Consider the following 67,668-nt stretch of genomic DNA (forward strand, 5'->3'; position numbering starts at 1 on the left):
GGAGAAGAAAAAAAGGTAAGGAATTATAAAAATTCAATTTAGAATTAGAGGATCGAATCGTTTACTAATAATTTTTTTAAAAAAACGGAGAAGATAATCTTGTAGAATAAGTTCATTAATGCTGTGCGGTCATATTTTGGTGATATTCATTTATTTTTTGTATTTTTAATCTGGTAGATGAGAGCAGACACAGGACCAAAAAGGGTTAAAAAATCAAAATGTATCATCTATCAGCATGGGATTTCTGGATTCATGTTAAATTTTAAAAATGTGTAAATGAGAAGCTCATGTTTTCCCATTGAGACACACTTGAAATTTTGTCAGAAAAAATTGGGAATTAATGGGGGGAAAATAAAATTGAAATTATTTTTTTAAAAATATTCTATTCTGAAGCATTTTTAAATTTTATGTTAAAGGATGGTGATTGCAGACTTTCTGTATATTTGTGATTTTTTTCTCTTTATTTTGGGGGAAAGATGGGGAGATTCAGGGACGGATTAAGGTTACGCGGGGCCCTAGGCCATTCAAATTTTTGGGGCCTTAGATAAAAAAAATTTCTCGTATATTTTTTATTTATTCAAATATAAAAGTATTTACAGATCTTTTCATTTAAGAAAGAATATTTAAAATTTAAATAAATAATAATAAATTAAATTTTACTTTATTTTATTAAATTAGAACTAAAAAATAATCATAACATTTTGAAAAAAATTTGAAAAATCATTGTTTTTCTTAATTTATTTTCAAATAATCCATTTTAAGGGGGTCCCTAACCATTGGGGGTCCCTAGTCTGGCCTAGAGTGCACAGGCACTCTAGTCTGGCCTAATGGGTGCGTTTTTGAAAGTATGAGAGTGAAGGCCCATTAATTTATTTTTTATTTACTTCTAAAAAGTAGAAGAAAAATACTTTAAATTTTAGAAATCCTAAAACTCAAACCCATTTCTAACTAACAAAGATGGAACATTATCAATAAAGCTATGTAATTTTTTTTCCCCTGAACATTTTCGAAAAAGCTAATTTTTTTTTAAAAAAAATGTCAATTACTTTGTAGTAGAGTTTCAATTCAACTCAATGAAAATTTGATCATGAATCAAATTTTCGTAAAAGTTAAAATTTGACTTTCTTTTTTAGAAATTTCTTTTTGAAATTTCTACAGGGATATGCAATATTTTTTTTAACTTAAATATTTTTAGCAAAATGTATAATCTGTTTAAATTTTTTTTTAACTTTCCAAGGGTCAGCTTAAAAAATTATTTTTCAACTGTGCATAACGGAAGGAATACTTTTGTAAGAAAAATACATAGTTTTAATAATAGTTAATAATTTTTTGACGTCTTTAATACAAATATTTTCAGTCTTTACATTGTTAAGTTAACCGTTGACAGTTGCTTTTAAAGAATATTAATAAAATGCGTTTTTCTTACTCAAAAACAAAATGTGAATTTCGATTGCAATCTATAATTAAAGAGAAATAAAAGAAATTTATTAAATCGCTGACATCAGTAAAATAAATTATAAGTAAATAAACAAAGTGTAAAAACCTGTAAATGAAAACATGTCAGACAACACATCGTTGGCGTGGTGAGGTGGTTTATGTGTAATAATTACAAATTTCTAAAGTACCCTGCCCTTACAAATATTTCAGGCAAATAAGAAAAAAAGAGTTGCATGATTCATACAATTAAACTTAGTAGAATTAGAGACAAGTTAAGAAATGAAACATTTTAATCCTTTTGCAGATATTTACCAAAAACAAATGAAATTTTTTTTTCTTCTAACAGTGGAATTTTTAGAACTATTGTATTTTAATTTCATTCCTCGCAGAAATAGGAAGCGTGAGACACCTGTTTTATACAAGGTCAATTTATAGACTTGTTGATATATTTATGTTACAAGTTTATTTTACTCATAGTTATTTGTAAGATTTGTATCGTTAATTCGAAAAAGCTAATTATTATAAGTTCTCATTGCATTACTATAGAAATCGCTACGTTAAAATTCGAATAATTCTTGGTGTAGCTAATGAGTAAAAAAAGAAAAAGACAAAGAAAGATAGAAATAGGAAGCGAATCAACAAATCAGAAAATTACTTAGTGAGAGTAATAGTAAATGAGTATCTTTTTTAAATGGAAAAATATTGTATGAACTCTCAATTTATATCATCAATTTGAAAATCTTAATTACCTATGTAACCTCCCAAAGTTACAAGACATAATAATTCTAAAGTCTGTTCTTTTCTTAAAAAAAAAAAAGGGAAAAGACAGAAAAGAAATACGAAGTACTTAGATGAAACCGAAAAGCTCCAGAAAATTCTGCTATTTGCCGAGACATGATCTTAGTTTGGGGATCTTTTAATTATATCTATCGCCAAGAATAAGCTATTTTTAGAAACCACTTTAGTGAATAAACATTCTTAGTGAATAAACATCCTTAATGAAGTACGACTCGTGGCTTTAATTTTTTAAACCATAGTCCGAATCATAAAATTCTAGAATTAAATTAAAATTCTTCAACTAATTAATAAATATGTTAAAATAATGGCAATGAATAGAAGTGATAACCATCCATATAAAATTAATTTGAAAAGCTTATTTTTAAATAATAAGAATGAAGTTCTTTTAATTAATTATTAATAAGTAAATTTTTTAAATAAACTAGTTTTGAAATAAATTTATACCGAGGCAATTAATGTCAATAAAACACGATAGATGGCAGCAATATCGCTCATTAAAGTCAACTATTTTTGTTCCACTTCTCTGATTTTACTTCAATCAGCAGTAGAGGCGAGATATTTGTTTAATTGGAACTGTTCAAAAGTTATCTTCATTACGAGACGAATGTTACGTGTATGCGGTAAATTCCGCTAAAAATTTTCCTTGTAGAAATGAAGAATGAGAAAGCAGTAGAAGAAAAGAGTAAAAAGGAGATGGCCGCGCTTTCTAAAGCATACTTATTTTTGTATAATGGTATTCAAAGTGTGGGGTAAGATAATAATTTAGTTATGATATTTAGAATTTTTCATTATTCAAATTAAACTGCTTTTTACATATTTTGTAGATTCTTGTACTTGTGTTCAATAGGCTTATAAATATAAATACGAATAAGTTTTAAAGAATTTATAATTTTTGGCAGGCATGTGATAACTGAATTAATAGAAAATATTAAGTATTCTATGAATAATTGTAATTTCAGCTCTAATCTTAAAAAAAAACGTGTTGCATTGATTGATGATTAAAAGAATTTTTTTTTTTTAATTCTATCGCTTGTTCATGCCCTTACAGTGTAATTCTCTCCTTATTTCAGTTTCTTATCTTTACTAGCTGTTTCTTACATGTAATCGCTGTAGAAAAAATCCTATCCTTTATATCTGCTCATTATGTAATTCTTTTTCTTTTATCATTTTAAGGTGGAGCTGTATATTATTTCAAACTGTGAAACTACTATTAGAAAATAAAGCTGTAGATGACTGTTGGGCTTTGTGTGGGAGAAATCTTCAAATATTCCAAACTTTAGCACTTCTAGAAGTAATTATTTATTTCTCCTAGTACAGTTTCAGTTTGTTTGAGAATTCAATGTTCGCCTTAAATGTTAATTATAACCTGTTTTATTTAAAATCACACCTCACATAACAGTGATAACCTATATTTCTGCTAGTTTTTAGCCCCTACAAACATATATGTTATAAATAGCTTATAGTATTTAAGAGTTGCCAGAAATGGTTTTGAAGTTGTAACTATGAAAACTAACCAAATATTATGTTTACAATAAATTAATGTTTTCCAATGTTAAGCAAAATATAAATAAAAATTATACAATTTAAAGGAGAAAATTTTTATGTTCTTTCTGGTAATTTTCTGTAATATATACTGCAATTTTCACTATATCTTTGCAGGGTTCACCTAGGTGAGCCCAGCCCAGAAAAAAAACAGTGTTTTTTTTCTTATATTAGGATCACTTTAAAAAAAATACATCGTTGTACCCATCAAGTTTTTTTCACATTTTATTATTTCCGATCGGTTTTCTTTGTAATTATCAAACCAAATTGTTCTTTAAAATAATCATTATTGTTTTATAAATTTACCTTAGTAACTTTTTATCCAAAATTAAAAGTTATATGAAATAAAACATATTTCAGTAATCTATTTTTTGCAAAAGAAAATTATGATTCAATATATGAAAGATACAATTATAGAACTCAATACATTAAAAAATAAAGTAAGTACATGATTATTAAAACATATACGTAAACCCAGTTTTCAAAAATTAATATTTTTTAACATTTATAATTTCGAAAAAATTGTCCTTAATGAGTCTTTTTAAAAATTAGACCAAAATAGCCCTATTTTATAATATTTCGATTGTAGACTGTACCTGTTACCATCCAGTGTTATCTTTTGGAGAAGAAAAATCTATGTTTGAAGAAAAAGTTTTAAAGATTGAATCCAGAATTTGGCATAAAACCATAATTTTAAAAATATCAGTTGAAAAACAAAACTTCTCATCTAATTGCTGAATTATTCATTGTTTCTGTAATGACAGCTAGACTGGAAAGAATATTTTCTGATTTTACATTAGTACAGTTGTAACTGTGAAATCAATGATGGACTAAAAAGCAAAAATAGTTTTTGTTATGTTTAAACATTTCAAAAAAAGAAATAATATAATAATTTTACATTTTATGGGTTCAAGAATGTATTTTATTTAATATTTATGAATCTTATTTTTGTCTACTAATATAATTGACAAAAAATTTGTTAATTACAAAAAGGAAGATTGAATTTATATATTGAACATATATACTTATTTATTAATCAAGTGTGAATGCATATTGTAGATATTGGTTGTTTATTCAGAAAATATTTATTAAGTTTTATAAGTTCTACTTGTTCATTAGAATCTTAAATTATGTATTTGGAATGTTTAGGAAACAAATGTTTAAAAGTTGATAATTTTTTGTACATTGTAAGACATATAAAGAATTCATGCTCTGAGAAAAATAAAAATGAACGTACTATGTGCTATAAAACGACATGTTCATTTCATGAATGCATACAAAGTTCTAGAAATTTCATTTTGTTTTTATGCATTTATATACATATATTTATGTGTTTATCTGCATCTTGCATGCAAATTTTATGTTTATAAAACTAATCGCATAATTTATTATTATGCGTTACATTTTACAAGGAATCATTTCAGTAAAAATGGCTGAAATAGTTATTCTAATATCCATTTCTTTTGTTAATTTCTTTGGTAATAATAATAATGTAATATTTTTTTCAGCATGTACTGTATCTTTTATTTATATTTAGTATATATACAGTCAGACCTCGATATAAGGTCATCCACATATAAGGTCACCCCTCATTTAAGGTCACTTTTCCAAAGTCCCGGCTCACTGAATAGGAATTTTTTGTTACAGATTATTGGATATATGGTCAAGTTTTAAAAATCGTTATCGCTTATAACGTCATTTTTATCTGAGGTGAGGGGAGCTCTTTTCTAACAAAAACCTATTTAACTTCCTTACAAGGCAATTACCCCTCTCGGGTTCTAGAAAAATGTTGCAGCCAACGAACAAGCTACAATTTCTGAAATTGTTTCACAAGTTGTGGACAGTGAGGACAATGACAGTGATCCTGAGACTGTAGCTGTAACCCAAGCAGAAGCCTTCAATGTAATAAATGTCATACGAAATTTTTTTACAAACCATGAGGGAGCTGAGGAACATTTTGAGAAGTTACAAAGTCTAGGAAACATTATTCGAAAAATGAAACCAAAAACGAGACAGGCGTGCATAAATGGTTATTTTATATAAGGTACGATGCAATGTATACATGTGATATATGTGATACACGTTGAGGAAATTTGTAAACAGCTTTATTTTAAATTTAAAAAAAAAAAATTTTTAATCCTACTTTATTTAATTCTTTACTAATTCTGTTAAAATTTATTGACTTAAATATTTAATTTATTACCGATCGTTTTCGTTTGTATTACCGTTTTAAAAATTCGTAATGTGTACTATTTGCGTGCTTAATTGCGAACTGCTAATGAATCGGTTAAAGGGTCACCCCGTTTTTAAGGTCACTTTTGCGATTTCCCTTAGGGTGACCTTATATTGAGGTCTGACTGTATATAAATATGCATGTAGAATATACTTGAAAGAACTGATTTATCTTCGGGTGAAATCTGATCTTTTCATGAAAAACTCCAATAAAACCTGCTTATCCCCACATAAAATTGTTTTTTTTTTTTCATATATAAAAAAAAGAAACCTGGTGAGCTGGGTTTTCTGAAAAACCCAGGTTTTGAAACAACAACAACAAAATTAAACTACTTTCGAAACAAAAATTTCATGTTTAAATCTTATAACATTTAGAGTTGGTAATTTTAAATTTTTTTATGGATATTAAGCACTTTATTTAAGTTTTCCATTATTATTAAAAATGTTTGAATAACTTTGTCAGTCACGAAATTGATTTTAAAAATTTACCAAAAAAAAATAATAAATTTCACTTTTTTCTGAGAAAAGTTACTGCTTAGAGTACCATTTTACTTTGAACTGAGTTTAATCAGCTAACCATAAAAATAATGATTTAATAACATATATTTTTATTATTTAATTACCAATATATTTTTTTAATGTTTTTTAAGTTTGCAACAATTTTAAGTTTTTTTAATTGGTTTTGCTTTATTTGAACTATGTTTTTCAGGTTTTTCATTGTATGTTTGGTCTTGTCCCATCTAGTGCCGCTACTACTTTTATACAAGTGTTCTCCCGTGTCTTTCAAGTTTGGGGAATTTTAAGTCCGGTTAAAGAGGTAAAATGTGTGAAAATCTGTTTATAATTTTAAATCTTTGCCAATAAGTGCTTTGAAAATCATCAATATTATCCCCCGTTCTCCAAAAGCCAGTTCTTGAATTTTTACTAAAAATGTAGGTATCCTTTCTAAGAAAATTATTACGTCTGTATAAAAAATTTTGAAAAAAGTATCTACATAGAAAAGAAATAAGACTAGGTACTTAATTTGCTTATTGATGTAGTCTTATTCTATATATGTTTTTATCGTAAATTTAAAAAAACTGTCTAAATATGAAAGTTTTTGTATTTCTTTTGTCTCTAAACTTGTGTAAAAATTTTATTAAGAAATTATTTTTAAAAATATTTTGTTGACTTAAATTTATTTTGATTCCTGAAATACCAGTTTGAGTAAAATATAAAAATAAAATTTTATGCACACCTGGTATATTAAATAAAATCAATTATATTGAAACATTGTTTAATATACAATGTTCTGTCCTATTTACTTACGAAAATTCCATTTGTCATTAGAATCTACTGTATTAAGAATTTTTTATACAATTAAAAGTTACACATGAACAGAAAAAATTGAATTAAAAGTATTTTTTAATTTGGTTTAATAAATAATGTAAAGTAAAAAACCACAAACCTAAAATCCAGGTTAATCAAAATGCAATTTCTTCTTAAAAAATGTTTTAATGAAAACAAGATTTCATTACTGTAACTATGAAAAAGCAACTGCTTAGACAATAACACAACAAAAAAAGTTTGAATATTTTAATGAACTGAAAGACCATCTAAAATCTGGAGATAAAATAAATTCACACTGCATCTTCGAAAACTGAAGTTCTTAGAATTTATAATTCAAAAATCAGTTCAAAGTGTGACACTAAACAAAAAAGTAAAGAATTGCATTATAATCCGCTATCATTCAAATGTGCAATGTAAGTTGTAAATATGAATCCCAATAAATATCTTGAAATGTATAAGCTTTATAATTTGTTCATCAGGAGATTGACACTTATGATATAATGTTAGAATGACCAAATAACAAGATTTGCTCCTATTTCTACATCAATATAGCATTTGTAAAAAAATTTAAAATACTTTTCTTATAATAAAAAAAAGAGATTGTGTATTAGAATGAATTGTCATTTAACTTTATTAAAAAACACAGCTTTGATTATGCCCCAAAAATTGCTTGTATCGATTATAATTGGAGTAACGGGTGATCTGAATTTTGCTCAAATTAATGAGGTTCTACTGTTTTTACATTTATTTATTTTCAATCAGAATAATTAAAAGTTGTTTTACACTTGCTATATATATATATATAAAATATATATGTGTGTGTGTTACCGTGAATGACCGAAATCAAAAGAATGTAGACTTTCACCGGGGAATGTCAACAATCACATAGTTGCTTTGGTGAATGTCCGTAATATTTGTTATACCCGATTTTATATCAATTTATTTGTTGATATTATTATATTTATTCCATATTTTAATATCTGCCAGTGTTTTCATCATAGAAAAAAAATGGGTGAGAATTTCTCACCCATTCTCAAAAATAGGGTGAGATTTCAAAAAGTTAAGTAAGATTTCTAAAAACTAAAAAAAAACACAAAAACTCTCGAAAAAAAAATCATTTCTTTAATTATAATACATTTTTAACGTCTTCTATTTTTTAAAGCATTGAATATTTTTGGTGCATCATCATAGAAGATTTTGCATTTACAAGGTATTTGTCCATCTTACATTCATTAGCACATAAAAAATTTGAATATCTTACATGGGGAAAGCTTACCTACGGTAAACACGTGGTTGCAGAGAAATGTGTTCTGAAAGGGGTCCTGTGGTTGTGTTCTGTTGTTAGAAAAGGTTCAGAACAATACTGGTAAATAGAGAAGCTAGATAACGGTGCAGATGTTGAAAATAATGAAAGATCCAAGAAGAAAAGTGAAACGGATTTTATTCTAAATGGCATAATTCGAAGTTTTTCCAATATGCGAGAAATTCGCGNAACTGCGTGTTTTTAAAATATTTCTTTATAAATATGTAAAATAAATAATAGGTATCTTTTGAACTAATTCTAGATGATCATATACATTTCAAAATCTAGTCTTGTTCTCTCAACTACATTTTTTGTCTCAAATTTAAAGCCTAGCTTGAGTCTATGACTTTATTTATTTTACTTTATTTATTTATTAATTTGCGAGTATATTTTACATATAATATTATATGGTTTTCGAATTGGGGGGGCGCTAAAAGGGTATTGTGCCCCGGGCGCGAGTTAAGCTCGCTACGCCACTGATGTAGGGCATACGGGACGAATGTATACCGAGCAGTGGCATTTAGCTAGACCTAGTATACATTTTGGACATTCACCAAAGCGGCTATGTGATTGTCAACTTTCAACATTGGAAGTCAACAACCACCAATTTTTGTCATTCACAGTAACGTACAGATGTATATATGAACTTATTGCTTTCCCTTTTCGGAAGTTTTGTTTCATAAATTCTTGCAAATTACATAATCTTTTTTTTACGAGTACTGATCATGTTTTATTGACTTTTAATAGGCACAAGCTTCTCCAGCTTTAGTTCTTACTTTGATTGCCTGGGGAGTTACTGAATCAATAAGATATTCTTATTACTGTTTGAATTTAATAGGATCAGCACCTAAATTTATGACTTGGTGCAGGTATGCACATATATATATATATTCTGTATAATTCTATGTTTGCTTACTGAAATTTACAATATTGATTATTTAAAAACTGTAATAGAAATTTTAGTCTTTTTTATTTTATTTATATCATTTTTTGTATTAATATCTAGAATACATTTACAGTAGAGCGCCGATTATCCGAACTGCTGGGGACCGAACGTGGTTCGGATAATTGGAAAGTTGTTTAAAATCTAGATTAAATTATTATTATTTATGCACTACCTTCCCTTCTCACTTTTTCCAGGCTTAAGACTGGCAGTACTATCTAATATAGCTCTGGCGTGTTTAAAAGTATTTTTTTTAAATATTTTTTTATTGATTTATTTTTTTAAACTTTTTTTTTATTTTGAATTTTTTTATCATATTTCAGCTTTTTATAATTTTTTTGACAAATACTGATTTTACCACATTTTTCTTTATTTTCCATTGCAAAAAAAATCCAGCAAAGACTTTGTTTCAAAGAAGATGCTCTTTTTAGAGCAGCCATATCCCTTATTCTTTTTAAATAAATCAACTGAACTGGATCAACATCATTTTGACGTTCTAGACTGTCAAAATGAAGAAGTTTGAATTCTTGGAAGATAATTTTCAGTTGAGGAGGTCTAAAGGGGTATGTAAGTTTAACTGTATAACAATACATGTATGTATGGCTACTATAAGAAAACTGCTAAAAAAGGTTGTAAATTAAATATGGTCATCAAATGTAGCAGACATTATTTATTCTTCTAAATTTAGAAAATTGTCGATAAGTTAAAAAGCATTCTAAACTTAAAGAAGAAAAAATGAGTTCGGATAATTGGACTTTCAGATAATAAGGGTTCAGATAATCGGCGCTCTACTGTAATTAAATGAAACTACATAATCATTTTACTTTTTAATCAACCCAGTGCTCATAAAAATTTTAATTTAATTGATTTTAGTGTAGTAAGTTCATTTTTTAAAATTGTGTGCTTAAGAAAACTAATCTAATATTATGAATGAAAAGATTTTTTTTTTCTTCCTTAACCTTAATATAAATTGAATTAATAATTATGTGTAATTAGTATTGCAAAGTTTAATAGATTTGCATAACATATTAAGTAAAATGATCAGTTAATATATCAATGTTTTGTTGTTAGTATAAAGACAGTTTCAACATTTTCTTTTAAAATACCAGGCTTACCTCAGCAGTTTCATCAAAATGATAATTGTTACACTTGCCAAAATATTAATCATTTAAACAAGTATTGATTAAAAAATATTTCGTAAAATATATTTTAATTATTAAATAATATTTTTATTTTCTTCACCAGGTACACATTTTTCATTGGATTATATCCAGCTGGAGTTCTTGTAAGTTTAGTCACTAAATCTGATGACAGGAATTTATATGTAGTTGTAAGGACTTGTACATATTTAAAAATAGCCTTTAATATTAGAAATTTAGATAATCAAATTATTCTGAGTTAGCAGAGTTTTACCATAGTTAAACTAATTTTTTAAACAAATAATAATTAGTTTATTTAAAACAAAAGCTTAGGTTTAACAAAGCCTAGTATAGTTGTACCTCAAGTACTGCCATTTTACTAGCTTAATTCTCTCTGTCTCTTTTTTTTTTTTTTTTTCCTTAAACGAGCAATCTCACTAAATAAAGTACAAAAAGGTTTTTAAAAGAAATATGTAATTAGAATTCCTAAAAACTATCGCTAAATGAATCTAAATTAAATGCTTCTTTAATCTGTTAGATTTTTTTATTTTTAGAAGTTTTGTATTGACAGAAATGAAATCGTTAAACATTAATCTAAAACATAATTCTTGCACGATGGAAAATTTTTTCAATGTACTGCATTGTTATCTTTTGGGAAATTTGGCAAATTCAGATTATCCTCTTAGCCTAGGTGATATCTTTATGTTTAATAAATGTATTTTAATTTAGTTTTGTTTGTCTAATCTTATTTCATCAAAACTCTCTCAAACTTTCAGATTTAAAGTAATACAAATTGTTTGTTAATATAAATATAAGCGAATATAATAATATATATATAAGTTACATATTTGTATTTATTAAATCTACGATACAAGGATTCTTTCACTTCCAAGAAAAATTATGGAAATTAAAATATGCTTTAAAATCTTCAGATGATTTTTCTCGTAAAAAGTTATTTTGATTTATTTGTATGAATGTTAGTTTTGAAAGTAAAGCTTGTTTTCTGTCACCATTAATTTCATTTTTATTAGTATCACCTTTTGATCAATTACACAAATCAATTAAAAACTTAGAAAATTTTATAAATATTACTTAAATTTCCCCCCCCCCCAAAAAAAAACTTAAGTGAAAANTTTTTTTTTTTTTTTTTTTTTTTTTTTTTTTTTGAAGTTTATTTTAAAATTGCAAAAAAAATTGCTTTAGAGAAAATATATTTATGTCAAAATCTCCAGTTTACTATGCATATTAATTATTCATCTCTTGTAGTAGTGACAATTGCTCCATAAAAGTAAAACTGTTTTGCATCATTAAACGGAATGTCGCTCAAAATGGCGGTTTTTATTACACAAATTATAAATAAGTTCAGCTATTGCAAACTGATAAACTACTATTTTTAGTCCTTCATTCAAAATGTTTAAAATTGTGTTAAGATGCATTTTTTCGGGTCTTTCTTAATTATTCATTTATCCTTCTAAGTTAATAGTGATCATAGTCTCTGTTTATCCATTATATACTTTATTTCAGGGAGAATCTGGAAATGTATATTATGCTCTCAATACCCTCAGAAATAAGAAGCTATTTTCTCTTGCTCTTCCAAATCGCTTGAATTTTTCATTCAACTTCTATTATGCCACTATTGCTCTTATGCTGACTTATTTTCCTGGTAAGTTTATTTTATACATAGATTTGTTTTTGTAACCTAGAGGTAATGTTGAAATATTAAAATATATTCAAACAGACTCCATAAAAAAAAAATTTGTAATTCAATTCAGCTAGCCTTTTTTTTTTTTTTTTTTACCTCTACTCGATTTTGTTGCTTTTTTAGTCAAGTTGTTATATGATCAGATTTATTTTAGTAATGTAATCTTATTTACATTCACGATGTATAAAATATTAATGTTAATTTTCCCTTCTTTTTTTTTGCTTTGATAACTATAGTATTTTTTGAAAGAGTGTTAATGTGTTTTTGTTTATGTTATTTCATTTTCCAGTTATGGCTCTGGCTATTTAATTTCATTGATGTTTTAAGCTTATTATTTAAAAAAAAATTTTACATTTCACTTTTATTAACTTTATTTTTAAGAAAAGGGCATTTGAAAAGTATTAAATTGCATTAACATTTCCAGATAATTCATTTCTGATTGAGAATTCATATTATTATGTAACAATGACCAGGGGTCTGTTTAGAAGAAATTTGGGTCCGTTAACGGACCCTTCACAAAATATCTTATCATAAAAATGGACCCTTCACAAAATGATTTTGTGAAGACAGAAAACAAGAAAGATGGATGTAACGAATTAGTTTTATCTTCGGCAGACGCTTCTTCCATTATTCGTCCAAAGTGAATATTTGTATGTTGCATCTCTAATTTAGAAGCAGCAATGGCTGTTTATTTTTGAAAATTTAATTTTTTTATTATAATTTTACAGTGCCGAGCATAATCTTGTTACTATTTACAATTTAAAAACGCCTTGTAAAAGTGTTTTGCAATAACAGGACCGTATTTGCACAAATTCATAAAAGCGGACCCGGGTTGAAAGAATGTGAGTAATTTCTTCATAATTTCACGAAAAACGGACCTTTCACAAAATGTCTGGACAGACCCCTGATGACTCTCGTAACACTATCTAGAAGAAAAAGCCTAAAGTTTAATGTCTTAAAAAAATTCTGTATACTTGTTAAAAAATGATTTTTTTTTTAAAGTTTTAAAAATGATTAATTTAAAATACAGCTCCCTGATACTCATTCAGATCACTGAAATTGTAATTACCAAATTTTTCTATTAAAATAGAAAACAAAAAGAACTTATTATAAATTTCAATTTTTCTAATAGAATAACAGAAAATTATCTTAAATTAGAAATTCATTGCTCTTTTTTCTTTTCAGTGTTTCCCAAACTCTACATGCACATGTTTCGCCAAAGAAAGAAGATATTAGGTGGACCAGCTCAAACCATTGCTAAAAAAGTTAATTAACTCATACCTTATACATCAGTTGCCACTATGTATAAGACACACACACACGTTGCCACATATCTTATACATTAGTGCACAATTTCAACACTTCTTCCTATATTTCCAGCCACGTGCAATAAAGAATGTATATATTGTGAGTGTATTCACACTTAAGAAATTCATGTTATATTTAATATATATTTTCATTTTGTTGACTAATAAAATTGATTTTCTAAAATTTTCTCTTGTTAATTTTTGTAAAAAAATGATAAATTGAGTTTTAAAGTTAATAAATTTTGGAAGATATTTTCCACTCAAGATACTGAAACCCGCAGACAATTTTTAAAAAAATAGTGCGTGGAGTCCCTCCGCGCGGAAGAAGTTAAGCTTCGCAACCTGCGACGTTAATAGTAGAAGAATCAGCAGTAGTAGAAGGATCACTAGTTCTATTCAACGACCCTTTTTCCTGCTCCGCTCGCTTCCGTGCTCTGTAATCACGGTAATATTGTGCATTTTTCCCTCATGGACCTCTTGAACCTGTGAAAGTGCTTGTGGTTGCCTCATCATCTCGCCCTGGAAAATGTATTTGTATTAATAATGTATGTGAATGCGTCATAATGCAATTTCAGAAGAGAAAACCTAACAATCAATTTATATTCACAAGAGACGTACCTTGACATAACCCTAAATCCGTCGCATTGTCCGTGGGATTGTTTTCACTCATTTTTTGCAATTGCTATCCACTAAATTTCAAAATAAAAAATACTACCCTATTAAATTATATGTGTATCTAAACAAACTAAAAAAATATTTATAGAAAAACAATATTTTTATGCTAGTGAGAACCAAAACAATATGGAAATGAATGAGGGAAAACTGGATTCCACGTGATTTCCCGACCAATAACGATGTAGCGTTAAACGTTTAACGCAACCTTGTTGGAAGTCGCATAAGAAGTATAACTTCAAAAATAATTTATGGAAAACCAATACTTTTAAGACTTTTATTATTTTAATGCTAGTGAGAACCAAAACAATATGGAAATGAATGAGGGAAAACTGGATCCTACCACGTGATTTCCCAACCAATAACGATGTAGTGTTAAACGTTTAACGCAACCTTGTTAGAAGTCGCATAAGAAGTATAACTTCAAAAATCGCAATCCTTATTTGCTTACTGATAAGAATAGCTGAAAAACTTAGAACAGTAGAACCTCATTAACGTGAACTATTTTTAGATTCCCCGTCAAAATTGTCTATGCATATAATGCATTGAAGTACTTTTAAAGTGAAATATCTTTTAAGGTCAACTTAAATTTCATTACTCTTAAAAAAAGTTTACTTTTAATCTGAACAGAAAATTTATGATTCACTATTCTATTTAAATGATAGTGAGTTTTTTTTAATGTTTTGTTACTGTGTTGATAGCTGTAATATCAGGAATGAAATGAAAGAGTTCTATTACTGTTAAAGGAGGGCATTACAGGACAGGGTGCGTAGCGTTTGTAAAAGGTACTTTTTTGGGGATTTTGTTTTTAAAAGCTTTTTTCAGCTGGCGTTTTTAAAAAGTGCTTTTTTTCCCTCTTCAGTGATATCTGGTGGATCCCATGCATTTCTCGAAAAAGGGGGAGTTTGCTACGTTATCATTCATGCGGACTTCATGTCGTACCCATGTTATGACATGCGCATGTGCACAAACTTGAAACCGAAACCCGAGTGCTCCAATTCGGATAGAGAATATCAGATCCTTATGAAATGTTTTTCTTTTTAATTTAGTTCTTGTTTATTTTATTTTACTTTTAACACTTTTTTTTGACGTAGGGGGTAAGGGTACTTTTGTCCTGAGTTCAGGGTAAAGTTGAATTCACTCGGTGATGTGGGAAAGTACTGATTGTTTCAATTTACGCGCGTTTCTTTTTGGGTTTTTTTTTTTAACGCTAAAACTGTTTATAAAAAGTTTTTGTTTTTCAATAATATTGATTGAATATCAATTTTTTGAGTGCTTGAAAAGTTTTTAAAAAGTGCTTATTTTTGATTCAAAGATTTGACTACGCACCCTGCAGGAAACAACATACGCCTTTTCGTACTCTAATATGAATAGTTTTCTTTCGCCTCCGAATGTAAAGAAGCATGTTTTCCTTAGAAATTACTGCCCATAATGATCCATTGTTCATGGGTAGTCCTTTCTTCCACACTCTCCTATGTTGTTTTAGGAGCTAAATTTTTTGTTTAATTTAGTTAAGGAATACTTAGGTTTACTTTCTTCTAGGTCTGTATTGTACAACTTTCCTCTAAAAAATTTCTGAACTAATAATTTCCTGCCCTCCTTAAAGTTGGCTATAATGAGGTTTGATTGTAATTACCGGTTTGAAATTTGTTAACATTAAAGATATCACAGAACTATAACTTATCAGGTCATTTTCAAAGTTTGCTTTAAAATACGTTTTCTTAGGAAAAAATTGCTCAAGAATAATTAAATTGATAATAAAAAATACATCATGTAAAACTTTTTTTTTAAAAGGACATCAAACACATAAAAAATTGCAACTTTAGTAGGAATAGTTTTAATAGATAAAAATAATTTTGCAAGAAACAAATATAATAAATAATATGTACAAATATGAGTTAAGATGTTGCATATTTTATCAACTAATGATTGATACAATTTAAGTTCATTTAGGTATAATTCTATTAAAAATCAAGTAATATACATATTAAATTACAAAAAGAAACTTATGTAAACATTTCTGATAACTAAAATATGGCAATTGAAGTAACCAATTGCAAAGCTCAAGTCCACTTTTTAAACACACTGTTAAAGAAGCTGTAAATAAAAATATCACTTAAACAATATTGGAAAATTGCTTATTTCGGATAAGATATTTTAATTAGATTTATTTAGAAGATCAATTAGAATGTAAAGGCAAAGTAAATTATTTAGCATTAATTCTTTGATTTGTGTATTTTTTAATGGTTCATTTCATTTGTAGTAAAGACATACTTCAGCAAATGAAATTTTTTTCATTTTAATCGTTGATAAAAACAAAAGTGGATTTTAATCCATTATTAATGCATATACGGGGTGGTTCAAAACTATAAAAACTCAACTCAGTGATGCGACAGCCCATAGAGGGCCAAGGCCTATTGTGCCCATCTCAGTTTTCTTGACCTGGGGTGCAGGAGCAGATGTTCCGGTCAGGTGGTCAGCCGAACCCCCAGTGTTTATTTAGTTCAAAAGCATGCTTGGTACTCATTTATCGACTCACTGAAGGGAAGTGAGGCTGAGTCAACCTTACCCGGTCCGAGGATCGAACCCGGGACCTGTGGCACGGGAGCGTGAAGTGCTACCACTCTGCCACCGGGCGTCAAGACTATAGGTTGAAAATATAAAGTCAGGTAGGGGATCTAAATATGCTTATTTTGTTATGGCATTAAAATGGCATATTGAGCAGGTAAAGAGAGCTGTTGAGTACGATTATACACCAAACCATGCACCACCTTGGATTTTGTATCGCTGTTTCTATCTATTTTGTCTTTTTACTAACTTGTGATTAATGCTGCTTTATGTGCTAGTGCTTTATCACTGCATCAACATTCGCATATAAAATATGCTTATTTAAGTCCTCTCTGCCCACCTTTTCATTTTTGATGTATAGTTTTAAACCACCCTGTGATATATTTACTCATAGTAGTATGATAAATAATTAAAATTTTTGATTATATTGGATTTTGGTTACTGTTTAAATTATTACTAAAATATATCACCAAGGACATTATAATTTTACAGTTATACAAAAATAAAATTTATTTAAATTGTTATGAAAAATTTATGCAGTTTTGTAACTGAAGGCTTTAAATTAATATTGGTAAAATTACAGATTTTTTCTATGTATGTCTTATCAAGAGTTAACACATTTAAAATGTTCTTAAGCATGCTTTTTAGGATAAAAGTTAATGCTTTACGACATATTTAAGTAATTTTGTTAAAATAGTCATTTTTTTCAACATCATCACAAAGAACTTTAGTCTAATTTCCATAATCAATCGCTCATATAAAAAATATAGTTCATGCAATTTTACTTAAGTCATTCTTAAAATAAAAAACTTTTTATCACAAGTTTAATTTAATAATATTTTTCTTATTTACAAATATCAAACCTAAAGTATGTATTATCTTTATTACTCACTATTTTATAATATTCATGAATATTTTTTAAGGCAAGATATAAAGCATTGTACAAAAGCAACCAATGAAAATAATTTTTAAGCATAACAGTGACCTAATTTAAGTTTTCGGATAAATAGTTACGTAAAAGAAATAAAAATTATGCTTTGACTGATGCTTTTGACCTTATTTTAAATTAATAACACTTAAAACAATAATTACTAAAAAAATTCAAAACATTTTTTGTCACTATTTGTATAATTGTTACGTAAATTGAAAGAATTGTGAAAGAAATGAGCTTCTAAGTTTTTACTCTGTTTAATATACCTGTACCTTGCTGCATTAAACAGTATTTCATTTATTTATATGATGGAGGTGTAAATACCTGGAGCCTTCCAACAAGCTTGTTCAAAATGAAGATTTTACCAAATCTGCTCCACTGAGATATAGAAATCGTGTATGTAAAAAAAAAACTTTGAAATTGACGTCAGTTAACATAGGCATTCATGTGAAAGATATTCAGATGGTCGAGGTTCTAGTAAAATAATTTATTTAATGACAATTCAGAAAATTTTAAAACTCATTTCCACACAATTCAGACCACTTATCTATCCAACTTAATTTAATAATAACACTGAATTTAAAAATGGCGTTAGAATGAGTAGTATCTTAGAGTAATAAATAAAAATAAAATATTGGTTAAATTAAAAGAGAGATATTACAATGAAATAATCTTAAATATTTAACAAAGTGAAAATTATTGAGCGACTTGACATAAAATTTTTAAAAATCAATAGATATAGCTATGGCATTTTAAAGTGCCCGTAATGGTGTGATGCAGAAGAATTTGCGTAAGTGTGAAAATATTTCGAACTCAGCTATGCGATTATTTGTAGTTGTTTCTAATGCCACTTACCAATACCAGCAAGCCTGCTTGATGAAACCGAGTGAATTTGAGGCAGAGAGTGCATTTCTTGTTTCTCAGTGGCGCCATCTATGGTCAAGAATCAATTAACTTCTAGCGCATACACTTCACAGCCTGTTTATAGGGCTGGTTACAGGCCCATTCATTCATCCTCAGATCATAATTTTGACCTGAACCAGAGAACAATCAATCTCCTCCTCAGTACCCTCATAGATACAATTTGTTATGAATACACGGAGGACTGTGTGACCTGACAGATTTAATGTGCACCAGTAAAATTTGTGCAAATTTTTATTTTATATTGCTTCCTAAAATAAGTCAAAAGGGTTGAGATCAGAATAGGTTGGCCTTAATGATCAACTAACATACATGACTGCTGCATTTCATTTTCTCAGAAAAATTAACAACAGCATGCTCAAAAGAAAAAAAAATAAATCCCAACAACCCTTGCATTCAACAGCCAAGTTTTAACTGGATCTAACTAATGGTTCAAAAGTTGGCCATGGATTTTTTTTCTTTTTAAATACCTAGCTCAATAGTTTCCACTTCGTTTGGAAATAAAACAGTTTTAAATTTATTATAATGTCAAACAAACACATTTAACAAAATTAAAGTAGATATCTTATGATAATATTAAAGAAAAAACAAAATATTTTAAGCTAATATTATATCAATATTTGTAATAATCATTTTATCTATAATAAAGATTTAGTATGATTAATTTTACATTGACAACAACACACATTTAAAAATAAATTATTCATTTTTAATAAATTAATGATTTTTTTTCTGTTTTGATAAAGCTTAAATGGAATACATTTAAAATTATTTTTATTATGAAATAAATTAAAAGTATCAAATTTTTAGTAATTTGCTACAAAGTTACTTCACTGTACACAATAGGTTTCAAAACTTCACACATTAACATTAAATTAAAATTAATGTATGATAAACTAGGAATTAATATTGATCCATTGCACAAAATGGCACGGTTAATATTCTATACCTATAAGGTTTACTTAACTATATATATAAATAAGTCAAACAGTTGAAATTGTATGAAGAAATACAAGTTTAATTCTAAAAGGTGATGAGCTAAAAATGGAATAAGCTGTAAAATATTTTGTAAAAACAATCCACACAAGAAAATTACACAAAGTAAACATTTTGCAAGAAATACAAGTTCTACTATTAGCAAGTGTTAGTGTTCGCCTGTAACATATTTAAGTATTGTACGTAAACAAACACTTTCTATACAAGCTACAATTCATCTAAAAGTTAAATATATAACTTCTACTATCTGCAGTAAAGACAATAAATGCTACAGAAGATAAACAGTTGATTGATTACGACAATTGGGTGCTGGTACTAGATGTGGTATGATTATTTGTTTGATTGATGACAGTAATTGTTGAAAGATGCATTTTATTACAAGAATTTCAAAATCATTTAATGAGAATTTTTTAAGAATATTTAAGTGTTATGAGGAAAATAATTCAAGCTAACAAGTGTTCTTTTGAACAGTATAAAAATTTTACAAAAATGTTGTTTTTTAATAAAATACATTGAAAAGCCTAAGCCTTTTTTTTAAAAAGCTGGATTAAAAATTTGACAAAGCAAAATTTAAAGAAATAGATAAATAGTTTCTCACAAATTCTTGAATTTTACCAAAAGGGCTTTTAACCAAAACTTTAAGATATCTTTTCTTTTTACTTATCCGTTTACTCGATATCTGATGGAAATCTCTAATCTCTGATCAGATGGAAAAGACTAAAAACTTAAGAAGAAATGACATTTCTTTCCTTGGACAAATTTAATATTAGGAATTGTGAAAGAAATTTCATGCCAGCTGAGTAAGTACATTTTATTTTATTTTTCATTACTATGTTTATTATTTATTTCATTAAATGTAATAAAAATAAAAGTTTACCAACGCCAAATAAAACGGCAGGCACATTTAGTTAAGCTTAAAGATTCTCTCAAAATTTCATCTGGTACTCAACAAATGGCAAATTAACATTCTCACTAAATGGGAAAACTAAAACACCTTTAAGGTCACAGATTTTAACAATAGGACTTTATTTTAAAGGATGTATAAGAAATTTTTTATTTTAAAACAATTTATATTAAGCATTTTAATTATATTAATGAACTTAACCCTTTAAAATAAATTAACATAAAAAAAACATTTGAAACTACCCTATCACATTAAAAAAAATTTAAACTCAAGTTTTTCATTAAACAAAAAACATAGTTATTTTATCAAAAAGAGTTTTTCAAATTTTTCTATAATAAAGCAAAAACTAATTATTTAATGAAATTTTGTATTTACTATTATTAAAATTATAAAGCAGGCTAAATTTAGAATTAGATTAAAGTAATTAACTTTTAATTTCAGGATCATATAAGCTTAAGTTTTGCCAGAACCTTGCTAAAATCTCGCAAAAAAAATGATTTTTAATGTACTTGACTAAAAATTTAATTTGATGTACAAATTAACCTAGTCAGTAAAAACTGTAATATGTTTCATACAATTCATTCATATAAAAATTTGAATGTGGAAAATATCCAGAAATTAATACTTTTCCAGATTAAGTAGAATAATTATAAAAACTCAAAAGTATGTGCATAACAAACTTGAACTTTAGATATTTTTTTCTGTGATTTTTTTATCAGTATTATTATGAGTCTACACATTATGGTCAATATTATTTCTACATATTAAATTCTTTTAGAATTTCATACAGATTCAAATTCACACCAGATTTTCACAACAATTGTATTTCACTCATATAGGATATTCTTTACTTTATTATTTGAGAATTTATTTATCCATTTCAACAAAACATATTTTACAAATCTGAAACTTTAAAAAAGTAAAAAAATCAAATATTTAAGAAGCACTTTGCTTTTTTTAGATGTTCCTAAATTATTTTATTTTTTGAATATTTTTAATCAGTTTTGAGATGTGAAAGTAATGATATTATATTAAGTACAAAACATAAATGAAGGTATGAAATGATTGCAAAATTTCATTCACCCTTATTCAGCATATTAATACACTCAAAGGGTTTAACAATCATAATCAGAAATAATAGTGCAATTTTAACAAAATCACATCTTAATGATATATTATTCAAAATAATACATTTATTTATATTTATGTACACATTAAACAATAATCAAATATAAAAAAACAAGAAAAATTAACGTTGGTATAAACTCATGTAACATAAAGAACACTTCAATAAATAAACATAAATATAAAACTGCAAACTAAAAATACAGTTTGCTACTTCAACAAGTTTCTTAATAGCTTTTTTTTTCAATAAAACTTTTTCCTGAAGTTTTTTTAAGATGAATTTTATCACATAAATTTGAATGATTGCAATACAATCTACGTTGATTTTGGCAAAAACATTCTCAATTTAAAAACATTAAAAATGAAAATATCAGGAAACTAAACAAGTATGTTATAATATTATCCTCCGATGAAAATACGAGATCAGTAATAAGTATTGTTAAATACTTATTTCAAAATAATTTCTGAGATTCTTAACTTATAAACTCAAATACCCAGCTTTTTTTTCTCTTTTTTTTAAATATAAATTTTCTTAACGTGCAGAAACCACGTTTTAGAAAATTATATCTGAAAAAATAACATTAAAGTGTTTTAGTATAAACAAAAAATAAGTTAAACATCAAACATTTTCTACAAATATTTCAGACAGATTACAATTGGCGCAAGGGTTACAGTGGTAACAAACAGCTCTTAACAAGTGCAAACTACCAATGGAAACTTAATGAAAAGGCGCTAGATTAATGAATTTCAAAAAGGGAAAGTTGGCTCTCAATGTTTTTCGCAAAGTAGGTTTTTTTTTTATCCCCTATATCTGAGGAAGATGTAGTGCCAAGAGAGAGCCAACAATTACCAACAATGGTGTTAAGAAAGCGACACAAGGGAAGGTTCTGCTTCAAGAAAATGGTGTTGGCCAGGTGACATTGCCTTCACGGCAGAAAGCTTCAAGTGCCCATCAACATCAACATTCACATTAAACAGGCCAGAAACCGTTAAAAGCCGGAAACCTGTTAGTGGGGTGAGATAAAAATTGCTTGGAAAAAATTTTGCAATAGCCATTAAGTTTCCAAAAGCACGTGCCATCGGCATACTTGTTCACCTCTGTTTTCTCGCATATCATTCCAGTGAGCAAGTTCTTCATCACCACTGCTGTTCAATCCAAGAGAAAACCAGCCAATCATTTCTTTGCGCTTCATGCTTCGCTTGTTATAAACGGATATCATGAGAGTGACATCAGGAAGTTGGAATAAAGCAACCTGTTCCAAGAAAATATAGAATATAATGCAATCTATACTAAAACTGATAATTTACTTGAAAAAAACTGAATTGATTGTTATTTGAGTAATTGGAATTTTAAGTAACTTTAAACAAATTAACATAAAATTAAATCTATAAAAATTTGATGCTGCACTTTTGCACAGATTTTAGAAATCTAACAAAAATATTTATTTTTTTTAGCAGCAATTTCATTTCAGACAGAATTGAGTAAACAGAAAATTTCATTCATTTAAAATGGTAAGGAGCAATTGAAAAAACTACAAGTTAGGCTTTTAAAAAAAATCTGCAAATAATTCTGTTAATGTTTAAAAGGCCATTCAGTCAACATGATGAGAAGCTTTATTGCTAGACTTTGTAGGGGATTAACCAAACCATTTTACAGGCCCCTTTCAATATTCACTTTCTATCAAACATCTGTCACGACAAAAATGAATGAATTGGGCCATTTATTATTAAAACAATTATTTTTGCTATTTCCAAATTTTATTCCTGTAAGTAAACAACCTAAGATTTTTCTTTTTTTTTAACTTTTCATAATTCATCCATGTAACAGAAGTTGTCTGTCCGTAGTAAAAAATTTTACGCTTAAATAAACATCTAAAATTGCTTAAATAAATTGTATCTTTTAATTCTGTAATTTGATTAAAGTTTTTGTTCCCCTTTTTTGCAGATCTCCTAGAGATTATCACTTTCCTTTCTATTCCCTTTGTATGATACAAGATTTTCGAATTTGGAATGCAAAAATTAGTTTTTAAAAAACTTACATTTTTATATCTTATAAAAAAATTTTTTTTGAATATTACATTGTAGATCCTTTAAGAGTTCTAGGAAGGTAGGGCCATGGACATATATCCGCTTACCCAACGCCTCCTTTAACTGAAAGCCTCCACACGGTTTTTTATAGGTAGTCCGATCAGACCACTGTGAAGGATATCCACATTCAGAACGAGTCACTTAATACAAAATCTAGTTAAAATAAGAAAATGGTAGCAAATATATGACTAAAAGTTTGTTTTATTTCTGAATATTATTGGTTTGCCTTATTCACTTGTCAACCACTACAGATTCAATTCTCAAATACATATGATGAATTTTTCTCAATTACTTTTATAAAAGGTTTTGGATCCATGCGCACAACTGGTTCATTTTTTAAATAGTCTGTGCGGAGTACTTATAAAGGACCGTGTGGAGGCTTTTTGATGTAGGAGGTGATGGCTTACCCCACCCTTAATACATCTCTGAAAGAGTGTATTTTTTTACCATGGAATCTTCATTTTGCATTACTTTCTAGGCTTCAGTTTCCCATAGTAAAGGCAAAGAGCAGAGAGGTTGAGTAGAAGTAAAGTATAGTAAAACGAGTACTTTTAGCAGTGAGATCCATTAAGATTGAAGTAAAAGCTAATGAACACTTTAGCTCACACTCTAAACTGTAAATGTATCATTTTGTCACAACACGTATGTTTTGAAATCAGATCAGTCTTCTTTGCAATTTTTCAGATGAAATGAAACTCATCCAGGAGGTTGAAATGGGTAAATATTTTACATGTGGTAAAAAAATGAATTGGTGATTATATTAAAATAGAAGTTTCATTTTTCTTAATGAAATGTAAGATTTTCGTCAAATGAAAAAAGTATTTAGGACTAACCTGCTTCTTATATTTATCAGATGGCACAAAAACTACTGCTGTCTTTTAATTCAAAATCAAGTGAGGCATCAAAAAGGTTAATCTGTCAGTTCTTATCTTTACAAATAAATTTAGCTATTTTATAAATATATTAAAAATTAATTCAGGTATTTACTGCTAGAAAATATTCAAAATATCTTAAAACAATAGAACAGCATTATTGATTGATATATGTTAGAATTAAAATTCCATAATTCCAGGATAGACTTACTTGAAAAATGAAGGTTTCTTTAAAAAGTGGATTTGGTTGACCTCGACGTACAGATGTTTTACTTCGAGCAAGCTCTTGTCCATTTGAAGATACTAAACACAGCTTTACGTAAGTGTCTGTGAAACGGAAAAAAGTTAGCAACAAATTATATATTTCTGACAAGAAGAGAAATTTTTATTACAATTAACTACATAATGTGTTACAATGAAATATAATGGATTTGAATATTATGGATTTTATCTACTGGCAATATTAGCACCTAAATAGTTACAGTCAATTGTAAAGGTCATTAATAAAAAATTTTTTATTTATACAGGAAAAGTTACAATAAAAAGTAACATCAGGATAATGTGGGAAATTAGTTGTCAAATCTGCACTTGAAGTTTTTTGTCAAGGATCTCATTTATACATTGAATGTTTTTTTACGCCTTATCATTGACAGATGAACTTTTCAGATTAGAAACAAATACTTGCGCTACCGTAATGCAAAGGCAATAAATACCTGAAAATTTTCAGCCATCCAAAATGAAAATCAGAGAGATGCTATGCTGGTTTTTCAGAAAAAGTACTTTAAGTGCTTTCAAAAATAGACAAAAAATGCTAATCATACTGAGAGAGTCGCGATCGCTCAAGGGTCCAATGAGGAGTCAGCACCTTCCAATGAGGTGAACCAAGTTCGAATCCCAACAACAGCTGGTCGATACGAATTCCACACCTGGCTTGCCCCGACCACACTGCTGACGGGAAATATTCTCAGTGGTAGACGTATCAGGGTTTAGAGTCCCTTTGCCATCAGGCTAACCGTGGGAGGTTCTCGTGGTCCTCCTCTCAATGTAAAGCAAATGAGGGTTAATTCCACCAAAGGCAAATTTTTCCCAATCCTTGAACCAGGATTCCTTTTGTCTTTTGGATTGGGTTCAAAATTACAAGGCTACATAGTTGTACATTAGTAGTCCTAAACCCAAAACTTGGGTCGGCTGTTAAACGACGGTTATTAAAATCAACAGTGCATGATGCAAAACTGCAAGATATTGGGAAAAGTGATCAGGAGATAGGTAACCATGATGAACCTACCATGAAGGCAGAGTGTATTGTAATATACAATAAAAATTACAATACACTCTGGACACACTTAAGCAATGCCATCATAATTCAGTATCTATCCTTCAGGAAAACTGCAAAATGGTATAAAAAAACTTTACTTTAATATCATAGATAATGCTGTATTTAACACCAATGTTATTTTCAAGAAAAAAAAAGAATCTCTCCTTAATTATTGGCCTAATTCAGTGAATCAAATTATTTCTCAGTTTTCCTCTAAAGGCACCAATGTAAATATCACACCAGGATTAGCAGGATAATTAAATCTTCTCAGATTAACTGAGAGACATTTTTCAAAATATTGTTCAAAAGAAACTACTAAGAAAATTAGATGACTATGCTTCATTAATTCACATTTCAGCAAAACTCCTCCAAAACAGCAAAAAGAGTAATTACAAATGCCAGAATTGTAACGTAGGATTGTGCATGTAAATCCCTGTTTTCTGATTTTTAATTCTAAAAAAAAATTTATGTAACATATTTAGCTGCCAAAAACATATTTAGTTCTCTGTGTAATGACAAAAATCATTAAATGATAAATAAATTCTGAAAAAAAAAATTTTTTTAAAAATTTATTACAAGAAAAATTAAGTAAATAATGTATGTGAATAAAGAATACATAAAGTATATGTCGTTTGTCTACTTTAAAAAACATTATTGAAGAATGTGCTCATATTTCGTTTATTTCATGGATTTAAGATTTAACGGCAAAAAATTTCTGGCCCTAGAGATTCTCGGCCTTAGTAATAAGCGTGCCTTTGCTACTCCCATCACGAAAAGGTTAACTAAACTAAATATCCTATTATAAATTAAATTTTCTTATTTAAAATTTTTGTCAGACATAAATGCTAAAATACAGTTAAATTTTACAAGTGTACAAAATAAAAAATGGAACAACTGAATAACTTTTGTTCTAATGATATAATTTTTACATTACATGCGATTTTAATAATTCAAAGGGATAACTTTAAATAAGCTAATTAGTTAATGCAGAAGACGTTTTAAGTTATGAAATCAGACATAAAAGCATACTTTCTTTTTGCAAGAGTATTTAAGGTGTTCCGTTTATCATTACGCATATTGTGCATTCAGGATCTTTACCTGGAGCTCTGTTCATCGAGACATTTCGAAAATGACTGCCTTTGTTAACTTCAATAGAAAGCCGTCCAGTTGTTCCATTATATGCTAATCCCAAAAGGAGTTCTGGCAGCCCACCATGCTGCATGGATTGAGTAGATCCCGTACTATCACTTCTGGCCAGACTTGTGATATCTGCCCTTGAATCTGAATGCTAAAAATAAAATAAATAATTCTACATCAGCATAATAAGAACATATTGGAGATAAAATGAAGCTATAAAGATAAAACAATAGGTAAATTAGAAAATCATATTTTTATATCATTGAAATGAATAATATTACTTGGTGAAATAGTTGCTGCTAGAGCTCTACATATAAAAAAATGACTCTTCATTCAGCTGTACACACACAAGTCATTTTTTGTAAAAATAAATTTTAATAACAAGATGTTGAATTTTTAGATATATGTCCAAAGAGTGTAGCTCCAAGGCCTAATCCCTAGAGTACACGTCCTAAGGAATCCATGCATTGGCTATGATTTATTACAAAGTATTGCCAAGGTCTTTGTCTAAAGGTTATAATCCCTTTCTTAGCTTCCAAACTTAAAATGCGTTGGTGGGGAGCATTAAAAATGAAACTTTATAAAATTAACCATGAAGTAGTTTTCGAATCCCAAGCAAATATCAATATTATTAAGCATATAAAATATTTTATGCTTAATTTTGCATGACACAAGTCTTTTTTAATACACAAGTTCTTACAATTAGTCAATATTAGTAAGACAGGCAACTTGAGTATGACTACCCGCAATAATTTCTATATCACTCCTGACATATGTCAACCACAGTGCTAAAACAATCACAGAGGTTATTTACAGTTAAGTTTTACTTCTCGAGAGTGGTAAATTACTACACCAGTTAACTGTTTTATAAAACAGTTAACTAATTTCTTAATTTTCTGCTTATTGTGTTAACTTTCATATATCAACAATTAGCATAAAAAGCAGAAAATTAAGAAATTGGTAGAGGTCGAGCATTAAATGAAAATTTAATGCTAACGAGAAAATTAACTTTTTTTTCATTGACACATAAAACTATTTTTAAAAATAAGTAAAATTTCTGAAATGCATAAAACAATATGGAATGAAAAACATATAACAAACAACAAATCATCAAAAACATATATCTTAAAAACAAAATTTTAAATTAAAAAAAATTTACTTTTCAAAAATTATATCAACAATAAAACTGTCCTGTGTACAATTAAATATTATTTTACTAAATCAAATACATGAAAATTTGACAAAAAATTTTTTTACAAAAATGCTTAACTAAAATCAAATTTAAAAAAAATTTATATAAAACAAAAATATGCATATTAAATACATTTGTTCAAATGAATCAAAATATGAATAAGTAAAATGTATACACACTGTTATGTTTGATCTTGGTTCCAAAGTAAGCCATAGAGTTGTTTGCTGATCCATTCGAATTGATGAAAAGTGAACTATGCATTCTCCAATTAAATGTTCCCTTCTCATGCGTTCACATCCATTTAAACGAAAACGCACACCCATGCCATTTAGCTCCTCTAAACAAAAAGAAACAGAATCATCAATTACACATTTGTTTTGTTTTTAAAAAAAAGAAGCTTTACACTCATTTAGAAATATTTATTTGTGTTTATAAAACTATAATCTTAACTTTTATAAACAAAGTAAATAAGCAATTGTTTGTTCTATGTAACTATGAAATATGTGTCATAATATAGATTATCCTTTTCTAGATATAGTAAAATTAACTTTTATTTTATCTTAGAAATCTTATAATAAATTTAAAATTAATTGTTTCACTAGAAATATGAATAAACATTAATAAAACGAAAAGCTTAATTAATCACTGTTATTTGAATTACAATGATAGTATGTAGTAAAACTTCTGATAAAATGCGTAAGTGCCAAATTATTTCATACAGTTTTCACTTTTGAAATGTCTGTTTTAATAATCAGTTATATTCCTCTAATCGATATTTAAATATGAGACAAGAGTATTTAAATCAAAAGAAGTTCATAAAAATCTCATCTGCTATGAAGGCATAATTACAAATATGATATCTATAGGATTTTTCAAAATATATGGAAATCTACTAAACTCAGTGGCGCAACAGCACATAGAGGGCCAAGGCCTACTGTGCCTAGCTCAGCTTTCTTGACCTTTGGGCTCTGGGGTGCAACAGCAGATGTTCCAGTTGAGAGGTTAGCCCAATGCAGAACCCCCACTGTTTAGTCCCCAAGCATGCTTGTTACTCTTTTAATCGACCCACTGAAGGGGTGAAAGGCTGAGTCAACCTTGCCCGACCCAGAGATCGAACCAAGCACCTGTGGCATGACATCGTGCAGCGCTACCACTCAGCCACCGGGCGTCATATGGAAATCAGGCATGTATAATATACACAAATGCATGAATGCTGTTTGCGAAAAATTAATAAACATCGTTGAAATTTTTTATCATTACTAAAAAAGGAACAAAAACACCGAAAAAAGTGGGTCTTTTTCGAATTCCCAAGAAGAAGAAAAAAGAGGGAAAAAAATAGCACTGAATGCATTTTTTGAAAATATTTCACTCTTATATTATATTTCGATTTTTATATATTATATTTTTGATCTGATGTGTGTTCTGATGTGATGTCCCATGCATTTTTGCAATTTCTTTGGCTATGGAACCCTACATAATCAAACTTCATCTGGTGGAACAACGACTTAATAATTAAAGTAAATAATGACAATTGTATACGTTATAACTATTAAGAAAACTCTTTTTTTGACATTTAAAATTTAGAAAGAGGAATAAAAAAATTTCATTATTTTATCATTAATAATCTTAAAAGTAGGATTTAAGTTAGACAGTTGAATTGGCAGTCTTGGAAATGAATCTAGTCTAGCTAAAAATTTCTCTTCATATTGCTGTTCTTAAAAAAAAACTGTAATAAACACTGAAAATGGCTATTTAAGAAATGTATTTCTTTATTACAGAATTCAGTTATTTTATTTTGATTTGAAAAACGCAATGTGAAATACTATCGCAAGTTTTTATAAATGCATGTTCTTTTCATAATTTTTTATAATTGTCGTTGGAAAAATTATATACTTACTTAAAAATTTTCCTTTTTCTCTCTTTGGCATATTGCTTTAAATATAATTTCATGAAAATAATTGGAATAATAACTGAATAATAAATGATTGATTGGATCTAAATATAATTAGTTTTCAAAAATGCTAATAAAAAAAAATGTTGGGTTCCGTTGACATTAACATCATTTGGGAACCGCTGGCTTAGAATACCATATTAAGTAACATTTACACAACATCAAAACTTCTGGTCTAAGAATATACAGAGAAACTTTCAGGAAAGACCACTTGTGTATAGCGACCCTCTCTAATTGCGACCACTTTTGAAAGGCATGAAATTTTTTCCATAGACTTTGTGTTGAAGAAAACGTTTAGAAGAGACCCGCAAAACCTCCCCTAGCTACTGGGTAAACTTCTGCCCCAAATGTGGAAAATGTCAAATAAGGAAACACGAAAAAATATCAAAACAAAAAATTGTAACAAAACAATGAATTTAAATTATTTGTGAGTGGCTCTTATTTAGAGAGTTCTTTCTGATGATCTCTGAAATAGATCAACAACCTCATTTTGCAGTCAGTGTACTAAAGGTGATGTTATCAATGAATTAGTTTTAAAGTTGAAAGTTAAATTATAAAAATAAAAGGTATTTATAAAAAAAACTATTCATCATAAAACAAATAAAACTCTTCTCATTTTTTAAAGCTAACTAACTTTCATGATATAAAATTAAAAGCAAACTTAAACAAAAAACATAATTTTTTATTTATTTAAAATAGCTCTATCATTCATAATTGGTAAATTTGTTTTTACACATAATTATATCAGTATCATTTTTATTGACTCTAAATTTTATTCATCAATCCGGTTTTTACGATGCGAACACAAGTAGCATTTCCCTACTAAGAAAATGACACTGAGTAAAATTAAAATTGCTTGTGAAAATTCATATACTTTCAAAAATATTTTGAAGTCAATGAAGTCACTTAAGAATGACCAACCTCCATTAACGACCATTTTACTGCGGAACAGAGAGTGGTCACTCCCGAGAGGTTTTACTGCATTATGGTTGGTACTGTGTGCAATAACTTTTTAAATCAACACATTAAATAATAGAATTTCAAGGTCAAACAATGTTTTAGAGACATTTTCTCATTGTATATATTTCAATGATGATTTTATTTTCAAATTCACTGAATTCTACTGAAGGTGTTTTTCTACTGAGTTCCCCAAAAATCATGAAAAGGCAAAATGACTAATAACAACTAATAAAAAAAAATTTAATTTAAGACATAAAATAATGATATCACAAAAAAAAATAAACTAGTATCCATAAATTTATTATTTTTGAAGAGACGCTAAACTTACCTGGGGATATTCGATTAAAGATAAAACTCTCATTGAATTGTGGCTTGCAACCAGTTCTGATTTTAGTTTTGAACTTTTGCCTTTTGTGGGGTAACAAAAGAAGTCTAACCTAATAAATAGAATACTAATTTTGTAAATGTGAAGAAACATTTAATGAAAAAAAATGTATTAATTAAACTTCATATTCCATTTAAAAGTTTTATATAAAAAATATTTTATATTTTAAATATTTTATATAATTGTAAAAGGAATATACTTCATAATCCTTTTACAATTTCAAGTTACAGAATGAAAAAAAAATTATTCATACATAAAGCAACTAATAATAATCAACATTATATTATATTGTAATTAAAGTATAAATACAGCAAAAAGTGACACAGACAGCAAAAAAAATAATAATAAATAAATAAAACATAAAAAATATGGTTATAAAATTAGAAACTCAAATGCGAAGACAAGGGTGAAAAAAGAATTATCCAGGTTCACAATGATTCATGCTAATTATGTTAAACAGCTTTGAAACAAAGATTTGTTAAACACATCTTTTAACCCTTCATATTGTGACTACTATGTGGAGATACAATCATAAAAAGAAAATTACAGACACAGAACAGTGTCAGTACAAATTGATATAATTTTTTAAAAATAAAATAAAGTTTTTAATAAATTCTAATTGAAACTAAAGCTTAAACCCATTATAAAAAACCGGAGTATTTTCGAAGAAAAAAATTTACAACAGAAAAAAAAAACTATCTGCTATAAACTCACCAGAAACAATAAAATGACAAAAACTTTGCAATATTCATGCATGTTTTAATATGTTACTTTACAACACTACTGTCAAACATAACTTTAAAAAAATACATCAAATATGATGTGTGGCTAACGTTCTATTAAAATTAAAAGCAAATTACATACTAAGTCTAAATCAAATTTTGTTAGTACCACAAAACTTTGCAATTTTTTAATATGTTATAAAGCATATTTTAACACGCTGCTTTTCAAAGTTATACAAATACATAAGAATAGACAAATACAAACAATAGACGAAACAATTTGCCTTGTTTTTATCCTTTATGTTTTATCCTTTTGTTTTTATCCTTATTTGCTTTATGTGTTTTATATTTTATATTATGTATTGTATTCTCTTGCTGGACTTTGGCAAAACCTTTGGGGTACAGAGAGAGCGATTTTAGACTTTTGTTGTGCTCTCTCGGTGGAAAAGGTTTTGCTTTTATGACTTCCGGAGCTGGTACCCCCTGAAGACGTCAGCTTCGGTTGTCAAACTTATCCATTTATTTATTTTTTTTTTCATATTTCATTGTTTCTTTTGCTTCAATTCCTTTCGGATTCTCTGCTGCTTAGCGCGTTTTTCCATTGGAAGTATTATTTTTAATTGCTTTTAATTTTTTGAATTTTTTTCTTAATATTGATAAAGTGAACACCTCTTTGTGACAGAGAAATATATTTGAAGCATTTGCTAAAGATAGATGTCCACTTAGAAGAAAGACATGCAAATTCAGAAATTAAGTTGTAAACTACTTTAACTAACTTAGTATGATAGTTAAATAAACACAAAATTAGAAATAGGGATTTGTATGGACATTTATTTAAAATTAATAAAATCATAATGAATAAAATTCTAAGATAACTATAAAAATACAATATAGGCATTGCTCTCATATTAAATTTACAATCAGCAAAGGAGTAAATGCAATATATTTTAATTATTTGGTTTTGTAAGCTTAGCATTTCATAATAGACCACAATTACAAATAGAAATTAAATATTTTCTTACAAGTAACACATTAATTAATTTAAGATTTTCAATAATTTAAATATTATTGACTAATTTCCAAGTAAATAAAAGCACGTATAAAAACTAGGACAATTGTTTAAACAAAAATTGATAAATAAATATTTTGAAGGTAGTTTATACTTGTTTTAGAAAAATCTTTCTGTTTTATTTATAATTCAACAAAACACTCACTTAGAAACAATTATTACATTTTCAGAATAAGTTGATTTAAATTTATATTGAAAAGATGCATTTTTCAATAAATTTGTCTACAGGTAACTTTAAACTAAATTTTTCCAAGAAAGCACACTTCATACTAATTAATTTAATTTCCAACCAGTCTCGTTAAAATTCTGTCACCATTGGGCTAACCATGGGAGATTTTCATAGTTTGTTCTATATGTAATGCAAATACACATAATAGCACAACCACTATTGCCCCTTCTTTCCTTTAGATTTTTTTTAAAATTGAGTTTAAAAAGCAAAAAATAAAAATATACCATTATTTATATAGAATAATATCTTGTAAAATATTTGACGAATAGAAAATTAAACAATTTTTCATATTTTTTTAATATTAATTTTGCATAAATGTAATGGTACCCAGGTGGATACCCTGAACCGGCTGAGTATTAAAACCAAATTTTTCTGGGTACCTGGAATTAGCCTGGAAATCAATAAAATTTTGACTGGGATACCAGAATTAGCCAAGCAATTTTCATCTGATACTCAGAACCAGTCAGGAATCTTTATTGGTTACCAGGACCTCTGTACTGAAAGTACAGATGTTAGTACATTTGTATTTTCTACAATATATATTTATGTTTAACAAACTTTTTATTTAAAGCTGTGCAACTCACAGTATTTAATGTTTCAATTATTAAATTCAAATAGAATAACTAGCCAAATTTACCAAAATTAATATTTAACTTCATTCTTCAGATAAAAATTTAACGTTTTTGCAAGGTATATTTATAGATTACATCTAGCATATTTTCAATCACATTAATCAAGAAACTTCGTAGTCTCTGATCATGACAAATTTCTTGTTTTAATTATATTTTAAAAAGATTTGAGGAAAAACAAACAAAAATAGAAATATTAACTTTAAAAAAACTTACACATCTATTGCTTACATGGCAAGTATTTTATTAAAAACAAGTACACCACTTATACTCTTTCAAAAAAAAGGCATTAAAGATACTCAATAACTCCGTGGCAGAATCGTGGCAACACGGCAAAATTTTTGCAAAACGTTACCAAATTCTTGCAGAAAGATTTTTTCTTTGGGAAGTAAAAAATTTAGCTTTTCTTTTCTGCAGAAGTTTTCAAATTACTTTATCTTTATTCAAAAGATGCCTTTTCTGTGCATAAGAGTGGTAAAAAAATGATTATGATTTTTCTATTCCCATTTAAGAATAATGAAAAAGAGAGAATAATGAAGTAAAAAATTTGGGTTTTTTTCTGTAAAAATTGTTTTATGTTTTTTCATGCAGTTATTACTACTGATTTACACATAGCTTTTAAAATCTAATATTTTTAATACAATATTATTTATTACAAAAACTGAATCTCTAAATGAAAACCCACATTTAGTAACCCCTTTTAAAGAGTTCAATTCGCGTGATTTCGGAGTTGATCTTTTTCCCCCCCAGTAGTTACTGCTACAGATTTCATGATTTTTTATTTTTTTAATGTGATGATGAATTACAAAATGCAAAAAAGGAAATAATTAGCGTGTTATCTTCCTACAAAATGCGAAAATATTTCCCATAATATTAGAATAAAAAAAACATATTGCATATTCAATTAAAAAAATTATTTTTTTTTATCCAATTTATTTATTTATTTATTTTTTGAAGTTAACGCTTCTATTGCTTTAAATTAGTAACATGTATATTTGTGATTTTTAAGTATCTTGCAGAAAGATATTAGTATTAGAGAGGTATGTCGCGGAAAACCTGAAAAAATTCTGACACAAGGCTCAATAATATTCTTGCTAAAAAAAAATAATTTGAAATTGAACTAACTTGAACATGATTTGAGCCTCCTCTCTCTCTATCAGGTAAATCTTGAGCTTGAAGAACATGAACTGTCATTTTCTTCAACGGAGAATCATAAGCGAACCCAACTTCAAGAGAGCCACAACGAACAGCACTACTGGTCTCTTGTTCTTCAATATTGCATTGAAGATCATTCACATCAAAGATCTGATCCTAATCAATACAATAATAAAAGTTTTTTTCTCTTTATTTTAAAAAGAAAACTATTACCAAGTATTGCATAATCGGGACAATTGTTTTTGTATAATTCAAGTTAAAAAATCAACTTCTAAGATTAAAGCTTTAGAACCAGGGTTGGGGTTTTGAACGTCCTAAACTGGTTTTGGACAGGACACGTGGGTTTTACTGTCTTAAACTGGGTAAAACTGTCCTAAACTGGGTCAAACTGTCCTAAACTGGGTAAAACTGACCTAAACTGCCTTAAAGCGTCCAAAACCTTGAACTTTGGTAAAAGGTAAAAATTCTATAGGAGTAACCATTTTACACATAATAATTACATGCATCAATAAATATTTAATATTTTTTGTACAATTTACTATAACCTATTAAAAGAAAATAATATAATATAATAGGAAAAGGTTTATAATTTTTGAAGCTCCACAATTCATTGAACAACAAAAGTGAATACCTAATCCTTTAAATATAAATATGCTTTTAATACTGATAAATAATATTTTTGCATAAGGATAAATATGGCAATATTAAAAAATAATAAATTTTTTTAAAAAAAATACTAAATTTGTTTAAAAATTAATTTTTTATTTTTCACAAAATTTTTTTTTTAAAAAATGTTATAATTTCTGCATCACAGATTGATAAAAAAAAGACATCTTTTTTAAAAAAAATTGTTTTTAAATATAAATATATTAGTTTAAATTGAAAATACAAAATAACTGAAAAATGTATTAACAGTTTTGAAGGGCATAACATCAGTTTCAGTTACTGACACTGGTGATGTATCACCACTATGCTAAAAGAATTGAACATGAATGAAATAAAAGTATTCTTGAATAGTACTATAGATAAATAAACCTGTTTATGACGAACCAAGCACTTAGTCCCTAATATTTTAACCTGTATGGCAAGGCCAAACTTCAGTTATGTACTATTGAATGAGAGGACCAATTGAACTTGATTACTGATTAATCTTCCTTTGTTTAAATTGAAGAGTCAAACAATATTAATAAAACATTATACTTTTAAAAACAAATATTCTCTAGTATATTTAATTATCAATATGTTATTAGTTCTATGTTTATTTTACCTCTTAGATATTGTTCAGATAAAATTGTGACATAATTTGAGTAAAAGGGTTTTGGACAGTTTAAGACAGTTTTGGACAAAGGGGTTTTGGACAGGACGGTTTAAACCAGGGTTTAAACCGTGGATTCTGTCCTAAACCTTGCCAACCCAGTTTAGAACCAACTTAATTTAAATCAGTAATTGTAATAAAGTAAAGTATAGGTTTATAAATATATTAAAATATTTCTCTAAAAAACTGGTAATCATTAAAAAAAATATTAGCTAGTGATTAAATTCATACAAGGTTTCATAAAGAATCTTGATATGGAACTGAAAAGTTTCATATCAAGATACATGGAGACATCTGTATTAAAGTAATGTTCCCTAAATATATAAATAAATATACAATCAAGCTAATTGAATAAGCAAACCCAATTAAACAGTTTGCTAAAAAAAAAATTAACATTTTATGATTGGGTAATAAAGTTTGGGAATAAAATTTTATTTAGAAATAACTGTAGTCATAGTGATTATATAACAACAATAAGACATTCATTGCAGTTTAAGTTCGTATAACTTTTAAAAAAATGGTCCCAATCAGACATAAACATTTTACAGTTTGAATAGTCTTAAAAACCCTAAAGAGTTTTAGAAGGAATTTCCAGAAATAATGAGGAAAGAATGCTTCCTGTGGTTTTATAAAGGGTTAAATAAGGAACCTATAAATATAAAAAAATAAATAAAGTAAAAACTTTATTTAACATCAACAGATTGAGAAACTCAACTAATTCTTCACATTTCTCTGGATTTTGACGGTCAAATTTAAAGTTAATTTCACATTGTTCGTTTCTGTTAGTTATATACAGAAGTCAATATTAGTTGTAGGCAGATTAACATATTACTGAATAGCAAGACTTCAATTATACATAAAAAAAATTAACAAAGAAATAATAAAAGAACAAAAACAAGCATATGTATAAAAAAACAAATCACTTTTGCCAATTTCATTTCATGCATTAAAATTACTGAGCAAATACTGAGAAATTATGAATATGCCTTTTTTTCAAAATAAAATTTTAAACATAAAATTATTTGAGTATACATAAAAACGAGCACATTTACGATAGTTACCATAATGGGAGTAATTTTTATAAACACTAAAAGGCACTAACGAAGCAAAGAAACTTCTGAACTAAGATAATTTTGCAAATTACCAACACATTCATCTACTCAATGAAATTATTCATTTCAGCTAATCACATTATTACTTCGATAACAACAAAAATAAATAACTACAAACAAAAAAACTAACCCTACTCACTTTGACACTAACACAAAACATTAAAATATAATTTCTTACTTCCATGACAGAATCTCCACAAGCGGAAAATGTATCATTTGAAGCAGCAGGAGAATGATCAGCTGTTTGGAAGGCACTATTCTCATACTGCTGAGTTGTACGGCTATCTAAGAGTGGCTGTATTACAGCCTGACCATCATCTGGTGTTTCTTCACTTTCGCTGGCCTCACTGGAGAAGGAAACAGTACTTCCTGATTTCCCCACTCCTCCCTTCTCAAGCATAGATATTGGATCATGACTTCCTCTTTTATTTGAATCAGACACTTTCACTATCAAAATAAGATGTGAGTTATTAATAAGTAATGTATAAGACTGTTTTAAAGCAATAGATTCCATAGCTTGCCAATTTTGAAACATTTAAATTATTTTATCAGCACAAATATTAAAAAAAAGTGTCACTTATTATTTGCACAATAAATTGTGCTACTTTTCAATAAAATAAGGAAGATAATTTCATGTTTACCTAATAACAGTTTGTACAGCTGTTCAAAACTAGTTCTTAAATTTTTCCATTCATGTAAAACATAAAAAGTTATCCTGCATTAAGTTTGTATTCACTAGAAAATTCATGGTGAATACTAGAAAGTGTACAAAGTTATTTTTATGATATGACTTATTTTATTAAAAAATAGTTATTTACAGTGAGCAGTTTTTTTATGTAAGTAACCCTAAACAAATTACCACTTAAAAAATTATTTTCTAACTTCATATTTTAAAAATTTTTTGTTTGTTTAAAAATAATAATTATAAAATAAGACAATTATGTTTAGTTAATTTTCAACATTTTCAAAAGTTATAATCTATTCCAGTACAATAATATAAAATACAAAAATTGTCTTGGTGTGTCATCATAATAGTTGGCCAGACAGCCCAATGTGAGCCAATGCCTTCCTATGAAGGCTTCTCCATGACGACTTCCGGTTTATCTTTGATCGCCAATTCTTTTCATTAATTGCGAGAAAATCAGACTCCACTGCGTCAGCCCACCTCAACCGTTCATGTAAAACATAAAAAGTTATCCTGCATTAAGTTTGTATTCACTAGAAAATTCATGGTGAATACTAGAAAGTGTACAAAGTTATTTTTATGATATGACTTATTTTATAAAAAAAATAGTTATTTATAGTGAGCAGTTTTTTTATGTAAGTAACCCTAAACAAATTACCACTTAAAAAATTATTTTCTAACTTCATATTTTAAAAATTTTTTGTTTGTTTAAAAATAATAATTATAAAATAAGACAATTATGTTTAGTTAATTTTCAACATTTTCAAAAGTTATAATCTATTCCAGTACAATAATATAAAATACAAAAATTGTCTTGGTGTGTCATCATAATAGTTGGCCAGACAGCCCAATGTGAGCCAATGCCTTCCTATGAAGGCTTCTCCATGACGACTTCCGGTTTATCTTTGATCTCCAATTCTTTTCATTAATTGCGAGAAAATCAGACTCCACTGCGTCAGCCCACCTCAACCGCGGCCTTCCCCGTTTTCTTTTTCCAGTGAGTCTAAAAAGCAGTATCTTTTTCATTGTGTTGTCGTCACTCATTCGAATCACGTGGGCGATCTAATTCATTCTATTTATTTTTATGTATTTAATAATATCAGGTTGTTTATAAATCTTGTACAGTTCTTGTAAAGTTAAATCTCCTTCTCCAGTTATTGTTTTCACTTACACCACCAAGTATACTTCACAAAATTTTTCTCTCAAATATTGTGACATTGTCTTGGTGTGTACTTTCTTATTAAAAAATGATAATACTAAAGAAGAAAGGGAAAAAAGGAGGGTTTTTTTTAACAAATAATTCTTTTTAAAAAATGTCACAGTTTTTTAGTTCTACTCTAAATTTTCATATTAAATTTCTATTTTTGAATAAAATGTGGAATACTCAGATATCTTTAGAGTTAGAGATTGTTTTACTGTAATGGTTTGCAAGCTGTGCAAAGTTTAGAAGCTATTTTTAAAATGTATCTTCTAAATTATATGAAGGCTGAGATGTTCTTAAATTTTATAAATAGGTAACAACAGTCTTAACCCTTCAATTCTTTGAACATAATATTATTTCTAGCTCAATAATATAATGACAAAAATGTAGTTAATTTCGTTTCATTTTCATTTTATCACCTTCATTGTTTTTATCACATTCATCGTCATTATCATATTTACTAGAAATTTCATGTAGAATACAAGAAAGTGTATAAAATTATCTTTATGATATGACTTATTTTATTAAAAAATAGTAATTTATAGTGAGCAGTTTTTTTATGTAAATAATCCCAAATGAGTTTTTACTTAAATTATTTTATAACTTTATGTTTTAAAAATGCATTGTTTGTTTAAAAAAAAATAATAAAATAAAACAATTACGTTAAAATTAATTTTCAACATTTGTAAAAGTTATCTATTCCAATATAATAATATAAAATTCAAAAATTTTCTTGATGTGTCCTATCTAATGAAAAAATGATAATACTAATGTGGTAATGATAATACTAATACTAACGTACAGAGGGGGGAAAAGGGGCTTATGCCAGAATATTTCTTTCTATTGACATTCTAGCTGAAATAAATAAAATCATAAATATGACTTCAGGTATAAATATCATTATTTATACGAGTAATATATCATAATATTGTGCTATCACTTAATTCAATTGGGGAAAAAATAATCTACTTAAATGAATGCTAAGCACAAATAAGTTAAAAACAAAAGAATACAGTTTTCACAAACAATGAAAGAATTCAAGTACGCTTATAACACAGTTTTCTTCTTCTTAAATTACCAGATCAAGATATTAATATGTACTACAATGGTCTCAGTTACATAGTTAATGAAAAATAATGTCTTATCTTTAAAAGGAATTTTAATAACAATTTTAAAAAAATAGGCTACAATAAATATACAAAAAATGAAAATAAAACAATCTTGCTAACTTAAAAATGGTAGATAATACTTACAGTGACTGGAAGATCCATTGTACGGTGTTAAAGAAGAAGGAAATAAGCTGCGGTGTGTCTCATGATTTTCTATTATATTCCCTCCATCCGCATCACAGTTGTCACCACTACTTATTTTACGCAAGCCATTATAAAGACTGGAAGACTGTTGAAATCGCTGCAAAACTTCGTCTTCACTGTCTGTGGAAGAATCCACTTCCTCATATTGAAAAGCATTACCTAAAATAATATGTAAAATCAAATGAATATCATTCAATGTATGCCGCAAAGTAATATATAAACCACAGCAAAGGTGCATAGCCAAACCTTTCAACAAAAAATGTACATCTTTTAAGTACTTTTTAACAGGGTGCATAGCCAAATCTTTCAGCCAAAAATAAGCACCTTTTAAGTACTTTGTAAGCACTTAAAAAATATTTTTAAGCCCTATATACATTAACAAAGGGCAAAATAATTTTCAAAGAGATATTTTTCAGTTCGATGTCAGAGGGTGGAAAATGAAGCCTGAAATTGAGAATATCTTGCAAAATGCAGAAGAGTTGCACATGAGAGTGCTAGAATCTCACCGAACCCAGCTCAGTAGACGCACATACAGACTCCCAAGTATTTCATCAAACATGTAAAATGATTGGCGTTTTTATACGCTACGGGGGTCAATGTTACGGCGAAGTTGATTGTGGTTGAATGAATTGTGAATAACGTTGAATAGATGAAAAGCAAGCTTTTGCATAATACGTGGCAAAAATCAACATGGTAAAGAAAGAAAAATCTCATTTTCGAAAAGGGAAAATTAAGCACTTTTTAAAAACGCCCCATGAAAAAAAGTACCTTTAAAGGCTTTCAAAAAACGAAAATAAAGAATAAGCACCTTTTAAAAATGCTATGCACCATGCTTAAGCACTCAAAAAAAATTGTAAGGACTACATACTTAAAAAAGTGCAAAATAATTTTCAAAGACTTTACATGATAATGATAAAATGACTAGTTTCTGACAAAGAACTCTTTTCATGATTATATTAGCCTTTATAAAAAGAATCAAGAGACTTTTCGGTTCGATAACAGAGGGTTGAAAATGAAGACTGTAATTGAGAATATCTTGCAAAATGCAGCAGAGTTACACATGTGAGTGCAAAAATCTCACCGAACCCAGCTAAGAAGACGCACACACGTATTCGCAAGTCCTTCATCGAATGCCAAAATGGATTGTGGTTGAATGAATTGTGAAAAGGCTGAATAGAACAATGTAAAACTCACACTTTTTGCATAATTCGTGGCGAAAATCAGCATGGCAAAGAAAAAATACCTTATTTTGGAAAAGAAAAAATTAAGCACTTTTTAAAAACACCTAATGAAAAAAATGAAAATTGAAAATAAGCACCTTTAAGCAATTTTTAAAAACGATACCTATTCCGGTGACGGAACTACATTAAACTGCATTATTGAGTAAAAAAACATTTTACGAAAAATGTATGATTTTTTTTTATTATTATTATTTTACGTTTCTATTAATTGTAGTTTCATTTATTGTAGCATAAAAGAAAGTAATTCACAATCATCAAAATAACGCATAAATGATGCACTGTTTTAGTAAGATTTTAATTAACAAATAATTTTATCATTATTTTTCACAAAATAAATTAAAAAATACAACAGAACAAGCATCAAAACTTTCAATTTTAATACAAATATAAAAACACAAACTGCAAACAGATTATGTTGCTAAATTTTGAAATGCTCCAAAGCAGTTAAATATGAATCAGGAAAAACTGAAAAAATAAAAAAGAGAAATTAATCTATTCAATTTAGTTATTTAATTGCCACATTACTATTATTGCAAAATTATGTATCAAATGAAAATTATGCCGTCCAATTTTTAATAAAAGCAATTTGGAAAGTAAATTATTAATGGTTTTGAAGGATTAAAAATGGTACGTAACACAGGGATATTTATTTAGAGCACTTTAAACACCGTGTAAAGTAAAATAAGGCTATCTATGTATTTTATAAGCACAAGCAGTAAGGAATATGTAAGCATAAGGCAGTTTGCATTCCCAACTGCCCGATGAGGAGAGGCACATTCTTACCAATGTAGCATTATTTTTCTGAGCATGATATTTTTTAAAAGTTTCAATAAATATTCAAACCAATGGTTTAAATGCAAAATTTAAATTTTAATGAAAAAGAGTTGGTCTGTTGTATAGTACTTGCTACATGCCTCATATCAACAACAAAGCAAATAAGAAAAAATTTCTTTTTTTTTTTCATTCCAAGTTTAGTTTTTCCTGAACTAAATTGAACATTGAAACATAACTCCTTAATTGATTTTAGTAAACAGCTGCAATGTTTGAGCTAAATTATAATTCGTTCTATTTTCCAACAGAGATTATACCTGAAACAAATATTTATTATAATACTATAACTATTCATCCTTTTCATAAAAATTTAATAAATAATTCTAAATATCAACTAGCATAGAGATAAGGTTGCAAAATATTTTATGCTCAATGAAAGTAATAATTTCTCTATTAAATGCTAAAGTTGTATCAAATATGTTTAAAATTATCAAACACATAATTATAAAAATTATCAAACACATTTAATGAAATGAAATTGGCAAAAACACAGAACCAAAAACGAATAAACTATAAGACATACATATTTTTTAATCATAAGCAATGTTCTTTAAAAGTAATTTTAACCCATTACAAAAACTCACCTTAACCTGAGTTGCTAAAACCTTAATACCCTCAACAGATTCTGAAATTATAATTAAAAAGGAAAATAAAATAACCAAAAATAAATATAACACATGCAAAAGTAGAAAACATAACATAAAAAAATAACAAAACAAAAATAAAAAGTACAAACAAAAAAATAAAGAATACTTTAACCCACTGGTGGTTTAGCAAACAGGCAAAATTGGGAGAATGTTCCCGTATAGTATTTCTATATCTATTAACATGGAAAAACCGGTTTTGCTTTGCAGAAAAGACTGCAGATTAAGCATGTAAATGCATGTAGATGATGCATGTAGAACCAGCAGTGGGTTAAGGTGATATAAGAGATAAATAAAATTAATTTTTTATTTGTTTTAATGTACTTCCCTTATAATTTTGCATCATTAAAGTACCTAGGGATAAAAATTGATAATCCTTTAAAAATTTCAACATAATTTAGCAATTTATATATGTACACTAAAATTATTCAATATTTATTTCTTTGAATGTTCACATTCTTATTTATTAATGAATCATCTAGTTATTTGGTACTAAAAAATAATAGGAGTATAGGAGAAAAAAAAAATTTTTTTAAATTTTAAAATACTTCAAAGTAAAGCAAATTCAAAATCAAAAGTTTGTGATGTCGACTATATTGCTGTCACCAGTTTTAAGAACTTGATTCTAACCTCATAAAAAATGCCAAAATATATATTTACTGACACAGATATATTGTATCACAAAATTTTAGCAGTATCACTCAGATTCACTTTATGTTTGGAAAAATAAAATTAAAACTAGAGAAAATGTTTTTAAAAAAAATAATAGTAATAATTTTAACAATTTTCTAAAGTTTACACGTCATTATGACACCAACCTTTAACAGATGCTTCAGCTTTGCCACAAATCCATACCCCATTTATTTATACCATGCAATTTTTCATCGAAAAACTTTTTTTTTTTTTGTAATGTCAAATATTAGATTTTGTGAGCAAAAACATATGATAGAATGAGAATAGAAACATGGAAAAGTTTTACTAAAAAGTAGAATTTTATAAAATAATTGTGATAGATGTTAGAACCATTTAACTGTAATCTCAATAACTGATTACTGTTACTGACAATTCTAAGACTGGTTATTTTCCAGGTATAGGCATATAAGAAGTTTCCAAGTTTTTTGTAAAAAATTTTCAACTTTCCCTGACTGTTCCCTGTTTTTTAGTGTTAAAATAAAATTCCCGGACAATTTTCCCTCACACATGGGAACCTTGTTTAATAAATAATTATAAACTTTAAAATTAGTTAACAAATTTAAAATCAAATTATAAAATAATAAAAGAAATAAAACAGTAGGCATAACAAATCTGTTAGCATAAAATACTTTTATATTAGCAAATTAAATATAAAATACTTTTCATCATACAGTTGAACTTTTAAAAAATAAGACTATAATAGAACAAAATTTCAAAAACTTTATAAATATAAATAATTCATGAAACAAAAACCAGCAAAATTTCATCTGCGTTCTTAATATGGTCCATAATTTTTTATCAATTAACCAATGCTCATTCATTTAGGAAATTACAATGGTATGTTTTTATAAAGGTGGTTTTGTTGAATACTTTCAAACTATATTTTTAAAAATTGGTAGAAATATTATCAATGTTAATAATAAACAGAATTAGTTTCGCTAATGTAATCAAAATTACACTTAGTAACATGAAATTCATTTTTATTTAATTTCTTTTTCTATTATTTTTTTTAATTTACTTTTACCTTTCAAATTTGATTTTTACCTCATATTTTGAACCAATCAATTTTATCGTGTAGTAGTAATTAACCAGCAAATTCAGATGCATTATCTATCTAAAAGTTTTTGAAAAACCAAACATAATCACTAGAAATTTTTTCTATTTCGTAGAGTTACAAAAAAGTAACAAATCTTTTTTTTAAGGAAAAATAAATTATCATCAGCGTGAGTAGCCAAATCTTTCAACAAAAAATAAGCACCTTCTAAGTGCTCAAAAAACATTTTTAAGCACATTATACATTTACAAAATGCAAAATAATTTTCAAAGACTTCACACAATCATGATAAAATAACTAGTTTCTGACAAAGAACTCTTTTCTTGATTGTATTAGCCATTATAAAACGATCAAGAAATTTTTCAGTTTGATCATATCAGAGGGAGGAAAATGAAGGTGGAAATTGAGAATATCCTCCAAATTGTAGTAGCGTTGCACATGAGAGTGCAATAGTCTCACCAAACCCAGCTCTGTAGAAACACATGAAGGACACATGCAAGTATTTCATCAAACATTAAAATGATTGGCACTTTCATAAGCTACGGACCGATAGTACGCTGAAATGGATTGTGGTTGAATGAATTGTGAAAATGTTGAATAGAACAATGTGAAAAGCCCGCTTTTACATAATACGTGGCAAAAATCGAGATGGTAAAGAAAAAAATCTCATTCTCGAAAAGGGAAAATTAAGCACTTTTTAAAAACACCGAACGAAAAGGCACCTTTAAAGGCTTTTAGAAAATGAAAATAAGCACCTTTAAGAACTTTTTAAAAACGCTACGCACCATGATTATTATGATTTCCTATTAATTCTTCCCGATTTCAGAGGAAAAAACTCCCCTTAGATAATGACATTCACACAATAATTCACTGTTTCTGAAGGATTTTAATAACTAGTAATAGTAGTGCATTATTTACATCACACTAGAGCCTCACTATGAGCTATTGGCAACAGCCTGAGAAACATTTTTGAAGATAATCCGAGGACATGCCATCACAATTTTTGATGTTTTGCAGAGGGGAGAGACTCTCCCACTCTCGTATCCTGACGACATGCACACGAAGTTAACCACTTTATTGTAAAACAGTATATTGAGGACTGATAGAATGCATTTTCAGCCTTATGCAGGTTGGTCAATGTAGTCACACATCCCCTCACTGATAGCTGCTAGTGGAGCTTGAATTCAGTTATCTACCAGGAACTGTGTCTTACGATCACTCCACTGCAGGATGGATTTCAATAAGAATTTTTAAAAAAAACAACTATTTATTTTTCACTCTAAAATTGTTTTTTTTTTAATTATCTAAGGATTGAATTCAAAGGAAATAATAAAGTAAATTTCATAGTTATATATTATCCTCAATATTTATAATCAGAGGTGTTTAAAAGATAATAGTACATAATCATTCTTATTATTTAATAATAATCTTTGTAACATTTAAATTTACCACTGTTTTCTTGCTCCTCATCATAAGGACTTACAGGGGTCTGCCCAGACATTTTGTGAAAGGTCCTGTTTTTGTAAAATTGCGAAAAAACTATTCATAATTTGTGAATATAAAATAAGCGTTAAGTCACATTCTTTCAACCAGGGTCCTACTTTTGTGCATTTGAGCAAATAGGGTCTGTTATTGCAAAAATTGTTAAAAACCTTTTCAAGTTTGTAAATTGTAAATAGATGCAAGATTCTGCACAACAATTGCTGCTACTGAATTAGAGATGCAACATACAAATATTTGGCATTTAGCCTATACTGTTCAACACAGAATATTCATTTCAGGTGAATAATGGAAACAAAATCACTCACATTTTTAATAATTTCAATTGACCTATCTTAAATAACACTACAATATTAAAAGTAATACATACTTACTAATGTATTACTTTTAATGTGTAATGCATTAAGTAAACTTAAACAATTCTTAAATTTATAATGTTTTATTTAAAAAATTGCCAGAAATTTATTTTTATTTACAGAATATTTTATTAATTAATTTTATGAATAAATATAAATTGATCAATTATTTATTCACAAAAAAAAATTATGATTTAATATTGATAAGAATGCACACACGATGTTTGTAAAAGTAGAAATATTTTCTTAGAATACTACATTTGGAATTTAAACTAAAGGAAACTTANCCCCCCCCCCCCCGGGGAAGAGTTTTTCGATTAACAAGACAATAATGAAGATAAACAAAATTGTGAAGGGTCCGATTAAGAGATAAATTATTTCGTGAAAGGTCCGTTTTTATGAAAAAATATTTTGTGAAGGAACTGTTAACGGACCCAAATTTCTTCTAAACAGACCCCTGAGTTACTACAACTGTATTTTGATTCTTACTGAATTATATATAAATAATTAAATAGCAATTTTTAAAATGAAATGCCAATTACCTAAATCTTTAGTTGCAGGCTGGTTATCACCCAAAGGTTTGTCACAACACGGAAATCCTCCAATTGTAGCAAAACATGCATTTTTTGTCATATACAAGTAGAACAACACCAATAAAATTAAACAAAAAACTACAGCAAGCAGAAATGCTGATGCTTCGGTGGGAACTAAAAGAATAAAAATTATAACATTTATAAATATATATAAATAGAAATGAAGATATGTAAATTGAGAACTCTTAAAGAGGAAAAAAAGACATTCAATTTATTATTTGTTGTTGTTGTCCAATTATCATGAAGCATAGTGCGTCTTTCAGGAGAACTATTCCAGACACCCGTCTCGCGTCGTGGCGGGTACCATAGTTACGAGGAAAAGTCACTTCGAATAGGGGTGGGTGAATAGTTTTATCTTAATCTTGGCATAGGTCGTCGTGAGTAAACAAATCGACACCTTCTTTCCTCAATTTCACCCCCATTAGAAATGTGCTCACACTTGTTACCATTGTAGAAGACAGCCCCTGACTTTTAGTCTGGAGGAGTTCTCCTCAAAGCCACACTACATAAAATTTTGATCAGAAGATTAATATAATGTAAAAATTTTCTCACAACCTAATTTTCTAGAAATCTTTTAAAGAGTTTCATTGTTAGGTGAAATACTATCATACAAGAAAATACATCGAATTCTGTTACTGTGAATCTTTAAGAGAAAAATATTAATATGTACTTAAAATAGAAAAAATTTGGTTATTTACAAATTATCTTTTTTTAACTTATGAAAAAAATTTGAAATGAAAAGTTTAATCCATAAACAGCATATTCATTAATTTAAAGCCATTAGTTTTTTAAAAAAATACCAATAATAAATATGAAAATAAATGAGTTATGACTAAGTTAGTGCAATTATTATACTAATATTCAAGCCAAGCACTAAACACAAAGGTTTCTGTTTACAAACGAACTTTTCCACTTTATTGAATCAGTAAATATCTTCCCTTAAGGAATGAAAAATCCTCTATACTTAATGCATGCTCGAGTATGAATACAAAAGTTTATGTTTAAGAAATATTGTAAGGTATAATAAATGTCAGAAAAATAAACAAAATTCCAAATTCATATACATTTTTAATATCATTGCAAATCACAACATTATAAACAGGCATTTAATAAGTTGAAGATAAAGTATTTTTGTCGAAGTAACTTTTGTTATTGCTGAAATTAAGATAAGATTTAAAAATTATTAAACCATATGCCAAGCGCAGCAATATTAAAAACTTGTCTTAAACCAACTTAAATTTATTATAAATGCATAACACAAGAGAAATATTCGTTATAAGCATATGTTCATAGTTAACATTAGGTTTCATGAAATCCGATGAATTATTTATGAAACGCAGTTTTAAACTACGTGATTCTAATGCAAGAAAATTATGTCATTCTTTTTTTTTCTTCGCTGTTCATAGAAACTCACAAAGAAGAAAACCTTACATTATTAGTTTCTAACAAAAATTATTTTAAGAAAATCTTCATAAATCTATCCATAACATATGCGCCTTTTTTAAACTAATAAAACGTTCAAGTTAAAATCAAAAAAATTTGCTTGAAACCAATTTTTAATTACAACTAGCATTTAGTCTTACCTTCAATCATGATTTATCGAAAAGACACATCACAATTGTCAAATTTGACAGTAAATGTTTATTTTCATTTTGCTTGCAAAATGCAAGGATTCCGAAACTCTGAATACGATTGCCACTTTTTTAAAAATAATGGTAAAATTTATAATTTTAATAAAATATCATTCTTCTTATATTGTGCATCTTTTATATTAGAACAATTTTTAATCTTTATTTATTGCATCAAAAGCAAGAAATTTTAAAACTAATTAGAAAACAAGCATATAAAAAGTTTTTATTTAGGTTCAAAAAACGAAGAATATGGCAACGTTAACTCACAACATTCACGTTGTTCGTTGTTCTTTTCTGCTGGTTTTTGTTTGTGATGTTAAGAAGTTATGTTTTAGCGTCTGTTGTTGCAGTATTTAATTTTTGAAGTATTAAAACTATAAAAATGGCTAATAAATACTATTATAATGATCAAAATATGAACTCAGATGACGAAATAAGTACATCTAGTGCTGAATCCAGCGACGACGATTACATTGATGTTGAAAACGGTGAAATAGACAAAACGTGGGCTTTAAATGAAAAAAGGAAATCTTGCAAAAAAATTGTGCTAAATCAAAAGATTACAAACACACATATTAAAGTTGACAAAAATAAGGTTCAAAATCTTAATTTGTTTATTAATTTTCTTATTCAATTTCTACAAACTATGTTAACAACTTAACTGAATTATGCATTGAGGATTGTACCTAATTCATGAATATTAATTTCTCTTAGTTATTTTAAATTATGTAGAATTTTCTCACGTATTATTTATTAAATTTGCTTTGATCTTTATTCTATATTTCAAGCCTGTGGGTAGACGAATACAAAGATATTTATATTCTTAAGATGTTAAGTTACTTCAAAGATATTAAGTTATTTCTTACATTATATCCTTGAGATTTAACATTGAATTGTGTTTGGCACCTCACATTATTAACTGATCTTAATCCCATAACTTTGTCTATTCTTAGTGTATGTTAATCTTGTTAGCAAACGCAAGGTTATACTTAGTTATTAGTTGTAATATTTTTTGCCAGATGAGTTATTCTGCTTACATTTTTATAACATTTGATTATATGAATTCTTTGTTAAGTAAATATACTTTCTTAATAAAGTTTATATCTAAGCTCATTATTTTTATTAAATTTAAAAATGAACTTCAATTGTTTCTGTTTACTGTACCGATCTTTATGGAGATATTAATTTTTGCACAGTGTTAAACCTCGTTATGTATCAATTAGGATTGTATGCATTGTTGTATCTATTATTTAACATTAACATTGTGATCGTATAAATTCAAACTTAGGATATAACATAAGAGAAGGAAGAGACAAGATTGATTTAAGTTAAGTAAAAAAATAATTTAAAAATTAAATTAATTTCTGTTTAGCCTTGAAAAAAAAAAGAAAATATTGTAGAAAATTAATTAGCTAAGTTAAATCAGGATAAAATAATGTTCAATATTATTACAGTTTATTAATTGATAAGAAAGTTTCTTGGTTACATAGTTTTAACAAATTAGTAAAAGGTTTTTGCCCACATGGCATTTATTGAAAAATCAAGATTTATATAATTTCAAAATAATATAAATTACAACTAGGCACTTGTAGGTTAAATTTAAGGGGGAAAGAAAATATTAGATATAACAAAAATACATACTTAAATTTGATGGTGTTACTCCTAGGAGGATAACTCAAAAAAGCCACTCAGCGGTGGCATTGTTTTTCAATTTCAAAGACAAAATCATTGTGCTAACCAATCTCAGTTTAAAGGAGAGTTAAAATATTAAAGTATTACAAAATTGGAGTTTATTTAAAGAACCTAGTAATGAAAATGAATAAAATACAGTCATGAATATAATAATTATTAAACCACTGGCCATATTACAAATGAATTATTATCAATATTTGACTGTATTACTTATAAGCATACTTAAGTTTTATATACGATATAGTGCATCCTAACTGTATGGAAGCTCTTCTTATGTGGACATCTCACATTAAAGATATAATATTTTGATTCCTTGACAACTTTATACATCTGCTATGCAAATTAGCATGTTCATTCCTAGAATGTGTTTAAAAATGTGATGCTTCTTATATAAAGCTGGCAATTCATTCAGCTTGTTCGCAAAACTAATTTATAGCTGTGTTATTGTGTACTAAGCTCATTTGCTTAATCCGCAAAGCGATAGAATTCTATTTCCTAACTGAAAATATTGAGGATTTTTATATACTCTTCAGTATATAAATGGGGGGGAGGGAGCATTCCAATGGCCACTTGTCTTTAGATCATTAACGAAGCTGAAAAACAGATTTCATTATTCTGCAAGGACAACCAAGTGTAGAATTCTGAAATTAAAAGGTGTGCATGATCTTCGAAAATCAAGAAACCCAAGTAAAGACTCAATGTCAAGATGTGTTAATCTAAAAAAAGTCTGTCGCTATCTCAAAAAGAGACATCTAAGAGATGGCATCCAAACATGTACTCACAGTGAGTAAGCACACCATAAGATTTCAGCTGGCTTGTGTAAAAAAAAAATTTAAAAAAGCCTCTCTTCGATATCAAGAATATGATGATCCGGTTGAAATTTGCATAGGAGCATAAACAACTAAAAATTGGAAGAGGGTTCTTAAAGGGATGAATCTAAATTCAATTTGTTTGAAAATGATAATTGATTTTTATTTGGTGTGAAACATGGAAGTGGATCAGTAATTGTCTAGGAATTCCATCATAATAACGTCACCCCTTTGTACACATTGATGATACTATAGATCAATATGTTAAATTATTTTAGTTTGTATGTTACCCTAGGCATGTATAAAGATGCCTTGTAGATAGATGTTTTAGCCTAAGAATAATACTATGCACACTTCCAAAATTATAACTAGTTGGTTTACAGCTAAAAAGGTTAAAACTTTGAACCAGCCAAGTCAATCACCTGGCCTGAACCAATGGAACATCTTTGGAAATTCATTGGACAAAAAGTTGGGGCATTGAAGCATTCTTTAAAGGCAAAACTATTTTTACATTAATGTTTTAAATCGATTACTATTTCATTTTTGTGAAGATCATATTATTTTAGTAGCTAGTTTTAATCGTTTTATCTTAATTATTGACATTATGGTACATTTGAATTTTTTTTTAAATAAATGGTCACAATCTTTAAAAATAATTTAAAACATGCATAATGTTAATGTTCATAACTAATGTGATTATTTAATTCTTTTTGTATCAAATATAGTATACATTTTATNATTTTAAGTAAACTAAGAAATATTGAGAAAAAGGAAAAAAAAACCCTGTTGAAATTTTTTTAAAATTTAAACTGTTTTTTTATTTGTTACTTAAGAAATTTTCCGGAATTTTGACGTGGATTCACAATCACCCCTGATGTTCATAACTAATGTGATTATTTAATTCTTTTTGTATCAAATATAGTATACATTTTATTAAATATAAATATTGCTAAAATTCTGCTTCTTTTTTTTTTTACCTGGAATTTTATGTAACATGACTTAAAAAAAACCTAGGACAATCAAAGAAAAAATTTCTTCTTTTTGAGTATGAACCTTGTTTCGTTTTTGATATCATTGATCAATCCACATAAACAGGCAATTTTCTTGATCTTATGGTCAATTTTTAAAATAGGTATCACTGTTCTTAGTTCATTTTGTAGCTGTATTGTTTAAATAAATTTATTTATTTATTTGTATTTATTCTACATTTAAAACTATCCATTATACTTTTGCTATATTTTTCCACAATTTTTTAATGCAATAAATAAAAAATCCAAATTAATTCTCTGCTTAAAGATATTAAAGTCAAGATTTTATCCATAACTATAAAATTATTTTTATGTATTAGTCAATAACTCCAGCTGTTAAATTTTGTTATGTGCTTAATTTTTTTTCTTAGAAAAGACATCATAATGCCAGTGAAAGAATGAGACGTGAACAACTAAAATCCTGTTTTGCTGCTTTGAAAACTGCAATTCATCGACCTGATGTAAGTTTATTTTTCTTGCTTTATATTAATTCTGCTACCAGTTTTAGAGTTGTGCATAAGACATTTTACGGAAGCAAACCAAGTTTTTCTCTCTGTTTTTATCAAAAAATTTGCTTTTCAAAGTGTTAAAATATCAAGACAGAAAATTTATAATTGTCTGGAAATTTGATTTTGGCTCTGAAAATTTTTGGGAAAAAAAATTTTTTTTTTTCAAAACTAAACTTTTCAGCAATATACCTGGAAAATGATCAATCCTAGATTTGTTAGTATCAATTATTGATATTTGAGTTCAATTTCATAATTCTACTACCTGTTACAATTAATTATTCCTTGTAAAAGTTTTACATTTCAGTCGAATTTTTTTTATGAAGTCTTCATTTAATGATAGTTTGCTTCTCACAAAATTTATTATTTTATGTATCAATATATATATATATATANTGTATCTATCTAAAATATATATATATATATATATATATATATATGTTTTTCCAATGAAAAATTGTAATGAATGAAAAAAAAATATGGTCTTAGATTCTAAAAAATATACCAACACTTAAATATACTTAAAATATACATAACCAAAAGAGTTCTTACAAATTTTTAATTTTATAGTGAAGCTCATTGACACATACAATCCTATTCTACAGTCTTGATATAATTCATGTTATGTAGTGTTAAACACTAGATACTTTTATTTCCATACTATACAAGAACATAGTGCACAGTATTCATTAACTAAAGTTTTTTTTTTTTTAATATTAACCATATATGTTTTTAACATAACATAGTACTTAATCAATTTCTATGCAAACATTTGATGCAATAAATAATGTGATTATTTTTATTAATGTGTAATCAGTAACTAAATAAAGATCTATTATATCAATTGCAGTATTTTTCAAGAAACAAGTTTATTTAAGAAAGAGCTGAAAATATGTGCTGGCATTTTTTTTTTTTTTTTTTTNTTTTTTTTTTTTTTTTTTTTTTTTTTTTTTTGATATTTCGTGTCTGCTTTGAATTGTATCAATTAAAATAAGTGTTTTAGCATTTATAATTTTTAAAATTTCGTTTAAATGGATAAGTCTAATTTTATATAATATAAATAAGCGCAACTAAAATTGGCAAGCAAATTCATTTTGACTTTTTTACTTAAATTGAGTTAGTGAAAAATAAGCAAGTGAAATTTATTAATGTAACGAATGAAATTATGTTTCACAGTAAAAAAAACAACAAAAAAAACATGTTTTTCCTCTAAATTAATGAGGAAATATTTATTTATTATTAATATTTATTAAATTGTTATTACATTAAGTTATGAAAGTATCGTAATGAACTGGTGCTAAAATCTTTTTTATTCTTAAGGAAATTTACGATACTTTTTGTTTGTGAATATAAAACCATATTTAAAGTTTTTTGTATTTTATACTGATTATTGATGTTATCATGATTCGTATTTTTCTATTAATGCTCTAGAGCTCAAACAATGAAGCGCTGAAATGTGTTTCAACTTCTATTAAAGATACCCAGTTATTAATTGAAAAGTGCGACGAGAAAATTAAAGATTATGAACGCAAAATAGTGTCTGTTTTAGGACAAGGTAAATATAGTTTATCTCTGATATTTTTTAGGACATCTTTCCTATCCTTTAAAACAATATAGGACAGGATAGACATCTTGTCTATCCTTTAGGACTTACTTCCCACATTTCTTTATGTAATTACTTACTTATATTAAGGGGTATTTTTACAGAATGCAGTTGCTGCTCCTCTCAGGGGTCTGTCTAGGTATTTCTGAGATATGCCTATTTTGTGAAAATTTAGACATAATTTGTGAAAAATTATGTTAAAAAGTCAACACAAAAGTATGGATTTATCGTTTCTTACTGAATACAAAAATAAAATTTTAAGAAAAGGTATTTTTTTAAACTACCTCGTCTATTCTTTAGACTTCCCACATTTCATTATGTAATTACTTACTTATATTAAGGGGTATTTTTACAGAATGCAGTTGCTGCACTGTGAAACTACCGTTTTTCCTAACGTGGAATATGTAAAGATACCGCTAAACGGTAGTAAATATAGCCTGGACAGACCCCTGCTTCTGATATGTAAATCTGATGTGGAGTTTTTGCAGAAAACATATTTCACCGATCAGGTTCTCATATCTCCTTGACAGCAATCAGAGATGCTGTGAGTATGCTTCCTTAAATTTCATAGTAACTATGTAAGAAATTTTTGCAATTCCTCCACATGATCTTTGAAGATCGTATAAAAGCTTCAGCTAAATTTATCTAAAAAGATCAAAAGGGATCTTGATTTTTTTTTCTAAATGAATATATCCCATGTAAGTAAAGTATTAACATAAATTTAGGTCACATAATGGAATTATGGGTCCAAAATCATAATATCTCAAATTTTCCCAAAATAAAAAAGATAAAATTATTTAATTTGGCATAGAGTAAGCTTAAACAATTTAGACATTATTCCAATAATCATTTTACCTATAATTGAATTATTATTTTGTTTAAAATATTGAGTGACTGGGAATTACGTCGGATTCAAACAAATAATTTGAGTCACACATGAGGTAAATATTCATCACCTTTTTTTTTTTATTGTATTACATTTCATAAGTTAAAAATTATTCTAAATTATAGTTTAGTACATAATGAGTTTTTTTATTATTATTATCTAATGTGCTGTATTCAAGTAAAGAGACATTAATTTAAATAATAAGATTTATCTTTCGAACTTTATATAAATTTTTTTCGCTCTAAGCACATGAATCCGGGCTGAATTTCTTAAAACATTCATATGTCGTAATTAATCTGTTGTTATCAACTGCAAAAGGATTGTTTCTACTTTAGCTAACAGGTCCGTAAAATATACATCATCCAAAATGTCTCGCTATGGTCAAAGAAAATTTCCAAATTCCTGTTCCAGAAATTTCATTTAAACTTTTTCGTTGTCCAAAATCTTAGCTATTTTTCAAATAGAAAATGAGTCACTATCATAGTATACGGCAAAATATTTTTGTGCTTTTCTTTAAGTGTAGCAACACTTTTTTGCATCTTTCAAGGCGAAATGTTTTTAAAATTGCTTCGTTTTTTCTTTGTCACTAATCAATTCCAAATTAGTATGTTTTGAATTTGAGGGACTATCTATATCATCTTGGGGTTCTTTTACTCTTGTAAGCAAGGTTTCTCTTGGTATCTACATTTTTCAACTTTGAAGTTTCCCTCTTTTTTTTTTTTCTTTGTGTTTAATTTCTCATTTATTTCCTTTTCTCTAGCAATCACAAAGTTGAAGAAAGTTTGATTTATTATAACTGTAAACTTTCTATTAATTTGTCTTCTTATTTCGGAATTTTGTGCTCAAGATGTGTGCCTTAATTGCTAACTTAGTAATTCTTCAAAGCTGAAATTATTTAACGAGTTGCAAGGGCTTAATACTTCATAAACATTTGGATATAATGTTGTATAGAAATGTTGTACTTGAAACACTAAAAACTCTTTGAGGAAGAATTTTGGAGCCTGTAAGATACAAGCATTCTGCAGCAAAACCTTTTTTCTGGTTATATCCCAGTGGCACAGAATTCTGCTTGAATGATAGATTCATTCAAGGCTACTGGCCATGTCTCATCTACTAATTCTGTAAAGCTTGCTTTACTTAGTTTTACTCCTGCACAAAGATGCTGCACTTTCACACACTTTTCCTCCCAATCCAATTTTAGTGGTCTAAAGCAGCATTTATCCAAAGTCTGTAAAACATTAGTGATAGTGCAGGATGCTTCAGAATTGTTATATTTTTTGTATGAGATTCAGTGACGTGTTGGTTTTGTGTCCGTCTTATATCAAAAGAAGTGGATGTTTAGTGACTTTTATGCAAAATATGTTGAACAAGCCTTCAAATATTTCTGCTGACATCCATCCATTTTCACTTATGGCTAATGACTTATTCTTATTGACTTTTGCTGACTTCCAAGTACTTTAAAGTTTTTTGCCATTGAATATGATCAAAGGTGAGAGTCTTACTACCAGCATTGACATATGCTGTTACTGTGACAGATTCTCTTTCTGATGTCCAAGTTAATCGAGCAAAAAGTTTCACCATCTCATCCACAACTTTTTCTCTTGAGAGAACCTTAAACATAGCTGTTTCATCCAAGTTTTAAATATGAGATAAAGAAGAGATAAGACTGAAATCATCAAGCTCATTTTCAAGTAATTTTAAAAATTCATTTATGGTGAAGCCATTTGAAGTTGCTATCACACATCATTTTTCCATGCTTCTCGACTTCTTATTACTGAAATCTTTATATTTTACAAGAAAGGCGGATAACCACTCATTAGGTGAAATGTTTTTAAATTGACAATATCTTTCCAAATAGTTGGATATATTGGACGTACCTTCTATGTTTTTGGAAATTAATTCTGCAACCACCAATAAAATTTTGAAAAAGCTCTTTTTATTATACATTTTAAGCAGTTTTCATTTTCTTCCATCTTGGGAATACTTAAAGGTACTCCCACAGATTTCTTTGCAACTTTTTCTTTGCAAACCAGCGGGTTTGAGTGGCTGCTGCTCTAATTCTCAAATTACCAATTTTTTTTAACTGATATTACAGTAGTATATATTACATAATATGTTACAGTAATTATATTAAGATATGTAACAGAAAAATATTATAGTAAAAGTTAATCTGTACTAATATTATTTACACAGAAATAATTAAGAAAAACACCTAAAAAATAAATTTATACAAAACGGTTAAAAGTAAAAATGATGGTTGCAATTTAATTATAATACAAAGTTACATTTAAAGTGTAATATAATATTACAGTAAATTATAGCACTTAAAGTAAATACTAATATTATTTACACAGAAATAAATGAAAATCATAAAAAATATCAGCAACCAGGAATTACCCAGTGATCAAGAATTATTCCAGTAAATTGGAGGATAAATCATTATTAAGAAAATATTAATCATTATTAAGAAAATGAAATATAAATCAATAATTAAGAAAAAATATAAATAGGTATAAAAAGCTTTGACAATTTCCCATTTAAAAACATCTCCTTTTTTTTTCTTTTTTTTTCAGCATTGGTTGTTTAAAGATGTTTCACTGAAACAATCTTTCTTTTTTGAATTTTTTTTTTATAGTAGTATAAAAATTCCTATATTTATACTATTTGATGCATTGTTACATTATTTTTAAACTTCGTATAAAAAAAATGGAATATTTAAGGATGACTCGGCATGCTTTCGTTTATTTTAAAAACATTTCTTATTGCTAAAAAGTTTACCTACCCCACCCCTAAAAATGGGGGGAATGACCTAGAATTCCCCTGTATGACCCTATGTTCGGTTTGGTTTTTGATAAATAATTATAATTTTTTTTTTTTCTTGTTTCAGTTGAAGCTGGTGAAAGTGACAAAATAAGCTTTGGAAATAATTAAGGAACTCATACAAAACTTTTCTCCGTACATGTGTTTTTAAAACTTGTAAATATTGCTAACTTTTATTTTCATATTTTTTTCCTTCTCATCAAATTATATTTTATCAAGCATATTTACTATTAAAAAGTAAATATATATACATACATTTCATATATACATTGCATTATAGTTCATTTTTTACAGTGTGTGTAATATTTTATTAAGTAATTGAAAATAATAAAATATGTGTTATGAGTTTATTGCAATTATTCTTAGGGTAACAAAAGCATAAATTAGCTCCATTATAACCTTTCAGTTAATAATGTTTAGTGTCCAATTAACATGAATTTTTCAAAGGAGGAAGTGAATTTTTAATATAAATGTTCACTTCAGAAAATATGAACTTAAAAAATAAAATATATTTTTTATTAGAATGTCTGTGCAATCATTTGGAATAAATTATTTAAAAATAAATTGCTTTGTTAGTTGGTGCTTCTTTAATGAAATAGTGTCATTTATTTAGAGTTTAAAAAAATTTTAAACTTGCACCTTTATTTCATATCTAAAAAGTATTTTATATTTATTAATATGCAGGGTTGCCACAGGTGACTGAAATAAAACTGTTTGCAACTATTTTCAGCATAAGGCGACTATGGCAACTTTTTTTTGCCTGAAAAGGCTAAAAAAAAAAAAGCTACTATTTTCAGGAAAAAGGGACTATTAGGAGACTTTTCTGTACTCCTAGCAATGTTTTTTTGCATAAATTGGGTGGAAAACCTGCAGCCCGCGAAATCTTCTGAACACAATGAATTTCTTTTCTTAAACGATAAAAAATGTAAAAAAAAAATTTTTTTTTAATTAAATAAATGATTAAAGCATTAAAAGATGAAAAATTTTAGATTGCAAATTTGAGTCATCACTGTTTAATGCTTTCAAATTGCACAAATTTTGTCGTAAGTCTGTTTCGTTTCTCGATTGCCTTTTCAACACGATTATTGCTACGAAATTCTACAGTTTTAAAAATCCTAATTTTTTATACGATATTACGGTGCATGAATTTTGAATTTGAGTAGTCACTTTTCACAATATATATACAGTCAAACCCCGCTATAGTGAACCTTCATGGGACCGAAATTTTGGTTCACTATATCCGTTACGCAGATAATTTAACTAATGGTTTCCAAACTCCTCCCTTTTATTACACATTATTCAAATAAATGACTGAAAAATATTATGTAGTAGCAAAAAATGTGTTATTTTTCATTACTCTTCGTCTTGCGTACAAAAAAAATTAGTAATCTTTAGCTGATGAGCAATCCTCAACATCAGTTATGGAAACACTTCCCGACTCTCAGATAATTTTTCCTGAATTTCTGTTATTCCGTTTTTTAAACCTGTCTAATTAGCCATTCGAGCACATGAAAGTAGTCTCATAAAATCACTTAGCAAATTCATCCACATTTGTCTAGATACTGGAAGATTGCGGCTTCTTCGAATGGTGAACCACTTCAGTAATGCTTCTTCAACATCCTTGCGATCTGCTTTTTTCAACTTTTTCTGCCATCTAAATTTTTTTCATGAGTAGAAATTATTAATTGCCTATTTTTCCATGTTGTTACAAGCTTCAGATGATAGTTTATATTCCCTGAAAATATCAGAAAAAAATGAAGAAAGAAATCAGTCGAAGACAGAAAAAAGTTCATTATATCCAACTTCCTCACTTTTTTGGTTCACTATATCCACAAAAAATAACATTATGCTTGTATAGCAAGGCACGGGACCGGACATTTGGTTCACTGTAAACCGTGTTCACTATAGCGGGGTTTGACTGTATATATATATATGCTGAATCAATTATTGATAAAAAGGGAAAATTTCTTATAAGTGATTTTCTTTTTTTAATGAAAAAGTATTTTTTGAATGAATTCTAGTAATTAAAAGTATTTAATTTTCTGCAAATATACTAGTTTTTTTTTTATATAAAAATTTAGTGCTGGAACACAAACGTTTATATAAAAATTATCATATTTGCCACCAACTTGACTAAATGGATCATGGTATATGAAAATTAAGTCATTTAATAAAATTTTTGTCTTATTTTTTGCAGAATTTTTGTTTTTATTTAGGCAATTATCTTCATAGTTTTCGGCTACTAGAAGCAACTTTTTTGTTCATATTTTTTCTGTGGCAACCCTGAATATGTATACAGTACTCTCTAATGTATATTAAAAATCACTCTTAAGATTTGACTAATGTCAACTCATTTGACTTATCAGGATGCATAACTCAAAAATAATGTGATCTAATTGTTTCAAATCAAAGCAATAGTATCAGTTATTAACATCATTACTTCTAATCACTTGTAGCACATTACTTCTGACCACTGTCAATGATAATGTAAGAAATGCACATTGTTGTTGTGAAAGCTTCATACTATTTTATCTGCCGACATTGCGAACCAAATACATAAAAAAGGGTAATAGCTTAGCAAAATCTAAATTTTTATTTCTTGCAATTAACAAAAAGTTCTAATTCTGTCTTTAAGTATATAATTAATAAAGACATAATTTGTTTTCTTGTTAATTCTTGAATTAAAAATAAAGTTTGTGTTTTTGAGAGATTGATTACAATTTACTTTTGAACTATTTATGTTTTTATTTTTCTAAAAAAATCAATCTACCTGATAAATTCTAAGTTCACGTATGAGTTTTAAAACATCAGTCCAATTTGTTTATTAGTTAGAAAATGCTCTAAAATATTGTGATATTTAAGTTTAAAATTTTTATCATACTATTCTTGCTTAAAATAAAAATTATGGAAAACAGTTTTATTTTGTGCAACTTCTTACCTGTCGTGGGCTCCTTTTTTAAAGGGTGGTTCATTGTGCTTCATTTTTTTCTGCTAGTAAGTTTTAAGAAAATTATTTGTATTTACTTCTAAATTGTACATACGATCCCATTCAAATAATGCAATAACTTTAAAACAATATTAAGTTCAATTGTTTGTTTTTTTAAGTTTTGAAAAAAATTATAGAATTAAAAAATACATAATTACGTAATGAAATTTTTGTATCCAGATTTATAGCAAAATTAAAAAACTAAACTTGTGTTTCAATAAACTGTGATTTAAAATTTTAATACAATTCATTATAAATAAGCAAAAAATGAATTTCATAAATATAACTAATGTTTTAAGAAAATAATCCATTTAAGGTAATAAATTCTTTATCCTGAATAAATTATTTGACTCAATGACTGAAAATATTCTTTCATTATTAATGAAACAGTATGTATAAATCAAAAGATAAAACCCGCTTAAACAATTGATAAAATTGGAACACAATCATAAATACAAAAGGAAAAAAAAAATTAGGAAACAGTAATGAATATCACAAACTTCAAGGGTTTCAAAGCAGGGTTCGTTGATTTAAATCTGGATTCCTAATGCTCTTCATAAGTCTTTTACATAAGTGCATATTTTTCACATCAAGAAAAGGATCTTTATAGAATTCCAAGCTTGGTTGGAATAAAATTAAACAAACACAAGTTGAATGATTTCAACGTACAAAATAATTTACATAAAAAATCCAGAATATCTTAGTAGACTCCTCCCTCTCTGGGGTGTCTGTGACAATTGAGATGAGTTTCTTTTTCTAGTAGTTTCAAGTTTTTAAATTAACTAAGGCACTGGAAGAAAGGTAAAAAAGCCTCAGGAGCGTTAAGAGGTCCATACCAGGGCTAAAGAAAATGGAATCTTTCTTCTCTTCAGCCCTGGGCCCATACCCTCGCCACCTTGGATTCTAGGTAAAAAGTTGTACTTAACTTTTGATAAAATACATAGTGCGTAGCGTTTTTAAGTCTTAAAGGTGTTTATTTTTGTTTTTTAAAAGCCTTTAAAGGTGCTTTTTTTCATTGCGTTGTTTTTAAAAAGTGCTTAATTTTCCCTTTTCGAAAATGAGATTTTTTTTTCCTTTTCCATGTCAATTTTCGCCACATATTATGCAAAAGCGTGCTTTCCACATTGTTCTATTCAAGGTTTTCATAAATCATTCAACCACGATCTATTTCAGTGTACCATCGGTCCATAGTGTATGAAAGAGCTAATCATTTCACAGGTTTGCTGAGCTGCGTTCGGTGAGATTATTGCACTCTCACGTGCAACTCTGCTGCATTTTGGAAAAAATGCTCAATTTCAAGCTTCATTTTCCACCCTCTGAAATCGAACCGAAAAATCTCTTGATCATTTTTTAATGGCTAATATAATCAAGAAAAGAGTTCTTTGTCAAAAACTAGTTATTTTATCATAGTCATGTAAAGTATGAAAATTATTTTGTTAATGTATATAGTGCTTAAAAATATTTCTGAGTGCTTAAAAGGTTCATATTTTTTGTTGAAAAATTTGGCTACGCACCCTGATATAGTATTATGAAACTGTGCAATACCTCTCAAGAAAGGTAGAAGATAAGGTGTCGCCTTATTAGAATAGGAGAAATGACGCTTGATAATTTTTTGAACTTCTATGAATTTTTTCTCAAAAATTTAAAGCAATAAAATATGCAATTTGTGGTTTTGAGTTAAGTAATTTAAAACTACACATTCCTCAGTTTTCAGATTTTTTTTTAAATGTAATCTTATTAGTACTCTTAGATTCATTTTGAATATATTTTATTTGCAATTTTTAATGATTTTTTCGCGAATTTTTTTTTTTTTTTTTAATTGTATTTTCTTTACGTTACAAAATCTATAAGACTTAGAAACATGAAATTTTGAATGTGCGTAGAAAATATGCAAAGAGTTAGAAAGAAAATATAATTTGATTATTAGTTTTATTTTTTTATAACCGCCGTTAAACAACCGACTCAATTTTGAGTTTCCGCTAGCTAGATTAGTACCCAGAGGTATCTCGCACTAGATTAGTAACTGCTAGATTAGTATCCAGAGGTATTGATTTGTTATGAGAACTTGGAGGACTTTGTGACCCCGACAGATTTAACATACACCAGTCACCATTTTATACATTGGTATTCTTCTGCCGGCTGGATTCAAACTCCCATGCTCATGAACACGAGTCCAACGCCCTATCAACCAGGCTCTCCCGGCCAAATTTAGTAGTTTATTTTATAACAGTCATTGCACAGCCGACCCAATTTCGAGTTTACGACTACTAATATTCAACTCCGTAGCCTTGTCATTTTGAACCCAATCCAGCAGTCCCTGGAGCAGGTGAGGGCCGTTATATTAATACTATTTGTAAAAATAAAAAGAGCATTTCGTAAGCTGATATTATTTAATTGATGTTTCTATTGAAAATATTTCTTAATTATTTTTGCTTTCTTTTTAATTATTTTAAGTACATTTGTTAAATTTTATTGAAAGAAAAAAATTATCATTATTTATGTAAGTTTTTGGCTTATATTTTTAAGGATTTATTAAAGGGTCTATTAAATATCAGGGAAAATAAATGTCATACGGATTTAAAGTATCAGCTCTGCTCTTGATGGTGTATAGTGGCTAGGATGTGATAGAGCAACTGTGCCGGTCATCCCGCCAAAACGAGCATTCAATGGAACACGCCAAAGCTTTATATCAATTAGTTTTAGATAATTACAATTGTAGAATAATTATCTTACTATAGAATGAAATGTTTTAAAAGACAAATATCTGTTAATGTTTAACATTTAATCAACGAAAAAACAGAACCAATATTAAAATCTAACGAATTTATTATTTTTAATTGCTAATAAAGTTTGTGACAGTAAAAAAAAAATTAAAACCAGATAGATTTCAGAATTTTAGAAACACCTTCTAGTTATACTATTCAATCAAATGGGTTTCGATGTCTTTCATCCCGGTCTCATGAGTGATTCAGCATATTTCGATATCAATTTTGTTTCGTTCTTATTTAATATTAATTTGTTTGCGACAGTTAATTTATATACCTCTTTTACTACATTTTCGAGGAGTTTAAAAATATAATATTGAGGATTTTAACTGAAATGAAATTTGCTTTTTTTGTATGCCTCTTTTATTACGTCATCATCATACCCACACGCAACTGTCTACTCTAAATAATGCTATATAGAATGAGATAGCAAAACAAACGTGTGTAGTTATTTAAATTCTTATTCAAAAGTATTAGTTAATTTTTTTTTAACTGACAATTTCTGTCCTTTTTTAGATATCTTAAAGTGCTGTTTAAAACTGCTGCATATCTTATGAAAGCATTAAATATATCATTTGTACAATTTTAAAGTAAAATAAAAGGGAATTCTGATCTTTAGAAACAGATATAAATAGTCTGATGATCGAACGATGGGGCGAAAAAAAACTTTTTTACCTTTTAAACTAAAAAATTTTTTATTTATAAATAATCAAATTGCTTGAAAGATGATATGTACCCTACTAGTGACAACGAAGTTTGTTTTATTCAGTCATTTATTTATATTTATTATGTCCGACAATGTAAAAAAGAAAAAAAAATGCATTTTCGGCTTCTGAGGGCCCCAGCTCCGAATAAAACTTTAAAAAAAGAGGGGGATCTGGGGGCCCTTGTCATCTCGGGGCCCCAAGCTACAACTTATTTAGCTTATACGGAAATCCGGCCTTGAAGAGAAGGTGAGAAAACTAGCATAAGTGCGAGTTACAGTTAGAGGTGTTTTTTATTATGTCAATTTCATCTTGTATGCCAAATTTTATCACTTCATTTATGTATAGTTAAATGAATGTCTGTCCTTTTTAGATTCCTAAACCATCCGATCGAGAGCGATGAAATTTGGCTTACTGATAGTTCGAAGTACGGAGAAGATCTTCCGAAACGCGTTTTTATTAAAATTACTAATTTAAAATCAACCGTAGGGGAAATGAAAAAAAAAAAATTACTTATGAATTGAAAGGCTAAATTAATGGGAAAGTGGTACTATACTAATTCGTGTAAAGAAACGTAAAAATCGCCGTACTATTATTGACTGAAGTCAAACACACGCTTGATTAATTAGCATATTAAAAAAAAAGCTGTGTACTAAAAATCGAAAATAATGAAGTGAATGTACTTGTTCATATGGAGGAACGGTAAAAAATCGCCTTACTACCAATTATGCTTAATTAATGGTGGCAATATGTATTAAATATAAAAGAATGAATTAATTAAAGTAACCTATGTACTGAAAAGCAAAGTTAATGGAGAAAAAATACTTATTCCTTTTGGGGAACCGTAGAAAATCGCCATACGCTTAATTAATTTTGGTAATATGTACAGTGAGCAAAAAAAGAAAAAAATATCACCCTGAATAACTTTTGTTCTAATGATCTCATTTTCTCTTGCTAAGTGTCAATCTCAACTGTTTCTAAGGGTGACCTTAAATATGCTAATTATGTAGTTCTAACTATTAATTAAGTTACGAAATCGGACACAAAAACCTACTTTCTCTGAATAAACATATATATTACATATTTGGATTCTTAACTTTCAAAATAGTGCGTTTTGTTCATTCATTCAAAGTGCGTTTTTGTGTCTGATGTCGCAACTTAAATGATAGTTAGCATTAATTAATTAACATATTTAAAGTCACCCCCTGAAGTTATTCCGGATGATATCTTTATTTATTTATTTTTTGCTCATGGTATAGTGCGCAAAAAAAAAAGATATCACCCTGAATAACTTTCGTTCTAATGATTAGATTTTCACGTACTATGTGCCAATTTTAATTGTTTCTAGGGTGACCCTAAATATGCTAATTATTTATTGCTACTTATTAATTAAGTTACAAAATCAGACCTATTCATCATATCAGACCTAATAATACTAAATCTAGAAGCTTCAAACTACACCAAGGAGTCCCTCAGGGGTCAGTGTTAAGTCCTACCCTGTTCTCACTCTTTTTGAAAGGAATCGAGAGCATCATACCTAAAGACTGCGACATTGGCATTTTTGCAGACGATATTGTCCTCTGGAATTCAGCCCCTGACCTACAACAAATTGAGGACACTATTAACAAAGTACTCACTAACATCAGTGCTTTTGCCACCAGTCACAAAATGTGCTTTAACCCTTCAAAGTCCACAGTGGGGTTTTTCACTACCAACAGGAAACTCTATAATTATCAACCTTATGTCATGTTGGACCATCAACCACTTGCAGTTGAAAAACACCCGAAATATATAGGATTTGTATTAGATCCAGAGATCCTAAGTAATAAACACATCGACCATCTTGTACTAAAGGCAAGGAAACGTCTTAATATACTTAAGTATATATCAGGGAGAGACTGGGGTGCTGATGCCTCGACCCTTAGGAGCACTTACATCACTCTTTTACGGCCTATTCTAGAATATGGATTCCCTATCTACAGTTGTGCTTCCCATACAAATTTGCAAAAACTAGAGAGAATCCAACTCAGCGCTGCGCGGATCATCACTGGCCTCCGAAATTCCTGTCCTGGTGATATTGTACTGTTTGAGGCAGACCTGCAACCTTTGAGCCTCCGAAGAAGGGCATGCATGGTAAAATATTACAG

General features: G+C 27.8%; 3 protein-coding genes across 3 annotated transcripts; 2 read left to right on the top strand and 1 right to left on the bottom strand.

Annotated features, from left to right (window-relative positions):
* Positions 1–2,626: 2,626 nt before the first annotated feature.
* LOC107439802 (3-hydroxyacyl-CoA dehydratase 1) lies at positions 2,627–13,916 on the top strand (the record flags this gene model as incomplete). The annotated part of the gene is given in 7 exon segments (XM_016052511.4): positions 2,627–2,984; positions 3,409–3,526; positions 6,719–6,826; positions 9,389–9,510; positions 10,830–10,869; positions 12,248–12,386; positions 13,611–13,916. Coding segments are annotated over 7 exon segments (714 nt in total). The 3' UTR covers positions 13,700–13,916.
* A 7,981-nt stretch (positions 13,917–21,897) lies between these two features.
* LOC107439790 (Synaptotagmin 14) lies at positions 21,898–49,791 on the bottom strand. The gene is made up of 10 exons (XM_016052497.3): positions 49,675–49,791; positions 48,041–48,205; positions 41,120–41,338; positions 38,159–38,427; positions 35,524–35,709; positions 31,693–31,801; positions 28,633–28,790; positions 27,223–27,412; positions 25,021–25,136; positions 21,898–23,102 (listed from the first exon to the last, which is right to left on the bottom strand). Exons 1-10 carry the CDS (start codon positions 49,682–49,684, stop codon positions 22,905–22,907), a joined length of 1,620 nt encoding a protein of 539 aa, XP_015907983.1. The 5' UTR covers positions 49,685–49,791; the 3' UTR covers positions 21,898–22,904.
* Positions 49,792–49,976: 185 nt separating this feature from the next.
* On the top strand, positions 49,977–59,411 carry LOC107439780 (protein max). The gene is made up of 4 exons (XM_043050809.2): positions 49,977–50,317; positions 53,623–53,712; positions 55,189–55,312; positions 59,134–59,411. The coding sequence occupies exons 1-4, from the start codon at positions 50,105–50,107 to the stop codon at positions 59,175–59,177; spliced, it is 471 nt and encodes a 156-aa protein (XP_042906743.1). The 5' UTR covers positions 49,977–50,104; the 3' UTR covers positions 59,178–59,411.
* Positions 59,412–67,668: the final 8,257 nt, after the last annotated feature.

The sequence above is a fragment of the Parasteatoda tepidariorum genome, chromosome 9 (genome assembly GCF_043381705.1).
Source record: "Parasteatoda tepidariorum isolate YZ-2023 chromosome 9, CAS_Ptep_4.0, whole genome shotgun sequence".
NCBI classification, from domain to species: Eukaryota; Metazoa; Arthropoda; class Arachnida; order Araneae; family Theridiidae; genus Parasteatoda; species Parasteatoda tepidariorum.

Bases quoted from the DNA above. Each gene is read 5' to 3' on its own strand.
- LOC107439790 (XM_016052497.3), bottom strand. The intron at 31,802-35,523 runs GTTAGTTCAATT...TCTATTTATTAG, and splicing joins GAGGCTCAAATCATGTTCAA to GTTAGACTTCTTTTGTTACC. The intron at 28,791-31,692 runs GTAAGTTTAGCG...CTTTTTGTTTAG, and splicing joins CTTTAATCGAATATCCCCAG to AGGAGCTAAATGGCATGGGT.
- LOC107439780 (XM_043050809.2), top strand. From the start codon at position 50,105: ATGGCTAATAAATACTATTATAATGATCAAAATATGAACTCAGATGAC. The intron at 50,318-53,622 runs GTTCAAAATCTT...TTTTTTTCTTAG, and splicing joins TTAAAGTTGACAAAAATAAG to AAAAGACATCATAATGCCAG. The intron at 55,313-59,133 runs GTAAATATAGTT...TTCTTGTTTCAG, and splicing joins AGTGTCTGTTTTAGGACAAG to TTGAAGCTGGTGAAAGTGAC.